The sequence below is a fragment of the Piliocolobus tephrosceles genome, chromosome 13 (assembly GCF_002776525.5).
Source record: "Piliocolobus tephrosceles isolate RC106 chromosome 13, ASM277652v3, whole genome shotgun sequence".
NCBI classification, from domain to species: domain Eukaryota; kingdom Metazoa; phylum Chordata; class Mammalia; order Primates; family Cercopithecidae; genus Piliocolobus; species Piliocolobus tephrosceles.
This window is the reverse complement of record NC_045446.1, coordinates 57,883,207-57,942,505: the sequence shown is the minus strand read 5'-3', so window position 1 is coordinate 57,942,505 and position 59,299 is coordinate 57,883,207. Positions and strand designations below refer to the sequence as shown.

General features: G+C 36.5%; 2 protein-coding genes across 7 annotated transcripts; both read left to right on the top strand.

The window, feature by feature from the left end:
* The first annotated feature begins 8,543 nt into the window (after positions 1 to 8,543).
* On the top strand, positions 8,544 to 10,304 carry LOC111524618 (olfactory receptor 2D3). Its single transcript, XM_023189821.1, is given in 1 exon segment — positions 8,544 to 10,304. A coding segment is annotated over 1 exon segment (1,056 nt). The 5' UTR covers positions 8,544 to 8,908; the 3' UTR covers positions 9,965 to 10,304.
* A 4,020-nt stretch (positions 10,305 to 14,324) lies between these two features.
* On the top strand, positions 14,325 to 43,806 carry ZNF215 (zinc finger protein 215). 6 transcript variants are annotated; one of them, XM_023189943.2, is made up of 8 exons: positions 14,325 to 14,624; positions 15,554 to 15,699; positions 20,472 to 21,050; positions 29,661 to 29,743; positions 31,486 to 31,618; positions 31,949 to 32,044; positions 37,922 to 38,014; positions 43,156 to 43,806. In XM_023189943.2, exons 3-8 carry the CDS (start codon positions 20,651 to 20,653, stop codon positions 43,194 to 43,196), a joined length of 846 nt encoding a protein of 281 aa, XP_023045711.1. In that variant the 5' UTR covers positions 14,325 to 14,624; positions 15,554 to 15,699; positions 20,472 to 20,650; the 3' UTR covers positions 43,197 to 43,806. The 6 variants fall into 6 exon arrangements, with proteins under 6 accessions (XP_023045711.1, XP_023045709.1, XP_023045708.1 ...); XM_023189941.2 differs by lacking the exon at positions 43,156 to 43,806 and having other exon boundaries at positions 20,747 to 21,050; positions 37,922 to 40,294; XM_023189940.2 differs by lacking the exon at positions 43,156 to 43,806 and having other exon boundaries at positions 37,922 to 40,294.
* The last annotated feature ends 15,493 nt before the right edge of the window (positions 43,807 to 59,299 follow it).

Below are 59,299 nucleotides of genomic sequence, written 5' to 3'. Positions count from 1 at the left end.
CAAGAACAGACAACCAAACACCGCATGTTCTCACTCATAGGTGGGAACTGAACAATGACATCACTTGGACTCGGGAACGGGAACATCACACATCGGGGCCTATCATGGGGGGGGAGGGGGGTAGGTTTGCATTGGGGAGTTATACCTGATATAAATGACGAATTGATGGGTGCTGACAACTTGATGGGTGAAGCACACCAACATGGCACAAGTATACATATGTAACAAACCTGCACGTTATGCACATGTACCCTAGAACTTAAAGTATAATAAAATAAATAAATAAATAAATAGTTGTATAATAAAATATACCAATCTCAAGTTAATGGTTATGGTTTTCATGATGTCCTTAGAAGGTCCTTTCCCATTCAAAGATTACAGAAAATAATTTAATCTTTACATCCATATTATGAAGTTGTGGTTTTATGTTCATTTTACAAATGGTTTTCATGATGTCCTTAGAAGGTCCTTTCACACTCAAAGATAACAGCAAATATTCACCTATTATTTCTCCTAGCAATATTAGGGCATATTTTTATTTTGTTTTGTTTTACATTGAGATATTTAATCCATCTAGATTTTGGAGAAGAACTAATGTCAGAATACTTTCTTTTTCAAAAGAGAACCAGATATTCTAACACTATTTTAAATAATACACCCTTCTATTGATTTCGATGATATATTTATACTTGAGTTTGAGTCATTTCTCTATTTTATTCCATTGAGGCATTGATATCTGCACTAGTACAATGCATATAAATTATCTTAATTTAAAGTAAATCATAATATCGGATAGGTTAAATCTCCACACCCTCCCCATGACTACAATTCTTTTTCATATTTTTCAGATTTTTTTCTCTGAATATTTTTACATGTATTCATCTGGGTAAACTTCAAAATTATTTTGTTAAGTTTCCCATCGGAGATTGTTTACTGGCTTTGATTATAACTGCAGTTATTTTTTAGGTAATTACTGGGGACTATTTCTCAAAATATGATTCATGGAATACTCATATCAAAATCACCAAATAGACTTGTTAAAAGATAAATTTAATTGTTCAACCACAAACCTACTAAGAATCTCTAGAGTTCAGAAATTTTTACTTTTAACAACCTCTCACAAAGAGAATTATTAGGGATGTTAATATATGAGAATCAATAATTAACAATAGATATCTTTATAATATTTAAATCTTATTTAAATTTTAAATCTTACATCTAGAAATTAGATTTATTTCTCCATTTATGCATGTTGACTTTTCCTGTATTCTTTCTGAACATATTCACATTTAATTCATACCTACATATTTTGGCAAAAAATATATATCTATATCTAGATGTTTTTGAGATGGAGTCTCACTCTATCACCCAGGCTGGAGTGCGGTGGTGTGCTGTCAGCTCTCTGTAACCTCTGCCTCCCGGGTTCAAGTGATTCTTCTGCCTCAGCCTCCTGAGTAACTGGGACTACAGGCGTGTGCCACCACGCCTGGCTAATTTTTGTATTTTTAGTAGAGACAGAGTTTCACCACATTGGCCAGGCTGGTCTCGAACTCCTGACCTCGTGATCCACCTGCCTCAGCCTCCCAAAGTGCTAGGATTACAGGGGTGAGCCACTGTGCCTGGCCATTAATTGTATATTTTTAAAATTAATTTTATAATTAGTTCTGATTAATATATAAGAAAACCATGCACATAGTTACATATATAACTTACCTGCTTACAGATTTTTTATTCTAATCATTTTTCAGATTATATTAAAATTTACAAACAGAAAATCAACCTACAAGTAGTGATCAATTTACCCTCTCCTTTCCAATAATTATACCTGTCATTTCTAGTTTATATTTCTAATTTTTATTTCATTAGCTAACTTTTGGCAAATAAACAGACATCTTTTTTGTAACTCAGAATTTAATGTGAATATTTCTAGTATTTCACCATTAAGCATGATGCTAGCATTTTGTTTCAAATATCTATTATTACACAAAAGAAGAAATACTCAGATTCCTTCTTTAAAAAGTATACTTAAGTTGCTGTTTGACTCAAAGAATGAAATATGAACTTTATTAAGTATCTTTTGAGGCACTTACTAAGATATTGTTCCCATTCTAATCTATTAATATGAAGAATTGTTTTAATAAATTTACTAATGTTGGCCTAAATTAGCACTTATGATAAAAGCTCACTTGATCACAGTGCTTTATTCTAATGGAATACTGTTGGTATCTATACACTTTCATTTTATTTTGACTTTACATCTATTTTATACATATTCATTTAATGTCAACTTTATTAAAAAACTGACTTTTCCTTTTTTCTCTACGAATGAAGTAAATGAAATAGTAATTACCATTCCTTAAAAGTTCAAAAGAATTCTGAATTTGTTAAAATGCTGATATTTTTATTATAATGCAGTTTAAAATATTTTACAATTTCACTTGATTTCCTCTGTGACTCATGTGTTATTTAGAATTGTGCTGATTAATTTCCAAATGCTTGAGGATTTCCTAGATATCTTTTTGTTATTGGTTTATCATGCAATCCTGTCATGGTCAGGGAAATATGCCCTATGTTATTTCAATCCTGTGTTACTAAGACTTGATTTACTGCCTAGCATATATAGTCTAACGTTGGTGAACATTCCTTTTGCATTTGAAAAGAATATATACGCTGTACCTATTGGGTAGAATAATCTATAAATGTCTTTTAGGCCAAGTTGGTTGTTCATGTTGTTCAAGTCTTCTGTATCCTCATGGATTTTCTATTTGTTCTGTCAGGAAGACTGTTGAAATCTTCAAATATTTCTCTATTTTTTTTCCTAATTATCCTTTCAGTTACATCAATTTGTGTTTGTACATTTTGAAGTTTCATTAAGTGCATTCATATTAAGTATGGTTTTGTCTTTGTGGTGAACAACACTTTATCATTATTAAATGTCCTTTTTTCTGATAATACTTCATATTCATATATTCTAGTTTTTCTATGGCTAGTGTTTTTGTGGTATATTATTTTTCATCCTTTTATTTTCACATAACTGTTTTTATGTTTAAAAATGAATCCCTTGTATACAAAACATTGTTATGTCTTCTTTTTTTGTCCAATCTGACAACAATCACTGCCTTTAATTAGATGTTTAGTCCACTTCTTTTTCTTTTTTTTTTTTTTGAACAGAGTCTTGCTCTGTCGCCCAGGCTGGAGTACAGTGGCGCGATCTCGGCTCACTGCAAGTTCCACCTCCCAGGTTCACACCATTCCCCTGCCTCAGCCTTCCAAGTAGCTGAGACTACAGGTTCCCACCACCACGCACGGCTCTTTGTTATTTATTTATGTATTCATTTATAGTAGTGACGGGTTTCACTGTGTTAGCCAGGATGATCTAGATCTCCTGACCTGCCTTGACCTCCCAAAGTGCTGGGATTACAGGCGTGAGCCACCGTACCCGGCCATCCATTTATTTTTCATATAATTATGGATAAAGTTTAAGTCTACCATCTTACTTGCTTTCTAATATTCCTATGTATTCTTTGTTCTTTTATCCGTCTTTCTTGCTTTCTTCTTGAGTACTTTAAAATTATTCCATTTTTGGTTTTATTTTTAACTATAACTCTTATTTTGTATTTTAATGGTTATTCTAGGGGTTACATTATGCATCCTTGACTCATCACGATCCTCTCTTACTGTCTACTCTCTCTGAGGTATCACCTCAGTGTCAGGGGTTTTTAATGAAGATTCTTCACTCTGACAGACTGAAATTCCAAAATCTTGTAGCCTTCCATGAGCCACCTGGCAGTTGCTATTTTGGGACCTGGCAGTCCTATCCTGTGTATGTGCAGCTTAATATTCAGCCAAGACTCAGAGAGATTCCTGAAGTCCCTTTCTGCAGCTTATTCCATTCTGCTATTCACTTGCATAATTCAAACTATCAATTATGGATCTCCATCTCATCAGTTCAGCAAGGGTCTCCATGCTCTCCTTAGGCTCCCACTCCATGGACTACAGTCCTAAAAGTGCCTCCAGGCATAAAGCTAGTGTGATCATAGGGCTTACCTTGTTTGTTTCCTTGCTATGTCACATTATTTTCTGAGTTGGCTGTTTGTTGTTTAAGGTCTGAAAATAGCTGTTTCACATATTTTCTTTTATATTTGCTTTCTGCAAGAGGGCTAGTCCTATAACAGTTACTTTACTGAGACTTCTTATCAAGTATAAGTAAAGAAATGACTTTAGAGCATCCTCAATTAGGTACTACTACATTTTCCCATTTTTATTTTTTTCTTATATTGGTAATATAGGGCTTTTAGAAAAGAGTAAAAGTGTTTGCTCTTGCTTCTCTGGTTCTTTTAATTGTCATGTTAGAGTGTCAAGTTTAGATCTTTCCAGCTTTCTCTTGTGGGCATTTAGTGCTATAAATTTCCCTCTACACACTGCTTTAAATGTGTCCCAGAGATTCTGGTATGTTGTATCTTTGTTCTCATTGGTTTCAAAGAACATCTTTATTTCTGCCTTCATTTCGTTATGTACCCAGTAGTCATTCAGGAGCAGGTTGTTCAGTTTCCATGTAGTTGAGCAGTTTTGATTGAGTTTCTTAGTCCTGAGTTCTTTTTTGATTGCACTGTGGTCTGAGAGACAGTGGGGAAAGGATTCCCTATTTAATAAATGGTGCTGGGAAAATTGGCTAGCCATAAGTAGAAAGCTGAAACTGGATCCTTTCCTTACTCCTTATACGAAAATTAATTCAAGATAGATTAGAGACTTAAATGTTAGACCTAAAACCATAAAAACCCTAGAAGAAAACCTAGGTAATACCATTCAGGACATAGGCATGGGCAAGGACTTCACATCTAAAACACCAAAAGCAATGGCAACAAAAGCCAAAATTGACAAATGGGATCGAATTAAACTAAAGAGCTTCTGTACAGTAAAAGAAACTACCATCAGAGTGAACAGGCAACCTACAGAATGGGAAAAAGTTTTGCAATCTACTCCTCTGACAAATGGCTAATATCCAGAACCTACAAAGAACTCAAACAAATTTACAAGAAAAAAACAAACAACCCCATCAAAAAGTGGGCAAAGGATATGAACAGACATTTCTCAAAAGAAGACATGCATACAGCCAACAGACACATGAAAAAATGCTCAACATCACTGGCCATCAGAGAAATGCAAATCAAAACCACAATGAGATACCATCTCACACCAGTTAGAATGGCAATCATTCAAAAGTCAGGAAACAACAGGTGCTGGAGAGGCTGTGGAGAAACAGGAACACTTTTACACTGTTGGTGGGATTGTAAACTAGTTCAACCATTATGGAAAACAGTATGGTAATTCCTCAAGGATCTAGAACTAGAAATACCATATGACCCAGCCATCCATTACTGGGTATATGCCCAAAGGATTATAAATCATGCTGCTATAAAGACACATGCACACGTATGTTCATTGTGGCACTATTCACAATAGCAAAGACTTGGAATCAACCCAAATGTCCATCTGTGACAGACTGGATGAAGAAAATGTGGCACATATACACCATGGAATACTATGCAGCCATTAAAAAGGATGAGTTTGTGTCCTTTGTAGGGACATGGATGCAGCTGGAAATCATCATTCTCAGCAAACTATCGCAAGAAGAGAAAACCAAACACCGCATGTTCTCACTCATAGGTGGGAACTGAACAATGAGATCACTTGGACTCCGGAAGGGGAACATCACACACAGGGGCCTATTATGGGGAGGAAGGAAGGGAGAGGGATTACATTGGGAGTTATACCTGATGTAAATGACGAATTGATGGGTGCTGACGAGTTGATGGGTGCAGCACACCAACATGGCACAAGTATACATATGTAACAAACCTGCATATTATGCACATGTACCCTAGAACTTAAAGTATAATAATAATAATAAAAAAATGAAAAAAAATTCAAAAAAAAAAAAAAAAAAGAATAAAAGTAACCTACTCATTATTCCAGTACCCAGGGTCAACCACTCTCAACATTTTGGAAACTTTTTTCTTCTAGTCTTTTCTGTGCATTTTGGAAACATATATTAGCATTGGTCTCTAAGACAACAGCAAAACCACTTTTGGTAAGTACCAATGGGAGGTGATTCTCATTATTATTGATAATGATATTAAGAATCACCATCTGTAGGATCCAAAGGAAATAGTAGTGATCATATAGACCTAGACAGCCAGAGAAGGGGAAAAAGAAAATGACAGGCCCCAACTATTCTGGGGCTGAGGTAGAAGGTTGGAGGTTGGCTTGACCACAGGAGTTCAAGGCTGTTGTGAGCTACAATAGTACTGCTGCACTCCAGCCTGGGTGACAGGGTGACAGAGCAGACAGAGCAAGACCCTGCCTCTAAAAAAAAAAAAAGAAAGAAAGAAAAGGAAAAGAGGATATGACAGACATTACTTTGGGGCTAACAGTGATATGTTCCTAAGAACATATAAGTTATTCTCTGTGGAATTTCAGAAATTATTTCAGGAGAAGAAGTGGTTCTTTGAATAGGCTGTTTCACTAATTTTGATAATTCCAATTATACCTAGATAGATACTGTGCCCTTATATTGTCGATATTTTGCCCATATTGTGCCCCTTTCACTGTTGCAGTTACATATATTTGAAAACATGCTGTAAGTAAATTTTTGAGACTAAATTTTGAGTATGGGGCAAATTTTTCCTTTCCATATTCTATTGAGAACTGGGTCAAAACACATGAATATTTAAGTCTTTTACTGTAATTGACAAAATTACTTTCCAGAAAGAGTAATACAAATTTTCCTAACCACTTGCTTTTGCAAATGTGTCCTGTTTGTGTACCTTCATTATACAGCTAATTAATTCTATACTTGCTAATTGTATGATTTGGGGACAGTAACTTAACCTTTCTGTGCCTCAGTTTCCTTACCTACAAGACAAAATTAATAGTATTTTAATTTATCTCATAATGCTATTGGGAAGATAAAATCCTATAAAACCCTAAAATTAATGCTGTTATGGGTTCAATGCTTAATGAACATACTAGCTATTTTTTGTTATGGTTTTGGTGTTAAAATCTTAGATAATTACCCAAGTGAAAATTTATCTTTCATTGTTTCAATTGTACTTATTCAGTTTTAATAATATTGAATATTTTTCTTATATTTAGTAGCTATTTACATTTCTTCTTTGTAAATAGTCTGTTCATATCCTTGGCCCATTATTTCTTGGACTTCACAATTTTCATAGAGCTTTATACAAACTCTTAATGTAATAAGGTCATTTAATTTGACTTCTTTTCCTATTTGGATGCCTTTTATCTTTTTCTCTCTGCTGGTACTATGTTGAATATGATTGGTGAGAGTAGGCATCCTTGTCTTGTTCCAGTTCTCAAACAGAATGGTTCCAGCTTTTGCCCATTCAGTCAGATGTTGGCTATAGGCTTGTTACAGATATACCATCTTTCACGAGTCAGAATGGCTTTCATCAAAAAGTCAAGAAATAACAGATGATGGCGAGGCTGCAGAAAAAAGGAAACACTAATATGCTGTTAGTAGGAACGTAAATTAGTCCAGCCACTGTGGAGAGCAGTTTGGGGACTTCTCAAGGAACTAAGAATTAAACTCATACCAACAATCCCACTGCTGTATATACACCCAAAGGAAAATAAATCATTCCACCAAAAAGACACACACAATTATATGTTCATCACAGCACTATTCACAGTAAAAAAAAGATATGGAATCAACCCAGGTGCCCATCAACGGTGGATTGGATAAAGAAAACGTGTAACATATACACAGTGGAATACTATGCAGCCATGAAAAAGAATGAAATCATGTTCTTCACAGCAACATGGATGCAGCTCAAAGCCATTATCCTAAGCAAACTAAGGAAGGAACAGAAAACCAAATACCGCATGTTCTTACTTGTAAGCGGGAGCTAAACATTGGGTACACATTGACATAAAGATGGGAACCACAGACACTGGGGATGACTAGAGTGGGGAGAGCGAGGTTGGGGGAAACGGCTGAAAAACTACTTCTTGGATACTATGCTCACTACTTGGGTGGCAGATTCATTTGTACACCAAACCTTAGCACTTGTACTCCAAATTTTGTAACAAACTTGCACATGTACCTTAATTCTAAAATAAAAGTTGAAGAAAAATAAAATTATTTAAATTTTTTTCTGACATCTCCCTCCAACATTTCTCTCGGTTTGTGGCTTATCTTATGATTCTATTATCTCACAGAAGTCTTTCAATTTGTGTGGCAAATTCTGCACATATTTTTCTTCATGGTTTCTTAGAAAGTATTTGTGTTTTTCAAGTCTGGTCCTATCCAAATATCACAAAAATTTTAATGTATTATTCTTTTTGTATTGCTTTAATTTTAATATTTTATTTCTTAATCCAAATAGTTTGGCCTTTAGTGTAGGATAGCTAAGGCTTTACTTTTAAACCCAGCAAAAGTCTGTTGCTTCTTAATAGGTCAAATTAAGTTTGATTCCTGAAAACCACTTCACACTTTTGAAGTATATGTTATAATTAAATATGTGGTATTTTAAATAGTTAGTGGTAGAGTTTTCCGCATAAGGATAGTCCTAACAGTATATACAGTCATTTCCTAATAGTATATTTATAGCCAGTTAGTAAAATCCACATGAACTCTAACATCCTTACATCAGAACTAGCCAAGAGGGCTTTAACAGTATTATACTTTATTAAAAAGCGGTACTGTGGAGAGAGGATTTGGAAAATAACTAACTTGGTTTACATTGCAACCAATTAATAATAATAAATATATGCATTTATTGTTAATCAGAACAAGCTGGATAGCAAAGAGCTAGAAATACTCAACTAGGTGTCAGTTTTAACATGACCCTCTTCTACAAGATTTGATGTCATAGACCCAACAAAAATGTGTTCTTTCTTCTTGTGCCAAACAGGTAAACAGGCAAAAGTATCAATGGGAGAAGAACACCAAACCTTTGTGTCCAAGTTTATCTTCCTGGGCCTTTCACAGGACTTGTAGACCCAGATCCTGCTATTTATCCTTTTCTTCATCATTCATCTGCTGACTGTGCTTAGAAACCTGCTCATCATCATTCTCATCTTCCTGGATTCTCGCCTTCACACTCCCATGTATTTTTTTCTTAGAAATCTCTCCTTTGCAGATCTCTGTTTCTCTACTAGCATTGTCCTTCAAGTGTTGGTTCACTTCCTGGTAAAGAGGAAAACCATTTCTTTTTATGGGTGTATGACACAGATAATTGTCTTTCTTCTGGTTGGGTGTACAGAGTGTGTGCTGCTGGCTGTGATGTCCTATGACCAGTATGTGGCTGTCTGCAAGCCCTTGCGCTACTCCACCATCATGGTGTGTCTCTGGCTGTCTTTCAGGTCCTGGGCCAGTGGGGCACTAGCGTCTTTAGTAGATACCAGCTTTACTTTCCATCTTCCCTACTGGAGACAGAATATAATCAATCACTACTTTTGCGAACCTCCTGTCCTCCTGAAGCTGGCTTCCGCAGACACTTACAACACAGCAATGGCCATCTTTTCAATGAGTGCAGTAATTCTCCTGGCCCCTGTCTCCCTGATTCTTGTTTCTCATTGGAATATTATCTCCACTGTTATCTAGATGCAGTCTGGGGAAGGAAGGCTGAAGGCTTTTTCCACCTGTGGCTCCCATCTTATTGTTGTTGTCCTCTTCTATAAGTCAGGAATATTCACCTACATGCGACCAAACTCCAAGACTACAAAAGAATGGGATAAAATGATATCTGTGTTCTATTCAGTGGTGACTCCAATGTTGAACCTCATAATTTATAGACTGAGGAACAAAGATGTCAAAGGGGTTCTCAGGAAACTAGCTGAGAGAAAGTCCTTCTCTCATAGGCACAGACCTCTGAGTCTGACTTTTAGAGCTATGGTAACATCCTTTAAAAAGGAGCAAGATTTTAGTAGGCAATTATGAATTAGGTTATTTCAGGAAGAAGTATGAAAATGAACATGTTCTAAAAACTGTGAATACGACAATATAAACAAGAACATAGGAAAAAAATAAAAGCATGAAAAGTTAGGTCATTTCCTGATTGTAAAAGGCGTTGGGCGCTACTGTGAGGAGTTTGTAGTTAATTCAGCGGCCATGGGCATGTTTTAAGCACAGTCACAATTGAATCTAGGAGGTTTCAACCAGATTATTTTGAAATAACAGCTAATACAAATTCCAAGCATAATTCTAACATCAAAGACATCTCAAGTTTGTATGTCTTCAGCATACAAACCTTAGAATAGGCTCTGATTAAAACAATTAAAGTATCTGTAAGACCCTTTAATACTGGGTTCATTAGATCCTAGAGCATTTCAGCTTGTGAAAAGGTACCAGAGAAAATAATACTTCCTAGTTCTTCATATTCTCTCCTGAAAATCCCCCAAAATTTTATATAATCACCTCAAATTTCATGTAAGCATAGACTATCAAAGTAAAAAGGGAATTCAATAGTAATATAAGCCAACCACATATCTGAGATTTAAGTTATTCCATAATATCTCTATCGAATAATTGTTCAGCATTTGCCTAACCAGGAATGATACAGCTCCTTACTCCATTGGGCCACTCTCTTTCATATAAAGGTAGTTTTTACTATTACAGAGATCTTCCTCATAAGTCCAAATTAATTTTCCTGTGTCTTCAACCTAGTTTCTCTAGTTTTAGTCTTAGAGCAATTGTCGTTATTCTTCTATACCAGAACACACTAGGTCAATTTCTGTATTTGCCCAAATTCAATTGTCTCTGCCAACTGCCATTAGTTTCTTTACAATTTCTTTATTTAACATGCTTTGGTACCCTGTATTCATCTTGATCATCCTCTTTTGAATGAGAGAAATTAGAATTTTAGAAATCAGAGTTTACCAATTCTAGGGTGACCCCTCCATAGGCTTCAATGCCTGCACACCATGTCACACTGTGGCCCAACTTCTCTAAAACCGTCAATTCCAGAGTCTACTTCAGTTCCTCATAAACCCGTAATACAAATACACTGGCTGGTAGCCACTTCGCTCTTTCACTTAAACTTCTAACATTCACATGTTTAGAGGTGGTTTTCTATGGTAACTATTCTACAGCCATCATGCACATGGGGTCCAGAAACCACAGACCTCAGATTGACTGTGTAGAAGTCCCCTCCAGTGAAGAGCTATCCAATAGCTGTACTTATTTCTTTCTTCTTTAATTCATACATACATACATCCATTTTAAAACCAGCTATTGATCTTTTATTTCATTTTATCTTATCCAAATCTGAGTGTATTTTATATACCCAGAGTAATGACTGAGACATACTGTATTTTAATACATAGTTTTTACTATCTTTTAAAAATTTACTGGAACTGTACCACAATAGGCAAACTTTAATCTGGGGTATGATAATCACTGAAAACCTTCATTCAAATGATATGTGTTAGTTGAGGTGATATAGAGAAGGATAGGAAATTTTTAGTTGAATTTGGTAACTTTGGCTGCTAGTTATGATCTAGATGAGATCTATTTCAGTGAATAGAGGAAAAATAAGAAAATGTAAACAGACATTTGGAGATGTTTTGCCATGAGGGAGAAGGAGGAAATGAGGTGTGGTTAGGAAAGTGGGATTATGGGGGTTTTATTCATTTTATTTTATTTTAGATGCTTAGGCTACTCCCCGACCCATTCCTTGCAGATTCTAGCCCCTGACTCACTGCCACTCTCCCAAAGATACTGCTCCTATGTTATAGTTCTTGGTTATTTTAATTTTCACATAGAATGAAATATTCAAATAGTTTGCATTCTGAGATTCCTTATTCCTCGCTTCTTTAATGATTTCAGCTACTCATTCCCATGGTCATATCTTAAATATTGACATTAATGATAACTGCCATTCCCCTCTGACCACATTTCAAACACACTCCTGAGTAAAATAAAATGATTGCTGTTGCTGTTTTAAAGCACTAAATTTTGAAATGGTCTGTATGCAGCAATGGATTACTGACACATTGAGAATTATGTTCCCACTCATTCCACCAAAATAGATGCCAGTGGGGCTTCTTCACAAAGCTGTCTGCATGAAACCACTACTTCCCATGCTAGGGAGGGAAGGGGAAAATAAAGACTCAAAAAATTTCTAATGAAAACATATTTAATACATACACCAAGAAATCATCACAATGATGACACATCAGTCAGGGTTTTTAGTTTCAAGTAACAGAAACTAAGCATGATTTAAGTTAAAAGTAAAAATATTGGAATAATATTTGAGCCATGTAGCCAGAACCACAGACCAAAATCGTACCACAGAATTGGTCCTATGAAGACAAGACTTCCATTTAGCACTAGAGGCATGATTTACCTGCCAACACCATCAGGACAGGACACTGCTGTCAGAGCTGCTGATTCTGGAAACTGAATATTGCTGCATCCATTGCCACTGTTGGAAAGAAAAAAATATGTCTTCTGACAAAAACAACCTGAGCCAGGTGATCAAACTGAACAACAACAATGATAAGTCATGTTGATAGTATGTACCTGTGATGTGATGTAATAAAAATGGTACTCTATCTCTGTGACCTTCATCTCCAGTCTAACCACAGGAAAAACATCAGAAAACTCCCAATAGAGGGAGATCATACAAAATGCTTGACCAGTACTCCTCAACACTGCCAAGGTTATCAAACACAAAGAAAGTATGAGAAACCGTCACAGTCAAGAAGAGCCTAAAGAGACATGACAACTGAATGTAATGTGATATTCCAGTTGGGATCCTGCATCAGAGAAAAGAAAAAAGATAAAAACAAAACAAATAAATCAACTAAAGAAATCTGGTCTTTACCAACCTGGACAACATGGCAAAAATCCATCTCTACAAAACACACACACACACACACAAAAATTAGCCAGGCATGGTGACAAGCACCTGTATGTAGTTCCAGCTACTTGGGAGGCTGAGATGGGAGGATCACATGAGCTCGGGGAGCTCCAGGCTACAGTGAGCTGTCACACCACTGCACTCCAGCCTAGCAGCCTGGGTGACAGAGTGAGAACCAGTCAAAAAAAAAAGAAGAAAGAAAAGAAGCAAGCAAGGAAGAGAAAGAAAGAAAAGAAAAGAAAAAAAATTAAAAAAAAAGAAAGAGAAAGAAAGAAAGGAAGAAAGAAGGAAGGAAAAAAGAAAAGAAAAAAGAAAACGAAAGAAAAAAGAAAAGAAGAAATCAGAATAAAGTATTGTGGACTTAATAATGTATCAATGTTATTTCATTTTTAATTTTTATATTTTATTTTTATTTTCTTAGTTGTAACAAATACACTATAATAATGTAAGAGGGTAATAATAGGGAAAACTAGTTGTGGAGTAAAAGGTAACTCTCTATATTACCTTCTCAATGTTTCCAAAACTGTAAATCCAAAACTGCTCTAAAAAATAAAGTCTATTTAAAAACAAATAAAAGAAACTATATGGTGTGTCCTTGTTTTTTTGTGTGTCACTAGCTGTTCAAAGTTGCCATCTAGTTTTACCTTAGTCAACTCCTGGCCTAAATATAAAGCTCTCTCTGGTTTAAGTTCTTTCACTCTGCTCCTACATCACTGTTTACATGCCTCTGTGCAAGCACTAATCATATTATCATGTACTTAATGTCACCAAGCATTCTGTACTTTGTGACACACACATCCTTCCCTCTGTGTCTCCGCACCCACCAGATTTCCTCCTACCTCTCAGGCTGATCCTCCTCTCTCTCTCTTTTTTTTTTTTTTTTTGCAGGTCCGCCTTCCTGTTGGTGTTCCCCGGGCCAGTCCCAGCCCATTTCCTTCTATTCTATTTTCTCTCTTCCTCTCTGTCTCTCCCTCTGCAATCCTATTCCAATGAATAGCATCAATCACCATCTACGCAGATTGACACAAATTTTACAGGTCTAGCTCCAGACATCTCTAAACTCCCAGATGCTTACATCCAAATACCTAACTGACAGTGCTTCTCGGATGCCACAAAGTAGCTCATTCTTAACAAGCCAAAACAGAACAACGAACTGCAAGACCTCTTACTTCCATACAAAACTGAATGAATGAATCTGTGAACTAATAAACCAATAAAGACGATGTAAGACACAGACAATGTCTTGTTGAAATTGTCATTGTTTTTGATTGCAGACAAATGAGGTGTGGGGAAAAGAAAGGCGATTTGGACTCGTTTTCCCAGAGGGGATGAGGAAGCGCCGGAAGTATGACGCTTATTTCTTTAAGCCACCAGAAGCGCCTCGTGAGTCTATTTACAGGGCCAGAGTTCCAAGAGTGAGGCGTGGGCGGGGCCTGCAGAAAGGGGCGGGGTTTGAAAAGACCCGAGCTACCTTACCCACCCAGGTGGCGGGGACTACTGGGGTTCCTTCCATAGCTGGTGCGCGTGCGCAAGAGTGCGCCGAGTTGTACCGTCGCAATATATAAAACTCAGAGCTGGCTGTGAGTTGAGGGTTCGCGAGGTCAGGGATTCCTAGTTGCAGCGTGATTACCAACACCAGCTCCCTTCACTGTCCAAGACAGAGATTCCGCGGCTCCTCTCAGAACTGGCGCTTGGGAGTGATTGAACGGGCCCCTGAAGAGGAGCGGTGGCTCACAGGTATCACCCTCGTTGGTGGGCAGTGGGCACGCGGGGGCTTGGGATTGGGAATCACGCTTGAGGGCGTCCCTGCGGAACGTGCAGCTCCCCTCAGCTTGCTTGCAGATACCCAATTTCCACGCTGCCCTCCAAGGTCTGTGCCTGAGAACCCGGAGGAGGGCGCGAGCTGACTGGAGGGATGGAAACGTGGGCTGCGGAAGTAAGACAAGCGTGAGAGCAGCGACAGAGGGCTAGGGATGGGCGGCGGGACGGCTAGGGTCAGGATCCAGCTCCGCTAAAGCAAGGATTTAACCACACTCCTGTCGCCTCTTCCATTCGGTAATAGGGGCAGTCTCCAGACGCTCAAAGTGGTTAGTATGTTATGATCAGCTGGCTTGGGAATGGCTGGTATTGATGCCTTATGGAAAAACCAAGTGTGACTGAATCAATCAACTGGGAAAGACAGTGGAGTTTTAATTCCATATTGCCTTGTTTTCCCAGTCATTCCTGGCCACCTCCCTAAAACATTAAAACCTCCAAGTATCGTACTTATTTTAATATAGTTATTTCTCCATTTACTATAAGTGACTTATATTCAGTCACTTATTTGCAAACTGTTTTCTGTTCCTTTTTATCTGAGCTAATCTCGCCAGGTGGTTCTTACCTCAAGCAGCTGTCCCACCTACAACCTGTTTGATTAGAAATAACCCTCTTCACAGACAGTATCCTTTTTCCATAATTAGCAGCTGTTCAAGTTCCTTGCGGCCGTAAAACCGTAGAACTGGTGTCACCTGATTATCTTCGTCTAACCCTCCACTACGACGTTCGGGTCCCTCCGTCACAGTGGCACCGGCTCTGTGTCTTAATCCTGAATCCCACCTTTATATCAGAGGCATCTATTCAGTACTTTAGAGTTTAACGGTTGTATTTCTTGGCTTTGTATATTCCAGTGTTCATGACTTACCATTTAAGCTACTTGAAGTCAAGTCACACCTTGGATCTCTATCATCCAAACTGTTCCACCTCCGAAATCTTAATTAAATGCGGCATGCCATCCTGAACGTCTCTCCCTGTCCTAGCTCTGTAACTGTTTACAGTGAGTAATTCATTAATTTGTGTTTTTCATCTACAAACCTCCCAGTATATTTGTTGCTTTTTTTATTTCCTGAGTTGGATAGTTAATGCATCTCATTCTTGTTTAATTATATGTAAGGCTTTTCCATTGCCTATCAGGAGCTTCAGCTATGCTCTTTAGATTTTGACGTACAATGTTTTTACTGTTTTTAGATACTTTGCAGTTGTACTTTTGATTCTCTTCTTTTTTTCTTTTTCTTTTTTTTTAGTAGCAAACATTTGAATTTTAAAGTAGGTGAAATTGTTTTTTCTATGTGGTTTTAATTTCTGGTTTTGCATTCTAGTAATAAATGTGGTTTCCACTACTCTTGTTTACCATTTATCAAGGATTTTCTATTTGGTAGCCTAATAAATCACTTTCATAAATATTCCCGTAGGTGCTTGAATAGAAATTACATTTTATCTAGTTCTATTTATTATGCTAAGCATATTATTTATATCCGCTATACTATTACTTTTTCGACTTTATCTGTCAAAGTCTAAGAAAGTTACCTAATATCCCATTTCTGTTATCATTGTTGACTTCATTTCTTGTTTTCTGAGAATTTTGCTAAAAATGTTTCAAGTATGTTGTACATTTAATGAGTTATATTTCATTGAGTTATAATCATTTAGTTTCCTCTAATGTATTTGTGCTTTTAATGCGTTATAATTTTAATTCACTACACTCTTGAATATTTTTTATTTGCCTAGTATATTTTAATAATTATTTTACTTTCAGTTTTGGAGTTCTCGTTTTGGATGTCTTTTGAGTTTTATATAGTTTGAGTTTAAATTTTTACCCAGTACATTTATTGTTGCAATTAACATCTTTGTTACTTTTACTTTTTAGCATAAAGCTTTTTCTATTTTGTCTTTGACATATGGCCTGTGAGCTTTTACTTTTTCCTTCTCCATTTTTGTTACTTTCAAAGTATCTGGGCCCATAGTTCATTTTTTTGTTGGACTCAATGATACTACTTCAGGACTATTCCACCAGTCATATTTAAGAGATCACTCTCGGCTGGTTGCTCACACCTGCAATTCCAGCACTTTGGGAGGCTGAGGTGGGTGGATCACCTGAAGTCAGGAGTTTGAGCCTGACCAACATGGTAAAACCCCATCTCTACTAAATACAAAAAATTAGCTGGGCATGGTGGCAGGTGCCTGTAATCCTAGCTACTTGGGAGGCTAAGGCAGGAGAATCACTTAAACTTGGGAGACAGAGGCTGCAGTGAGCTGAGATCGTGCCATTGCACTCCAGCCTGGGCAACAAGAGTGAAAACTCCGTCTAAAAAAAAAAAAGGAGAGATTTTGTTTACTGAGATTCTTTTCCCATAGCATTATGCTTATTTTCTTTAATTGAGCTTGTGTGTAGAGGTGGTTCCAATTTGTTTTCTATGTCAGGTGAGATCATGAGTCCTCTAAGTGGGCCTTTCATCTGCAGAAAACTTCACTGAGCCAGCTGCACCCTCATTGTTGCTTGTTTTGTGTCCTCACAGGTTAAGGCTGAGTGGTATATTTTTAGAGCAAGTAAAGAAAGATCTGCCTGGAAATTGTTAGTGTCCCGAACAAATGCAATTGCATAAATCAAAAGTGGAGCTAATGAGGCCAGATCAGGAGGACCGTGAATGTCAACAGTTGTGGGAGGTTTTCAGTCTATTGTATTATGGTGAGCCTTGGCAGATGTGAATGAGGAGAAAGATGGACTTGTGTTACGAGTTTGGGGAGATGTCAAGGAGCACCCCAGAGGGATTCATTGCAGGAAATCTTGTTTCAGGGCAACTGGAAGCAATTTTCTATCCAGTGAGACCCAGGAATAGCCCAAGAAAGGCACCATTGCCCTTTTCCTCCCCGGGCCATGACAACATAAAAGGGATCTTTCAAGCCAGAAGATACCTGCCTCTGTGGCTTTTCATTTGCTGTGGGAAATCCTTTGGGGAGCTTGCATTCACAGAGAAAAAAAATTCTAAATAAATTGAATAAAGTTACAGGAAAATAGAGAAGATAGTACAACAGTGTGTCCATACACCCCTCCACTAATTTTTCCTATTAGTAATATTTTACATTAGTATAGTACCTTTGTTACACTTAAAAGTCCATGCTTTATTCAAGTTTAATTTTTACCTAATGTCTTTCTTATATAGAATCCATCCAGTATACAACATTACATTCTGTTGTCATGCCTCCTTAGGCTTCTCTTGGCTGTGACAGTTCCTTGTTTCTGATCATGCTGACAGTTATGAGGGAGTATTGGTTAAGTATGGAGAACCATCTGTTGGAATTTTATGTTTTTCTCATTATTAGACTGGGGTTATGGGTTTAGAGCAGGAAGATCACAGAGGCAAAATGCCATTTTTATCACATTGTCTCAAGGCTACATCCTGCCAACATGACTTATTGCTATTGATGTTAATCTTGGTCATGTGGCTGAGGTGGTATTTGTCAGGTTTTTCCTCTGTAAATTTACCTTTCTCCTCCCCCAACATTTCCTCTTTGGCAGGAAATTCTTATGCAGAGTCCATACTCAAGGGGTGGGGTGGGGAGTTATGCTCTACCTTGTGGATGGCTGAGAATTTGCATAAATTATTCAGAATTTTTCTGCATAGATTTATTCTCCCCCATTTATTAATAAGTTGCCATTTATATCAGTGTGGCTCATGAGTATTAATTTGTTTTAATAATCTAATATTCTGTTGCTTATATTGTTCCAGATTTGGCCACAAGGAGCTCTTTCATTTGGCTCCTGTGTACCTTTGATGTGCCCCAATAAATGTTTCAGTTTCTTTTTTTTAAAAAAAATTTTTGAGCATTTCTTTACTTTCTGGCACTATAAGATGCTCCATGCTTATGTTATATGAGCCTCAGTCCTAGAGTCAGCCATTTCTCCAAGAAATCCTGGTTCCTATTAGAGAATGGTATTAGAAACCAAGATCTGGGAGCTAATTGTTCTTTTGCTGCTGGGCTGTTCTTGCTTCTAGACCTACTTAGCCAACAGAGCAAGGAAATATGTGTTTATACTAATCTATGTATATATACATATATGTAAATATTTATGTAACCATCTTCATCTAATTCAGCCAAATACAAGTTCACACATAGGTCTCCAGCTCTAACCCAGTATCACAAGGATCATTCTAGACTCCTTCCCTTGGTTTTCTGTAAATTTCTAGTCAAACATTGAGAAACCTAGCTCTTACCACTCATCTGCCACTAAACTATCTTTTAATAGTTCTGTGTGTCCTTCCCCTACTCTGTTCACTAATACTTATTTGAATGCTGAATGATCTATTCAGGCAGGCATTGCCATGGACAAAGTCACACAAACTTTTGGCCAATATGTAAGATCTAACATTGTAACATACATGTGTGCATATGATCTACTGAGTGCTTACTGTGTATCAAGAAATGAGATGAGAGCTCTTTTAATACCTATAATTTGATCAGATATTTTTATATCCATTTTACAGTTGAGAATGCAAATGCTCAGCTTTAAACATATAGTAACTAGTACAGCTGGAATATAAACTCATGTATCTATGACTCCAAAGTATGTACTCTCATTTATATATCACTGATAGCAGAGTTTCTAAACCTTGCAATTATCGACACTTTGGACTGGGTAATTCTTTGCTATAGGGGGCTATCTGTGTAGGATATTTAGCAGCATCCCTGGCTTTGACTTCCTAGAGGCCAGGTACAATCTCTAGCTGTAACAATCAAAACTGTCTCTAGACATTGCCAAATTTCCCCTGTTGGCAAACTCTCCTGATTGAGAACTACTAACCTTTGCTTTTCATAATCAAAATGACACCTGAATAGTAAATTGCATCTGGACTTGGAGAACTGTAAATCAAATAGAAAGTTGTATCTGGACAGCCCTGAATGTAGTGACACCTATAATTTGGCAGACTCTTTGAGACAACCCATAAAGTTGTGCTCAGTTGTTATGAGAGATATTGGCTCCTGGGGGAATTCTTTTGAGTCAGAGTGTTTCCTATACCACGTTTATGGGTCTCATCTCCCTGCACTTGAGCTACACTCTGCAAAGACTCACACTGAAGAAAAATGCGTATTATTCTGCTAGCAAGTTGTTTTTTGCCTTCTGAGTAAATTGGTGCCAAATAAGACTAATAGTAGTCTTGTGAGTCTAAATGTTCAGTTGCGCCTAAGACATCCCTGGTGGGCATTGCATAATTGTCCATAGTAAGCCCTAACAGATACAAACTTTTCACTGTAGTCTGGGAATCCACTTTTTGATTTATTCCTAATAATAGTTTATGGATATTATTCTAGTATATTTTAAACAATTGTCTCTTACCTTAATTTCTAGTGCTATTGTAGTTTCACTCATAGAATTTTATTAGCATTTTAGTAAGAACTTGGGGTAAGGTTTTTCAGTCATATCTATTCTGAAACCTTAATATCCTACCTAAAGTTTTGTGTTGCTTAATTTTAAGGTAAAAATGGTTTGCTACCTGATATAGAATAAATCTAATTGTAATTCAATTATGAAGTCTTTTTAAATCAAAGGACTCTTCATCATTTGTTTTGGTATATCTATTTATCTGTGTGTGTCCTTTGGGAAACTGGTTAGGAGAAAGGGAAAGCATATTTTCTAGTTTTAAGAAAGGAAAATAAAATAGAGAATCCAGATATGTATTTTTCTTAGGCAATTTTAATAGCAGTAGTTATGTTTCAAAACTATGCTAATATATGTTTGTTACCTGTGGGTTAATTTCTATTTTTTTTCAGTTGCTCAGGTATCTGAATATTGGCTTTGTGTATAAAGTTCCTGGAGCTTTCCTTCTTACCGTGAAATAACTTGGCTTAAATCACACTGCATATAGTACACAGGTGCTTAGCTCAAGCCTGAGAATTACTGCAATCTAGTAAGGTGGATTTGAACTACTGTGGGAGTTCTATTTAGGAAGATGCAGCCTCTGAGCAAGTTGATGGCTATCTCAAAACCTCAAAACCTGTCTCTACATGAACAAAGAGAGGTTCTGAGAGCAGATATCTCTTGGCAGCAGGAAACTATGCCCGTCGTGGAGACACATGACTCTGAGGCATCTCGTCAAAAGTTCAGGCATTTCCAGTATTTGAAAGTGTCTGGGCCCCATGAAGCCCTGAGCCAACTCTGGGAGCTCTGTCTTCAATGGCTGAGACCAGAGATTCATACAAAGAAGCAGATTATAGAACTGCTGGTGCTGGAACAATTCCTGGCAATCCTGCCTGAAGAAGTCAGAATGTGGGTGAATTTACAACATCCAAACAACAGTAAAGATATGGTGACCCTCATAGAAGATGTGATTGAAATGCTTGAAGGTGAAGGTAAGAATATAAAAAAATTGAAGGTAAAATACTTGACCTTTCCCATGTAAAGAGAAACTATCTTTTTTTGAGGTCAGAGGGTAGCAGGTGCCAGATCTTGAAGGACTTTATACTACTCTATTAGGCAGCCTTGACTTTATTCTGTAGGTAATAGAAATAGAGAATTAGATCTCACAGATTGGGTAGGGGAGTGAGACAGTTTGATTTGCCAGTTAAAAATATTATGTTGACATCAATTTAGAGCAGGAGTTGGTAAAATATGGCACACGGGCCACATATTTTTTAAAATAAAGTGTTATTGGAACACAGCTATGTCCATTTACACTTTGTCTATGATTGCTTTTGTGCTATGAGGAGAGTTGGGCACTTGTAGCAGAGACTGTATTGTCCGCAAAGTCTAAAATATTTGTTATCTGCCCCTTTACAGAAAAAGTTTACTGATGTCTCACTTAAAGGAGAGAGATCTGAGGGTTCTGAAAATAGAAAAACCAGTTAGGCTATTGTGATAGATTAGGTGTTAGAGAATGAGCATTGGGAAAGCAGGAGTTTGAACCTAGAGGAATTATAAATTTATAAATAGGATACCTTTTGACATAAATTCACATGTACTGGCCTGCATGAGTGGAATTTGGGAGTGGGGAGAGAAGTTGTAATACTTTAATTATGTGGCACGTTTTATTTGAGGTTCCTGTGGGAGTTCCACAATGAATAAACCAATATATAGTTAACAGTATGCCTTCAGTGTTCAGAAAGAGAAGATTTGGAAGCTTATATGTATGGACAGAGAAGTAGGAGAAATACAAATCCTTAGGGAGCATCAATATTTAAGAGCTGGTCTAGATGTAACTATCAGTTGCAGGAAATATAGAGGATAGTGGAACATGTTGAACTATACCATGATAATACCATTTGTAAAATCCAAACTGGGAAACTATAAGACAGTCTAGTTTTTAAGGGAATAGGGAGGAGTATGGCAAAGTGATATGGAGATTAGTTATACATCTTTTAAGTTTCTTAAATTATGTGAATGTATGGACCTTATAAGACATGAGGCCATGAACTGGATATTTAATGAGGAATTATTGATTGGGGAGAGTGATTGTGTTGGTATTGTGGTTATATTTAGTCTTTGTCTAAAAAATATTTTTTAATGAGCAAAAGAAGAGAAGCCTGATAAGCAGCCTAGAAAGTAATAATCTAGGAAATCAGAGAACCAGAAAAGATTGGTATCTGAGTTAAGAAAGGAGAAATTTTCAAGAAGTGAATGTTCAACAATGGTATAACAAAAAGGTCCTATCAAGATCAATATTAAAAATAGTTCATTGAAATTGTTGATTAGGAGTAATTTTAAGGTTTAGTTGGAGCAGTTTTAGAGGATTTGAGGGGTGCTTCTTTGTAGTGAGTTGTATTAGTTTTCTATTGCTACTATAATAAATTACCACAAACTTGGTGGCTTAAAACAACATGAATGTATTATTCTACAAGTCTGTAGATCAGACATCCAACACGGGTCTCCCTCAGCTAAAATCAAGGTAAAGGTGGTACCGTTTTCTTTCTGGGGCTTATGTTCCCCTTCCCATGTCTTCAAAGCTAGCAACAGTGGGCCAAGTCCTTTTCACACTGCCACATCTCTGACACTTTATTCTGTTGTCATAGCTCTTGCTCACTCATGGTGCTTCTCACTATCTCACCACACTGGGAAAGGTTCCTCACTTTTCAGGATTCATGTAATTAGATTGTGATCACCTGGATAATTCAGAATGATCTCCCTCATCTTAAGGTCCTTGACTTTAATCACATCTGCAGAGTCCTTCTTGCCATGTATCCAAGGACTAAGACGTGGATATCCTTGGGGGCTACTATTCTGCCCATCATATGGGTTAAAAAAACATAGGTTTGAGGTGGGAATGTGATCATGATTATAGACTATTCTTGAGAAATCTAGTAGAAAAGGCAAATGAGAGGTTGCAGGGTAATACAGAACTGAAGAAAGTCTTTTGGTTGTTTCTTTGGTTTGTCTGGTGGCTCTCTGAAAAACCTGCTCATAGGGCTTGCCCTTATTTTACCTAGCTCAAAAGTCACTCAGAACTGAGTTGGCTACCTGGGGTGTATTTGTCAAAAACATTTCATGGAAAATGTATTAGCTACGGCTGTCTGAGATGATAAATAACAGTTGAGATGCTGAAGAATGATATGCTTTGAGGGAATAAAGGATTTTGAAAGCTCCCACGTATTTCTGAAAATCTGGAAGACTGAAGACATGTTTAGAAAGACCCGAGAAAGCCCTAACTCTTATCTCTAGCTGACCTTCAGGTGCTATACAAGCAAGAAGTGAAGAATAATGTAGAGTTAAAAGTGTCTGACTGAGTGAGTGTGCCCTAATACACACAATGCATCTGCAGAGACCAAGTGATGGTTTTTGTTTTTGATATTATTTTTATGTTTCAAGGCATTTAAGAAAATCTCTGTGATATCACAAGCTGACCACTAAGCTGAGGGAACAGATTTGTGCACGTAAACACGACATGGAATATAGACTTTACAAAATTAGTTCAAAAGTTACTACATGAGCAATAACTACAACAGTTAGAGCCTCAAAATATATGAAGCAAATACAGAAGTGAAAGAGAAATAGATCAAGAATAATTATTAGAGATTTCACCCCAATTTTATTAACAGAAATACTAGAAAAAAGATTAAAAAGGAAATAGAAGACTTGAGAAACACTATAAACTGACTTGAACTAACAAATATACAGAGTGTACTACCCAAAAAACAACAGAAGATACATTTTCAAGTATACATGGAATAGTCTCCAGGATAGACCAAATATTAGACTAAAAAACAAGTTTCAGTACATTTAAGTAGATTGATATCTCATGAAGTATCTTTTCCAACTATAGCAGAATTAGAAATCAATAACAAGGAAATCTGGATAATTCACAGATAAGTGGAAATTAACAGTCACATAATCAATGGGTCAAAAAGGAAAGCACAAAGGAAATGAAAAAATATTTTGAGAAATGGAAACAAAAATACAACATACCAAAACTTATGACATACAGTGAAGGCATGGCTCAAATTATAGCTATAAATGCCTACATTAAAAAAAGAGATCTCAACCCTCTACCTGAAGGAACTAGAAAAAGAAAACCTAAAAGCAAGATGAAGAAAAAAAATAAATATTAGAGGAAAGATAAATGATGTGGAGAACACAAAAGTAATAGAACCAACAAAACTGAAAGTTGGTACTTTGAAAAGATCAACAAAATTGACAAAGGTATAGCTACACTGACTAAGAAAAAGAGGACTCAAATTACTAAAATCAGGAAAAGTGGGGATATTACTACTGACTTTGCATAAAATGAAAGGGCTCATAAGAGAATACTACAAGCAATTAAATGCCAACAAATTAGATGCACTTAGATGAAATTCACAAATTCCAAAAACACAAATGACCAAAATTGACTGAAGAAATAGAAAATCTGAACTCAACTCACCAATAACAAAAGACTGAATTAGTTATTTTTAAACTTTCAACAAAGAAAACTCAAAGATGATATGGCTTCACTGGTGAATTCTACTAAACTTTTGTAAAATTAACACCAGTATTCTCAAACTCTTCCAAAAAATAGGAGGAATACTTTTTAACTTATCCTGTGAGGCAAGTACTAATCTGATGCCAAAGCCTGACAAAGACATCATAGCAAAAGAAAAATGGCAAACCAAATCCAACAGCATTTTAAGAGGACTATACAAAATGACTTAGTGGGATTTATACCAGGAATGCAAATATGGTTCAACAAATGAAAATATATCAGTGTTGTACATCATATTAACACAGTGAAAAGGGAAAAATTGCATGATTATCTCAATTGATGCAGAAAAAGCATCTGACAAAATCCAATGCCCTTTTATGACAAAAAATAAAAAACAGACTAGAAGTGAACTCACTCAACCTGACAAAGGGCATTTATAAAAAACCCACAGTTAACATTATACTTGATGAACTTGATGAACAAGTGAAAGCTTTGTTCTTAGAATCAGGAACAAGACAAGAATTCCACTCTTGCCACTTCTATTCAATGTCATACTGAACGTTCTAGCTAGTGCAATTAGGCAAGAAAAAAAGAAAAGGTATCATGATTGAAAAGAAAGAAGTAAAACTATCCCTACTGGCAGATGTTATACTCTTATATAGCCAAAATTCTAAATAACCCAGTAAAAAACTATTAGACCTAATAAATTCAAAGTTGCAGGATGCAAGATCAACAAAAATAGGTTATGTGCCTATGGCAGTGAATGACCCTAAAAAGAAACCAAGAAAATAATTTCATTTATAATATGTGAAAAATAAAAGAGAGGTGTAGGACTTGTCTGCCGAAGACTACGAACCATTGTTGAAATTAAAGACCTAAGTAAATCCTGCATTCACATATTGGAAAACTTAATATCATAAAGATAATACTCCCCCAAAGCAATCTACAAATTCAAATGCAATCCCTATCAAAATCCCAGCTGCTTTTTTTTTTTTTTTTTTTTTTTCCTGGCAGAAATGGACAATTTGATCCTAAAATTCATATGGAAATGGAAAGGACCCAAGATAGTCAAACTGCCTTCATAAAGAAGACAGTTTTACAATGTATACTTCTCAATTTCAAAACTCACTAAAAAACTGCAATAATCAAAGCTATGTGGTATTGGAATAGAATTAAGAGTCCAGAAATAAACTCACACATCTATCTCCAATTAATTTTTGACAAGGGTGCCAAGGCATTAAATGAGAAAATAATAGTTTTTCAACAAATGTTGCTGGGACCACTTGATTTCCATATGCAAAAGATTGGAGTAGGGGCCTTACCTCATATCATGCATAAAAGTTAACTCAAAATGGGTCAATTGTCTAAATATAAGAGCTAAAGTCATAAAATTCTCAGAAGAAAATATAGAAATAACTCTTCATCACCTTAAGTTTGGTAATCAATGATTAGCTATGACACCAAAAATACAAGAAACAAAAGAAAAAATAGATAAATTAGACCATCAAAATTAAACACTTTTTTTTGCATCAAAAGACACCATCAAGGCAGTGAAAAACCTACAGAATGAGAAAAAACATTTTGAAAATATATCTGATAAGGGTCTAATATCAGGAAAATACAAAGAACTCTTACAATTCAATAACAAGATAAGCAACACAGTTTTTTAAATGGACAAAGGACTTGAAGGGATATTTTTCCAAAGAAGATATACAAATGGCCAAAAACTATAGGAATAAATGTTCAGGATCACTAGTCATTAGAGAATTGCAACTCAAAACCATAATGACACCCACTAGGATGGCTATAATGAAGGAAAAAGAATAGGGTTAGCTAGGAATATGGAGAAATTGTTTGGAATTGTATGTCGTTGTTGGGAATATAAAGTGGTTCAGCCACTGTGAAAAACAGTTTGGTGGTTCCTCAAAAAATTAAACATAGAATTACCATATACCCCAGAGAATTCAAGACACATATTCACATTAAAAAGTGGAAACAACCCAGATATCCATCAACTGTGCTATATACCTACAATGGAGTATTATTCTGCCATAAAAAAGAATGAAGTACTGATACATGTTTAAAAAAAAACGTTTGGAACTCCAAAACATTATGCTAAGTGAGAGAAGTCAGACACAAAAGGTCACATACTATATGATTCAATTTATGTGAAATGTCCAGAATAGGCAAATTTGTAGAGACAGTATGAGGAAAGGGAATGTATGGGAGTGACTCCTAAATGAATATGGGGCTCTTTCTTGGTAACGAAAATGTTCTGGAATTACATAGTGGTGATCATTGCACAACATTATGAATGTATTAAAAGCCACTGGATTATATTCTTTAAAATAGCTAATATGGTGAATTTTACATTATGTGAATTTTACCTTTTCTTAAACTTAGTTCTAAGCTTAATAGAGAATGAAGTGACTTCACTAGAGCCATGATAGAATGGGAGAAAATTAAAGAATCAATGTAGTGTAGTGGGACTCTGAAAAAAGTTGGAGAATATGCAAAAAGCAAGGATGTGAAAATTGAAAGGATAGGAGGATGCAGTTATCGACTGATTTATCTAATTTTATACGCATGGTAGGATAGTTCTAACTAATAAAGACCAGAGTATAAGCAAGGAAGTAGATTGGTTGCTGATGGTTATTAGAGATAAGAAAGTCAAAGTTCTATCAGTCTGGGTTGCTGGAAGGGGTGTCTGTGCCAGTGTTGAAGTAACCTATTAAAAGACTGTCAGGATTTGGGGTGAAAAGCAACAATGTGAACCAAGTAACCACAGTTTTTATTGGCCTAGTACAATTACTTTAGTGTTAGTCATTCACAATACACTAGGCTCTCTGAGGGCAGGTATTTGTGTATCTCGCACATAGGAGATAGTAAATATGTGTTGAAAAAATGAATGTGTGATAGCTTAATATATTATAACATCAAGAACAGTATAGTTAAATGGCATAAACCAGTAAGAAATATTTCTGCATGACAGAAAATACGAGGAAGTGGAAGGGAGGTACAAGTAGATCAGAAAAATTTCCAAGATCATAGTGCTTACAGGATGGAAAAAGGTGCCTTTGATGATGCCAAGATCCATTTATCAAGGGAGAAGAAAGAGTCTATAAAGAACTTGAGAATGAATATAGATGTTTCTTTGAATGGAATGAGGGTTTCAGAGAACACGATGGTAAAAGTTCAAGAAGGGGAGGTCAGCAGAGAAGAACTAAGGGAAGAAAAGGATATTCAGAGAGAGCAATAAATAAGAGGATAGCTGATTGGAGGGATTTGCACCTTTCCAAGATACCTCAAGAATTTCCAAGAATGTCAAGAACAAGGAACAACATTGTACTGACTGTCCTAAAGATTATGGAATTGAGCAGACTGACATTCTACAAAGTGTTATATAGACCTGAATGAAGTTAACAAATCTCAGAGCCAGGCTCACACTTGTAATCCCAACTCTTTGGGAGGCTGAGGCAGGAGGATCACTTTAGGCCAAGAGTTCAAGACCAGCCTGGGCAGCATTGAAAGATCCTATCTCTAAAGAAAAAAAGAAAAAATATAAAACAAAAAACAAACATTATCCGAGCATGGTGGCACATGCTTGTAGTCCTTGCTATTCAGGAGGCTGAGGCAGGAGGATTGGTTGAGCCCAGGAGTTTGAGATTGTGGTAAGGTGTGATTGCACCATACTGCACTGCAGCCTAGACTGAGCGAGACCCTCTTTTAAAACAAACAACAAAAAAAGTTAGACGGTAATATTTACAGCATTCACATGGTATGTTGCTGAGAAATTTGGATTTTTGTTTGCTTTTATTCAGACAGGGTCTCACTTGTCACCAGGCCTGGAGTGTGGTGGTGCGATCACCACTCACTGCAGTCTTCGACCTCCTAGGCTCAGGTGATCCTCCTCCCTCAGCCTCCCAAGTAGATGAGAACACATACACACACCACCATACCTGGCTAATTTATTATTATTATTATTATTTGCAAAGAAAGGGTCTCCCTATGTTGCTTAGGCTGGTCTTGGATGCTAGGCTCAAGCATTCCTCCCACCATGGCCTCCCAAAGTGTTGGGATTACAGGTGTGAGCCACCAGGTCTGCCCTGATAGTGTTTTAAGAAGTCCCCATGCAGTTGTTTAAATTATTGTTGAACCCAATTATACATTTATAATAGAGAATTCATGCTGATTATTATGTAACTGCATGGTTTTAAGATTTCTGGGGGGTTTCAAAGGTCATTAAAAGTTTTAAAATGGGGGTGGAGATGATACAGGTTTGCCAAATCTTTTTAAGTAAAACATTTTTTAAATCAATAACATACTAGAAGACATTTTAACATCAAAAGAAAGTCCCTTATATTGAATAAATGTAATGTTATAACAAACTTACTACATTGTTTCTACTCTTTTCATTTCACCCTGAATCAGTGAAAACTTCACAGACCAGTGTGACACTTAAGGATCACTGATGTAACTCATGAATCTTCCACAGTGGCCCCTGGATAAACTTCTCACTGAATGGCTGAATAAGAGAATTGGTTGTCTCTCAGAATTTTATGTTTTGAAAGAAGCAATAGCTCAAGGTGGACAGGTTGCTTAGGTCTGTGTATAGTAAGCACAGAACAACTTACAGGAAAACAATCCTTGAAAAGAATTCTCTCTGGAGTGTTTGAAGAAGGGATTGGTTGGATAAAATATTATAAGCTCCAAGTAGAATTACAGCCTGTGATGGCTACACTGTAATTAGGCTTTAGTTATGACAGAATTAGTTATTTTTTGGAATCTGCTATAAGCATAGATGAGGTCTGAAAATATTATTTTGTCCCTCTTTCTGATTCAATAGATCTCAACCCATGGAAGCATATCAGAATCATATTTAAAATACTTTTAAAATACAAGATCTAGGCCTCACCTTTGAAGATAGTGTTTGCTGGTAGGGCCTGACATTATTTTTTTCAAAATTCTATGGATAATTCCTGTGAATATCATATTAAAACAAGTATAAAATTATTAGAAGTTGCTCTAGGGCAAAACTTGTCTCCCTAATATTTTCCTTCCTCTTCCTCAGATACGCCCTGCAAGGACTCTGCCCCACAGATGGGGAACATTAAGGAGAAAATGAAAGCCGGCTCACGAACAGGCAAGCCACAGGTGAATTAGGATTCTAGTCGTTACTGAACATATATGCTCATTTTTAGTATTACCTGCTTTCAATTTTTTGATCTTTGAACTTTTGCCAAACATGGTTCCATCCAAGAACATAAGACTTTTATTTTCCCACAGGACACTGGACCTATTTTAGTTGGTGATATACTCTTAGCCATATAGTCGCTCTGTGTATCTGTTCCCTCAAGAATATAGTTTTATTTTATCTGTAGATGCTATAGATGTAGAGCCTACTCAAAAAATGTTGAGAATTAAGGCTCAAGAGTAGAATCCAGAGCAGTGTCACTTACTAGGCAAGAGTAGAAGAAACCTCAAAGCATACTAAAAAGACAGGACCAAAAGATGTAGGGGAAAACCAGGGAAATATGATGTCACTAATGCCAAGGGGTAAGAATATTTAAGGGAGAAATGCTTTAAAGCGTCAAAGTAATACAGCCCAAGTAGTGTCTATTCACTCACGGAGATACTAAAATGCACAGGAATCAAAGCCAGATGTGGTGTGTTGAGGAAAGAGGAAGTGAGGAAGCAGACAAAATTAATGCAGACAACTTATTCATAAAGACTGGCTTGAAGGAGAGGAAAGGAAGACATTTATATATTTCAGTGAGATTGAAGGTGCCACTAAAGACAGGGTTGAGGATGCTGGAGAGAGAAGTGGAATAATTGATGATGTGATAAATGAGGGAATTTATTCATTAGCCAATATTTATGTAGTGCATAATATGCCAGATACTGTTCTGAGGGCTGAAAATACAATTGATAAATAAAACAAAATCCCAGCCTTGTGGAGATCACATTCTGGTAGAGGTATACAGGCAAATACAAGCAAATAAGGTAATTGTAGAGAGTAATAATTATTACATAAAAACAAACAATGCAGTAGTAACTGATTAATAGGGAGGCTACTTAGGGCAGTCAGTCAATCTTGCCCATTTGATGAGTGATGTTAAACTGTGAGTCCCAGATGAAAACAGTTATCAGGCAGCATTTCTTAATTAAAGAAAATGCCCTGCCTCTCCTCCCAGCAGAGCCTACATTTTAATTACAAATTTCCATCAGAACTACCACAAACTCTTCCTGTTTTGAACTCCTTTTAAGTAAATTATTTGTATGGCATAGTAATTTTTTGTTCCACAGTTATTTCAGTTGTCTTTTTTCCCCCTCAACCATAATGTACACTACTCTAGAATAAGGACTGCACTTCACTTTTCTTTTGTATCCTTAACAGAGTATATATAGTACCAATTTGGCCCTTACTACAATTTGATTTTCTTTTTTTTTTTTTTGAGACGGAGTCTCGCTCTGTCGCCCAGGAGGCTGGAGTGCAGTGGCGTGATCTGGGCTCACTGCAAGCTCTGCCTCCCGGGTTCACGCCATTCTCCTGCCTCAGCCTCCGGAGTAGCTGGGATTACAGGCGCCCGCCACCTCGCCCAGCTAGTTTTTTGTATTTTTTTTTAGTAGAGACGGGGTTTCACCGTGTCAGCCAGGATGGTCTCGATCTCCTGACCTCGTGATCCGCCCGTCTCGGCCTCCCAAAGTGCTGGGATTACAGGCTTGAGCCACCGAGCCCGGCCTTACAATTTGATTTTCATCACTTAGAACCTCAAACATTATCCTATCAATTTCTGGTGTATTCTGACACCTACCCTATTCCTTCAAATCCATTTCTCCTCTGGTAGTGTATTGGGGAGTGACACCTTTGATTAAAAAGGAACTTAATGTTTTAGGAACCAGTGACATTCAAAGATGTGGTTGTGGAATTCAGCAAGGAAGAGTGGGGGCAACTGGACTCTGCTGTAAAGAACCTGTACAGGAATGTGATGCTGGAAAACTTTAGGAACCTGAATTCGTTGCGTAAAGGTGGTTTCTATGTTTACCTAAATCTGTCCATTTAGTAGTCTCTTCCTACTGTTATAAGCTATAGGATTGCTGAAGTGACTAAGTTCACTTTTGGGTCGGGGTTCAGGTTTGCTAATATCCTTTGGACACAGTAGCTGATTTTCTGACTCAATCTGGTTGAAAGTCCTTTCTGATATTGAGCCAGAGATACACAAGTCTATGGTGCTCTTCTGGCCTTACCCTTCAGCAGCTTAGATTACTGTGTCAGGATAGAGTTATCTTCTCTATAAAAATGCCTGAAGTGTCATATATGTTTGTTGTTGTTGTTCTTTTTATTTTCTCCATGAACAGCATATCTACTTTCCAAACCAGTTGAGAGCCTTAAGTTGGAGAGTAAGAAAAAAAGATGGATAATGGAGAAAGAAATACCAAGGAAGACTGTTTTTGGTAAGAATCAGGTAGATATGAGGCCATAGTAAGAAGCTTCTGTTTCTTAAACATACAGACAATGCACAACCCAATCTTTGAATTGTTAGTTGGGAAGGAGATAGCAAAACCTAAACTTTAGTGGGGAAAAACACATCATTGGCTTTTGTTCACAGGTTCTTTTTCTTATGTGGTAAAATAGTCACATAAGGTTAGGGATAGGACCACAGACACTTAAAGCTATGTGACCTGAGAGAGCCTTTCTGCCAGTTTCCTCATCTGTAACATAGAGTTAATAATAGTATCTACCTCCAGGTTACTGTGAGGACTAAATGAGTTGGTGTGCCTAGTACACTTAGAACAGTGCATGGTGCGGCCGGGCACGGTGGCTCACTCTTGTAATCCCAGCACTTTGGGAGGCCGAGGTGGGCAGATGCCGAGGTCAGAAGATCAAGACCATCCTTGCCAACATGGTGAAACCCTGTCTCTACTAAAAAATACAAAAAATTACCCAGGCGTGGTGGCGGGCGCCTGTAGTCCCAGCTACTTGGGAGGCTGAGGCAGGAGAATGGCGTGAACTCGGGAGGCGGAGCTTGCAGTGAGCAGAGATAGCGCCACTGCACTCCAGCCTGGGCGACAGAGAATGGTCATGGTAAGTGCTACATCAATGAAAATTAGCCCACCTAACTTTGAATGTTATTCTTTATTTTAAAGAAAATAAGTCAAGTTTATACTAGAGTGATTTCTAGTAATCTTCCATTTTTCCTTTTTTTTTTTTAAACTGTATCACTTATTTTATTTTCTGGAAACGGAGTTCTCACTGTGTTGCCCAGACTGGCCTCAAACTCCTGAGCTCAAGTGATCCTCCTGCCTCAGCTTCCACCTGAAGAACTTCTTAACTTTTGCCTTAACTCCCTATCTTCATCATTTTTGTTTATTCTTCATTCTTGTTAATACTTTGTAAGAGAAAATAAAATTGTGATATTAATATAAGTTCTAGTAAGTATAGAAAAGTAAAACAAGGAATATAACTCGCTCATTACTTCAGTATCCAGAGCTAGGCAGTATTAACATTTTTTTAAAGCCATTTTCTTTGTGATGTTGTATCTCTCAGGTTTCTGAATATTTCTTTTCTGAAATTGTAGAACAGTTTTCAAAATTTTTCCAGAATTCATCAGGAATACGTCATTTTATATCCTCTTTTCATCTAACATACCATCATGAGTGATTACCTATTTCACTAATCTTTGAAAATGTGGTTTGTAATTCCCATAAAATATTCAATTATATCATAATATATTTAACTATTCTCCCCGCCCCACCACTGTTGGACATTTAGGTTGTTGCCAATTTTTCAGGCATGTCTGATAACTTCCATAGGATACCCTATTAGAAGAAGAACTTGACATTAGAGTATAAATTTATTTAGTTGTCTTATATTATGCTAAATTGTCTACAGAAAGGTTATACCAATTCATGCTCTCACTAACAATAGAGTATTATTATCTCTTTATCATCATCCTAGCAAACACTGGGTATTATTTACCTGAATTCTTTATTAATTTGATAGGCAAATTATTTTTTCTTCCTTTCTAAGGTAAATACCCTCTGTCCCTGCTCCCATTGTGCTTTGGACCTCATTTGCCCCTACCTTTTCTCATTTATATTTTCACCATTTCTGTCTCATTTTTCCATCAGCTTTTTAACATTTTCTGGTCATTACTGATTTTTAAAAGTTTTCTTTCAACCCTACATCCTCCTCTAGCTATTACTCTCTTTCTTACCTCTTCTTTGTAGCCAAACTTCTCAAGTACTTTATGATTGTTTTTCTTATTTCCTCACCTCCTATTCCATACCCCATTTCAATTTAGCTCTTACCCCAGACATTCACCTGAAACAGTTGTTGCTAAAGTTTTTAATGACTTCATATAGCTAACTCCAGTAGATATTTTTGAGACATTTCTTATCTCACTTGAATTCTCAGCAGCAAGTTCAACTGTTAACTATGCCTCTTTCTTAAAACATTTTTAGGTTCTTGTAATACTTCTGATGTTCCTCTTTGGTTGGCTATTCTATCTCTGTCTTTTGCAGACTTAGCTTTCTGTAGCTATCTGATAAATTTCAGAGTTTGCCAACATTTTATCTTGTTTTGTCTTCTCTTCTTGCTCTTTTCTTCCCTAGTTTATTACATCCACAACTAAAACTTAAATTATTTCACATATATATAGGGGACTTACAGATGTATATCCTTAGATCAGACTTTTTCTCTGGAGATTTATATATGCTATAACATTTCTCTGGGATATCTTAAAGATGCCTTAAATTCCATGCAACCAAAGTCTGATTTTTTTTCCCTTTCTACTCTTCTATTATTCCCTGAGTAAATGACACTGCCCTCTACCTAGTTATACAAGATATAGTTTATTCTTGACACAGCTTCTTCTCCTTCACTTCTCTAATATTTGTTCCTTTTTACTTCCCCACTATCTCTTGAATGTCTCCACTTTTGTCCAACTGCAGTGCTGCTATGCTAGTCCAGGTACCATCATCTCTCACCTGAACCACCACCTTGGCATACTTCTTAGCTCTATTATTCTTGTCCCAACTCCAATCTTGGAACCATACTGCAACCAAGGAGATCAGATTTTGTGATCTGCATTTTTTAAATACTATATTGATTTCAGTATTCTTGATTTCACATTTTATTCTCTGCCTACTTCTCCAATCTCATCTTGCACCACATCCTCCCCTCCCTCTTTATACTCAAGCCACACCTATCTACTTTCAGCAAATCAACATCAAATATATATTAAGCATCTACATACTGTGTCCTAAGCACTCTCACAGGTGTTGGTGTGCAGCAGAGAAAAGATGATTCTAAAGGAATGCATTCTGGTTGTCCCTGGAATGTGGCTTGCTGTCTCCCATCCCAGATTTTGACATAGAACGCTCTTCCCCCTGTCCTTTACCTAATTGACCCTTATTCCTCAGATCCCAAATAAGTGCACATTTCCCTAAGGAAGTCTTTCTGACTTGGTTTTTTCTGTTGTACACTTGTACAGCACCTTACTCTTCCTTTTAGCAGTTATCACAATTATATTTTACATGTATCTCTGTGAATATTTGTCTCCCACATTAGGCTGTATGTTCCTTGAGGGTAGGCATAATGTTTCCTTTTACCCTACCTTTACATCTCCAGCCTGTGGTGCATATAGGAATCAGAGAAAAAAGGATGCATGGATAGATATTAGATAAGAAAGGTAAAAATTATTTTTTGGGTTGTCATTTAGTAAAGGGCTATTTATGTGGTTTATTGGTTAAAACCGTAGGGGTTTTTAATTAATGTATTAACATCTTATGTAAATTCTGTAGATCACAGTTGTGGCAAATGGAATATCTCAGTTTTATTTTTTGCTTTTATTCATGGTGTCTGCCACACGTTTTTTAAACTTATGTAACTGTATTTCCCCATTGTTTTATATCTGTTCATTTTATACATGTTTTTCCATCCTAAAACTAGGAAACATTTTCTGAGTATATTCTACTTTATCTATCTCCCCATCTAAACATAATAAATTAATCTGGAATTTACGTCAATAAATGTAAGTTATTTTCTCAAATAGTTAATGGATTGTGGTAGATTAAAGATGACTACAAAATCTATGTCATAGTCTCCATCATGATGTAGACTTTGCCAAGGCAGGAGGATTTCTTGAAGCCAGGAATTCAAGACCAGACTGGGCACCATGGCAAGACACCATCTCTACAAAAAATAAGCTGGGCGTGGTGGTGCATACCTGTAATCATAGCTGCTTAGAGGACTGCTTGAGTTCAGGAGTTGGAGGTTGCAGTGAGCTATGATTGTATCACTGCACCCCATCCTGGGCAACAGAGCAAGACCTTGTCACTAAAAAAATAATAATAAAAAAGAGTGAGGAAGTTATATGAGAAATGAGTTGTACAAACATGAGTAACAAAGATTTGATTAGCGAAATACAATTGGAAATTCTGCTATTACATAAATACTACTAGAACACTGTTTTTGGTTATCTGTTGCTTTTAACAGATTACTCAAAACATAGTGACTTAAAAGAGCAATCATTTTATTCTCAAATTTTGTGAGTTGACTGAGGAGTTCTTATGTTTCTTACGATGTTAGCTAGGATTGCAGTGTTCCAGGGCTCAAATGGGATGGAATGTCCAAGATGGCACATCATATGGGTGAAAGTTAATGCTGGCTGTTCCTCGGAACTTAACTGTTCTTATGGGCCAGAGCACCTACATGTGGCCTCTCTTTGAGGCTTGGGCTTCTCACAGCAAGGTGGCTGGGTTCTGAAAGGCAACATTCTGAGAGAAATCAGAAGCTGTCACCTTAAAGGCTAGGTCCAGAAGTGGCAGAGTATCACTTCTGCCACATTCTATTGGCTTAGCAATCATTGGATCCGCCCAGATTCAAGGAGAAGCAGAATAAACTCTACTTCAGTTTGGGGAGAGTGGCAAAGAATGTGCAGCCATTTTGATCTCCATTAATCTGTCCTCTGGTTACAAAATACCTGTGTTCTTCCCCCTTGAAAAATACATTTACTCTCTCCTAAGACCCCCAAAGTCTTGCCTATTATGGCATCAAGGTTGAAGTCTAGGATCTCATCTAAATTAGGTCCAGGTTTGGAATACATTTCTCTCTCTGAAGACTTGTGAATTAAAGGAACAAGCTATCTGCCCCCACACACTCAATGTACACTGGTGAGGCAGAGACAGGAAATTTTTTAAAAGAATAGAACCAAAGCACAGATTTGATATGGGAGATGAAGGACAATGGTTATTCAGTTTTTTTATGGACTCCAGTATAAATATTAGAAAAGCAATGACTCAAACAAAAATGAAGACATTGAAGTTTTTTTCAACATGGAAGATGACTTCAGCCTCTCATTTGTTAAGCTAGAAGACTATGATAGTCAAGTGGAGATGTCCTAGAGAGTGATGAAAACAAGGAACAGTAATGTGAGTACAAAGCTGACATGATTTGGTCACCAATAAATGTTGGAGAATAAAATTATTAGGCATACTTGAAGTTACAAGAAAAAAGTCAGTGAAATTTAATTTTTTAAAAATTGCTAGAATATAGAGTATACAGAGTATATAGAAGCTAAGTGAGAGGAATTTTGAGAAATGAAGTGGAACATAAAACAGAAATTAGGACAGGTGAAAGGAAAAGACCCAATCTTAATTAGAACAGGTAAAGTTTTGAGTTCTAGGAAATACAGTAGAAAACTACCAAAGCACTAATGTTGGAATCAGGAGTTATTTTGAGCCCAGAAAAAGGACTTCCTGCTATCTTACATTATAGTTCTTTTTGCCTTTGTTATATGTAGGGAGTAATTGTGGCTGTATGGAAAAGGAGGGGCACTAAGATTGCAAGTTTGCTTTTAGCTGGTTAAGGTATGGTGCCTGGGAATACAGACATATTCTTAAAATTAGGATTAAATTGGTATTTTATAGAAAGGAATATTTATTGTTGGTGAACAGCCTGGGATAAACAAGATGCTAGAAGAAGGAATATTAGAGCCTTCACACACTAGTTACGAACCAGTGATAACTTGAATTATGATATGATATGCCACCCCCATCCTTGTTCATATAACCATATTTTACTTGAGCCCTATATAGTTTTATATAGTTTTTTTAATATTCCCGAATAGCTCCATTTTATTTACTAACCACCTTTTAACATTTTTGTACCATTTATTTATTTTATAAGTATTTTTTTCTAACCTTGCCACACATTTCCATTCAGTGTTTAAGACCCGTGATATATGCATGTACCTTATACAGTTCAGCCTCCATTTCCTAATGAAGCAGTTTCCTTTCTAGTTCATGGCATTTTTTATTTCTCTTTAGACATGCAGAGTATTTCTGGAGAAGAATCATCCCATGGAGTGATGATGACAAGGTTTACCGGAAGTGGACACCCTTCTTCAGATGTCTCGAAAGGTGAGAATTGGTTACATAGGAACCAGAAAAAATGGGACATAAATTTGCCACAAGAGGCTTTCATTCCTGAGACAACCTACACTGAGGAGGAAGATTTTGAATGTAGTGAAAATAAGGAAAGCTTTGATATTAATTCTGTTAGCTCAATTTGTGCTATACAACAGGGAATTTCTTCAAGAAAGGGGTTTCCAAAATGTGACAAGTTTAAAACTCACTTCAAATTTAATTTAGACTCAGTAGGTAAGCAACATTCAGAATATGAATATGGGAATGACTTGAGTCTAAGTACAGATATTCAGCACCAAAAAAGTCATACTACAATGAATTCCTATGAATGTTATCAATGTGGGAAAGGCTTCTGCCGAAGTTCATCCCTTATTCGACATCAGATCATTCACACAGGAGAGAAACCCTATAAATGCGGTGAATGTGGGAGATTCTTCAACCGACGTACAAACCTTACTAAGCATCAAAAACTTCATGCTGAAGCAAAGGCCTGCACAAGCAATAAATGTGGAAAGGCCTTCAGTAAAAGTGAAGACAGTAATAATCCAACACTCCATTTTGGAAATAATTTCTATGAATGTGTTAACTGTGGAAAATCCTTCAACCGGAGCTCCTCTCTTATTCGACACCAAATGATTCATACAGGAGAGAAACCATTCAAATGTAAGGAATGTAATAAAGCCTTCAACAGGAGTTCAAACCTTGTTAAACATCAAAAACTGCATACTCGAGATAAGTCCTGAGAAAAGAAAAAAATGAAAGATTAATTACCTTCAGTCAGAATGCAGAACTCATTCAACATCATGAATTTATGCTGGATAAAATCTCATGAATATAATGTAAGAAAACATTTGTCAGATTATTCTTTAAATGATATCACAGAATTAAAATTGGATAGAAATATTATTGGATAGAAATCTGTTTGAAGGAATTTTCCTGGTTTTCAGATGAAGCCATAAGGCTTTGGAGTTAAACATGGTATCACCGTACAAGTGTTTGTGTATCATTATTTTGATATCCATTACCCTTATCTCTCCCTAGTTCATAAATAGGTCTATAGCATACTAATATCCACCTGATTTATTGATGTAGTAAACATTAGGCAAAACCAAACAATACTCTTGGAGTCGATATTTAACAAAACTCAGCCCTTATAAGAAGGTCACAAGAAATCAGGAGCTCATGAGAATATAAGAGAACACTTCTAAGGACAGAAATCTCTGAATTAATGGCTAAGACAACAGTAACAGCCATTTACTCCATTCCTGACAATATCCTTTGCTGTCTTGCTACTGAATGGAGACTAGAGTTGGGATAGGGTTATCAGTTGCAATGGGAGAAGTATGTATTGCTGTTAATCTATATGTATTGTTAAAATCTGCATTTGTTTAAAGTACAGCAGGTCCTTGAAAAATGTTTTTGTTTTGTTATAATGTTATAATTGTTATGATGTTGATGAGAAAAATATCGATTCCCAGCCAGGGACACTGTGTGGAGTTCGCACACTCGCCCCATGTCTCCAGGTGCTCCAGTTTCAAACCCCAAAGATGTATACATTAGGTTAATTGACATATCTAAGTTATCTCAGTCTGAGTTTGTAAGGGAGTGTGCCCTGCAGTGGAGTGGCTACTAATCAGGGTTGGTTCCCACCATTGCCCTGAGCTGCTAAGATGCTCTCTGTCCACCCATGGCCCTGTACTGGAATAACAGGGTAAATAATTATCTTTCCTGTTTTTATTAATCCTTCTTAAATGTGTATATAGCTCAGATTTATTTTAATGTCTAATATTGGAAGTGTTTGGGGTCTTTAGAAGTTTGATGATGTTGTGACGAGACATTTGCCATAGGAACTTAACTCTTGTTTTTATCCATTAGTCTACAGTAAAGTCGGTTTTGTTATACATCATTTCACTTAAAGTTGCAGTTTCTAAGAACCTATTGATGATGTTCAGTGCAGACTTACTGTACCTTTGCGAACCTAGGCTGCAGAGACATCCATAGCCTTAGGTATATCATTTATACCCGACATTATGAGGTTATTAAAGTCTCCTAATACTCTGTACACCAGAACTCTGCCTTCTGTAAACTACCTCAGGATCCCATCTGGTTCTTGAGCCAAGAAAGTATGACTTAATCTGCCCCAAAAAATTCACACTGGAGACATTCCCAATTAATGATGATGGTAGCTTTTTGTGAAAGTTCATACTTTATTCAAAGGCAGAAAAGGTATACTGGAGTGAACTCCTATGATTAGTTAAATAATGTCAAAATCTATGTTTGTTCATCCTTTATATTATAACACAAGTTTTATTAGGACAAAGCCCTACATAAGTAATTGATATAGAAATTCGTATAAACAAGAGGTAACTTGTAGAGAAGCCTAACAAGAGAAAAGCACTCTGAATGTAAAAAATTCTTGAGGTATAGTTCATTCATCAAAGTACTTACATTAATGGATTCTGACTTTTTAACTTTAGGTATTCCAAGTCCAATATTTCAGTTTTGAAAATAAGCTGTGATTTTCTTTTGGACGGTTGAAAGATAGAAGTACTATTTTCATTCTTTATATTCTTTGAACAGCTAGCTATTTGAGCCTAAATAAAATACTTATTTTTTTTCTCTTAAATCTCCAAGCTTTCTTTAAAAAGTGTTTACTATATTCATTAAGTTTAACATCACATAGTTTCAAATAATTTTTGGAGTACATTTAAAGCTCCTGCAGAGCATTTATAGCCAATTAACATCTTCTCACAGCCTTGTTCCACAAGCCTATTTATTTAGTACATTGTATTAGAGTTCTCTAGAAGGACAGAACCAATAGGATAGATGTATATATAAAGGGGAGTTTATTAAGGAGTATTGATTTACACAGTCACAAAGTGAGGTCCCACAATAGGCTGTCTGCAAGCTGAGGAGCAAGAAAGCCAAGTTCCAATTTTACATAGCGTCCAAGTCCCAAAACCTCAAAAGTAGAGAAGCCGACAGTGCAGCCTTCAGTCTGTGGTTGAAGGTCCAAGAGTCCCAAAGCTGAAGAACTTGGAGTCTGATGTTTGAGGGTGGGAAGCATCCAGAACACCAGGAAAAAGATGTAGGCCAGAAGACTAAGCCAGTCTAGTCATTCCAATTTCTCCTGCCTTTTATTCTTGCCACACTGGCAGCTGATTAGATTGTGTCCACCCAGATTGAGGGTCTATCTGCCTTTCCTAGTCCGCTGACTCAAATGTTAATCTCCTTTGGCAACACCCTCACAGACACACTCGGGAACAATAATCAAGTTGGCACTCAATATTAATCATCACATATTTGAGTTTTACTATATACCATCAAAGGTAGATATCAAGGCTGAAACATGAAGAGTGTAGATTAACCAGGTTGTGTCTAGCAAGTGTGGAAATGTTAGGAGAGATGATAAAGGAAAAACAAGGGGCACAAAGCTATAAAGGGATGAGGGCATGGCATGCTCAGGAAACAAAGTTCACTTACTAGAATACAGCATTGGGAAAGAATGGAGCTTTCATTTCACATAGAAGTAAAGCTACAGAGAGACCCAAAGGGCACATCATGAGAGGTCTTGTAAGCCACTTTAGAAGTTTGAGCTTCAGCCTAAAGGTAATAGATAAAATTGTTAACTACACATTTAGTACTCTGAAAATGCTAATTGAAGTAACAAGACAAAACTCAAAAGGAGGAGAAAATCATTTGCTGCTGATATGGTTGACCATCATGACAACCTAATAAAATTCATTGAAAAACTTAAGATTTAATAAATGAATTTAGATAAGGTAAATAAACCAACTTTTCTCAAAAATAATCTTGAATAAGTGGAAAGCTATGTCTGGGTGGGAAGACTGCTATTGAGATTTTGCGTCTCTACACATTAAACGACAAATGAAAAATTCTAATCAGATATTCAATGGGGAGGATTTATTTCACAAAATGATTATATAGTTTACTTTCTAGAAGTAAGAAAATAGTTGTGACCATTTTTTAAAAAGCAAGGTAATGAGAACATTCCTAGTAACATAGTGTGATACTAGTCTATTGACATGCGTGAGACAATTGTTTATAATTAGACCTAGATGTTTATAAGAATTTAGCATATAATAAACTGTCACTTCAATTAGAGTGGAAACATTCAATATTTACATATATATCATATACAGATGTATACATATATGAATATATATGATATACATTGATATATTTTTTGAAAATTTGACCATGCTGTGGAAAACTGGTCTAAAAAGTTAAATGCCAGTCTCAACCAATAAACAAGGGAAATTTTCCATTTTCACTGATACTAAAATACTTAAAGATCACATATTGGGCTGATAGACAACATATAAAAGGAACGATGACACTCAGTTTTATTGGGACTCTCAAGAAATGTAACTCACATGCCACTATGGGAATGCAAATAATTACTTTCTGGAGGGTCAACTTGACAATACATATTGAGAGTGTTTAAAAAGTCAAGTTACGGGAGGGAACAGCACAAGTTAGGATTCAAAAAATCACAAGACCGCATGAGCTCCAGAGAGTGACAAAGAATGCACAGTCTGCACAAAGGAAGAGCAATGGGAGTTGAAAAGACCAGCATCCGGCCTACAAAGAGAGGAAGGAAGGAGCTGCAGAAGTCAGCCCGAGCAAGCAAAAAACAAGTGTGAGTCAAGAACCACCAGATTCACACTGAGCAGCATCAACAATCACCTAGAGGTGAGGCCAAAGATGAGGATAATAGGGGTAAAGCAGGTGCTTCACCCAGACTCTCTTTCTTCTACTTAAATACATCATAAGCACCTTACTAGGCTGTCCAGCTATTTCATTTTTAGAGAGTTGTAATCCAGGTATCACTGCCATAGATTGCCATGGATCGATACTCTGATTATCCATGTGCTTTGCTGCAGCCTAATGCTGAATCCCGCTTAGAGGATCTATTTTGTAGAGCTGCTTTGGTCCCAGTCTTCATTTTCCTCTGGGTCAGCAGGAAACAGATGTCATTCTCAATTTTAGAATAAGAATAGTTTAATATTATGGGACTATTTTTAAAGGTGTGGGCAAAGTTTAGGGAAACCACAAGAAATAGGAAAATACCCAAGAGCTATTAATAAGGGTTTTTTTGTTTTTATCCTTAGGCCTAAAAAGGCAAGACAAAGGAGTCATCACCAGAAGCTAGGAGTCATGCAAAGAGGGCACTTTGGTAAGAGCTGCAACCTGAGGTCTAGGAAAGCAGCAGTCAAAATCAACCCTCCTGTCTCCTGCCAGGGACTCCCACTGGCTATAGCCATTGAGTTAAAGAGCCCGTTGATGTCACCCATTTAGGCCGGCCTCCCAGAGTGGAGAAAGTGGAGAGTGGATCTAGAAGGGAAAATAGAAGATATCTGGTATGGGATCCAGATTGATCTGATAAGGGACTTAGTGTGAACCTCAGTCCTTCTATATATATCTATGAGTCACATCCTTGGAAGTCCAGCTCCTTGGGCTGGTTTCTGTACCCTATTATGTTATCTACAGCAAGTGGAAGTGTATTTTTTAAGTTTGGCCATCTCACTTGGTAATGCTTGGTGTCTTCACCTTGTAGTGTAAGTGGTTCTTACAGGGTGGTCCCCAGACCAGCAGCATCAACATCTCTTAGCATTTGTTAGAAATACCAGTTCTTGGGCCCCATCACAGACCTAATCAGGCAGAAATTCTGGAAAATGGACAGTAATTTTTCTTGTAACAAGCCCTCTAATTCTGATGGAAGTTTGCACACCTCTGATCTAAGCTTGACATCTGGGCCTAATCTTACCAATGATGCTGATTGCAAGTTTACATAATGTTTCTAAAATTGGCCTTGCATCAGCTATCACTATATTTTTCCTGTGTCATATTGTATGTCATAAGCCCTTGTTTCTGAAGGGCCCTTGTATTCTAAGTTTCTCTTCAGAGAGAAATAATATATTCAGAAACTATCAATTGTTGATGCCCTTCTCAAGCAAATTAACAGTTCTACCCATTTTCTTAGTGCCTAGTATTTCTAGTCTACTCATCCACCGTTCCTGGGCATGGTCTAATTTAAAGACTTAGCATACATTTAATTGGTGAGTTCAATTGACTTAATCATATAGTCATGTAACTACCACCATAATCCATATATAGAACAGTTCTACCACTACAGAAAATTCTCTCCTGTTCTTTTATAGTCAAGCTGTTCCCTCAACCCCAGCCTTCATGACCACTGATCTGGCCTCTCTGTATATAATTTTGCCTTTTTCAGAATGTGATATAGGTGGATTCATATGGTATATAGGTTTCTTAGTCTGGCATCTTTCACTTAGCCTATCTAATTGAGATTCAAACATTTATTGCATCTTATTTATTGCTGAGTAGCAATAAAATATAATTACTATTAAAATGTGGTTACATATATTCTCAATATATGAACCATCTGAGTTATTCATATATGTGTTATTTTTAATTTTGTTATTTATTCATATATAGGAATAACTGTTATTCATTCACCAGTTGAGAGACATTTGGATTGTTGGAGTTAAGTATCAAAAAATCACAAATATTTATAAGAGTTTGTGTTAAGATATGTTTTCATTTCTCTTGGTATATACCTAGGTGTGAGATTGTTGGGTCCTATGGTAAGTGTATGTTTATCTTGATAAGAAACTGTCAAACTATTTTACAAAATCGCTGTATCACTTGGCATTCTGACCATAATGGATGAGAGTACCTGACGTTCCACATACTAACATTGGATATTCCCAGTTTTGCTTTGCTTTAGCTATGGTGTACTAGAGTAAGTTCACATTGGCTCACAAAAAGTAACTGTTAAATTATCAGGAATTTTGTGAGCTAAGTGAAATTATGTTATAGCTTGGAATCAACCAAGATTTACACAACAGAAACTGACAAATGCTATTAATCAGGGTTTTTTTTTTTTTTTTAATGTTTTTTGGAGACCTAGCTAAACATTTAGCATACCACTATGTTAGCAATTGTAATAAGTATGTAATAGTACCTCAGTATCGCTTCAATTTGCATTTTCTGAATGACTATATTATATTTTCATGGGCTTGTTATACATATATTTTTGATGAAATGTCTCCTTAAATCTTTTGGCTATTTTTAAATCTAGTTGTTAAGTTTTGACAGTTTTTTATATATTCTAGATGGAAGTCCTTTATTGGATATGTATTTTATGTAAACATTTTTTGCACAGTCTATGGCTTGTCCTTTCATTTTAAACAGTGTCTTTCAAAAAGAAGTTTATAATGTTAATGAAGTTAATTTTATCAATTGTTTCTCTCATTGATTGTGCTTTCACTGTCATACCTAAAATATTTCTCTAATTTTCTTCTAGAAGTTTTAGAGTTTTAGGTTTTACATTGAGGTTTATGATCCATTCTTAGTTAACATTTGTATATTGTGTGAGGTATGGGCCAACCTTTATTTGCTTAAGGATATCCAGCAGTTTCAGTACTATTTGTAGAAGACTATAGATTGAATTACCTTTGAACATGTGTCAAAAGTCAATGAACTGTTATGTCAGTCCATTCCTGGAGTCTGTTTTCTTTCACTGATCTTTGTGCCTATCCTTTCAGTAATACATTAGTCTCTCTTTTTTTTTTTTTTTTGGAGACGGAGTCTCACTCTGTCGCCCAGGCTGGAGTGCAGTGGCCAGATCTCAGCTCACTGCAAGCTCCGCCTCCCGGGTTTACGCCATTCTCCTGCCTCATTCTCCCGAGTAGCTGGGACTACAGGCGCCCACCACCTCGCCCGGCTAGTTTTTTGTATTTTTTAGTAGAGACGGGGTTTCACTGTGTTAGCCAGGATGGTCTCGATCTCCTGACCTCGTGATCCGCCCGTCTCGGCCTCCCGAAGTGCTGGGATTACAGGCTTGAGCCACCGTGCCCGGCTGTACATTAGTCTCTTGATTAATGAATATTTAGCCTTGAAATCAGATCATGTAAGTCTTCTTAGTTCTTTTTTTTTTTTTTTTTGTCTTTGGCTTTCTTGTTCCTTTGCAGTTCCATATAAATTTTTAAACTTAGGTTATTTTTACAGAATAATCAAGATGAGTTTTTATTAGGGTTGCATTAAATCTAAAGATCATCTTTTGTATATGTGTCTTTTAACACTGTTTTACATACATTCGTGTGTGTTGAATGTAATCACTCACTGAAATAACATTCTCAAATGAGTGCCCGAGTAACAGTCTAAGACTCTTTTATACATTTGTATTTAAACAAAGTTTTACATGCATTACATCCTAGTGAATACATCCATTTGTTGAAATACTACTACTCAAGCTGTACAAGTAGAACTCCTACATCATCTTTTATACATGGATCTTCAGATGCATCATTTGTGGTGAACTCAGATGTGGCCACCACATTAACGTGAGTAATCAGTGTTGAAAGACAAAGATACAGAAGAAATATCTGAGTGAAACTTCCACACCAAACTGAGAACAGTGTTATTTCAGTAAAGGTATATTGAACACTGTAATACATATTATACAGAGTTTAAAGTCGCACATGTAAAAGTGTTTCTGAGAGTGCCACTTGTGTACCAGGTTGAGAATGGTGTTATTTCAGTGATTGGATGTATTCACTACCATGCAATGATGTAAAACTTGTTTTTAAACACATGTATAAAAGATGTTTCCAAAGTGCTACATGGGCATCAATTTGAGAAACATGTTTTTAGTGTACAAATGTGCTCACTCTGTTCAAATAATGTTTAAAGGCACCTAAATAAAAGATGTTTCTAGGACTGCTATTTACAGACAAATCTAAAGATCAATTTTGGGAAATTTCACATTTTAAAAATACTGTGTCTTCCAATACATAAACATGGTGTATCTTAAAGTTTTTTATATCTTTTGTCAGTCTTCTGTAGGTTTCAGCATACAGAACTTACAAAGATTTTGTTAGATATACTTCCATGTAATTAACATTTTTAGTACATTATAAATAGTACTGTTTTTGTAACTTGAATTTCCATTTGTTCATTCCAGTATATACAAACAAAATTATTTCATATTGACTTAGCTTCCTATAAGGGTGCTAAATTCACTCTAGTAGGTTTTTGTTATCTCATTGAGTTTTTTTATATAGACAATCATGTCTTCTGTGACTCTTTTTTAGTATTTTAGTTCTGTCTTCAGGGAGGATACTGGTCTTTTAATTGTACGTCTTGGTCTAGTTTGGATTGAACTAATGCTGGTATAATTAGGTGAGTTGGAAAGTTGTTCCTTATTTTCTATTTTCTGGAAGAATTTCAGTAAAACTGGTATTATTTCTTCCTTAAATATCTGATAGAATTCTTCAGTGAAGTCTTTAGGCTTTGAGCTTCCTTCGTTGGAAAGTTTTAAATTATGAAATCTATTTTTAAGAGAAATAGAGCTATTGAGAGCTATTTGTTTCTTCTTGAGTGAGCCTTAGCACTTGGTGTTTCAAGAATATACCATTAAATATTACACAGCCATAGAAAAGAACAAAATCATGTCCTTTGCAGTGGCATGGATGGAGCTGGAGGCTGTTATCCTAAGCAAATTAATGCAAGAACAGAAAACCAAATACCGCATGTTCTCACTTATAAGTAGGAGCTAAACATTGAGTACACATGTGCATAAAGTAGAGAACAATAGACATAGGGCCTAGTTGAGGGTGGAGAGTGGGATGAGGATTGAAAAACTACCCATCAGGTACTATGCTTATTATCTGAGTGATGAAATAATTTGTACATCAAACCCCAGTGACACACAATTTACCCATGTAACAAACCTGTATGTATCCTCCCCAAAACTAAAATAAAAAATAAAAGTTGGAAAGAAAAAACAATGTTTATATCATCTAAGTTGTGGAATCTATAGGGATAATATTCTATGGAAAACATTGTACACAATATTATCTTGTTTTCCTTTTAACATCTATAGGATCTGTAGTCCCTTCTTTCCTGATAGCGTAACTTGTATTCTCCATTTATCTCTTAGTCTGGCTAATGGTTTATCATTTTCATTGATTATTTTTCTATTTTTAATTTCATTTTTATAATTTTGTTCCTTCTGCTTGATTTGGGTGTACTTTTTTGTTTCTTAAGGTGGATGCTTATTTTTTTAAGTATATGGGAAGTTGACATTTCTTTTATTACTTATTACACTTTAATTTCTGGGATCCATGTGCAGAACAGGCAAGTTTGTTACATAGGTATACACATGCCATGATGGTTTGCTGCATCCATCAACCCGTCATCTGCATTAGGTATTTGTTCTAATGTTATCCCTCCCCTACCCCCCTACCCACTGACAGGCCCTGGTGTGTGATGTTCCCCTCCCTGTGTCCATGTGTTCTCATTGTTCAACTCCTACTTATAAGTGAGAACATGCGGTGTTTGAGTTTCTGTTCTTGTGTTAGTTTGCTGAGAATGATGGTTTTCAGCTTTGTCCATGTCCCTGCAAAGGACATAAACTCATCCTTTCTTATGGCTGCATAGTATTCCATGGTGTATATGTGCCACAATTTCTTTATCCAGCCTATCATTGATGGGCATTTGGGTTGATTCCAAGTCTTTGCTATTGTGAATAGTGCTGCAATAAACATACATGTACATGCGTTTTTACAGTATAATGATTTATAATTCTTTGGGTACCCAGTAATGGGATTGCTGGTCAAATAGTATTTCTGGTTCTAGATCCTTGAGGAATCTCCACACTGTCTTCCACAATGGTTGAACTAATTTATACTCCCACCAACAGTGTAAAAGAGTTCCTATTTCTCCACATCCTCTCCAGCATCTGTTATTTCCTGACTTTTTAATGATTGCCATTTTAACTGGCATGAGATGATATCTCATTGTGGTTTTGATTTGCATTTCTCTAATGACCAATGATGGTGAGCTTTTTTTCATATGCTTTTTGACTGCATAAATGTCTGCTTTTGAGAGGTGTCTGTTCATATCCTTTTGTTTGTTTTTTTCTTGTGAATTTGTTTAAGTTCTTTGAAGATTCTGGATATTAGCCCTTTTTCAGATAAATAGATTGCAAAAATTATCTCCCATTCTGTAAGTTGCTTGTTCACTCTGATGATAGTTTCTTTTGCTGTGCAGAAGCTCTTTAGTTTAATTAGATCTCATTTGTCTATTTTGGCTTTTGTTGCCATTGCTTTTGGTGTTTTAGTCCTGAAGTCTTTGGCCATACCTATGTCCTGAATGGATTGCCTAGGTTTTCTTGTAGGGTTTTGATGGTTTAAGGTCTTACATTTAAGTCTTTAATCCATCTTGAGTTAATTTTTGTATAAGGTGTAAGGAAGAGGTCCAGTTTCAGTTTTCTGCAAATGGCTAACCACTTTTCCTAACACCATTTATTTAATAGGGAATCCTTTCCCCATTACTTTTGTCAGGTTTGTCAAAGATCAGATGGTTGTAGATGTGTGACAGTATTTCTGAGGCCTCTGTTCTGTTCCATTGGTCTATATATCTGTTTTGGTACCCGTACCATGCTGTTTTGGTTACTGTAGCCTTGTAGTATAGTTTGAAGTCAGGTAGCGTGATGCCTCCAGCTTTGTTCTTTTTGCTTGGGATTGTCCTGGCTATATGGGCTGTTTTGTGGTTCCATATGAAATTTAAAGTAGTTTTTTCTAATTCTGTGAAGAAAGTCAATGGTAGCTTCATGGGGATAGCATTGAATCTATAAATTACTTTGGGTAATATGGCCATTTTCACAATATTGGTTCTTCCTATCTAGGAGCTTGGAATGTTTTTCCATTTGTCTATGTCCTATCTTATTATACATTTCATCTCCTGATTACTCTGAATTACATTTTAACCTCTCTGTATGGCTCACATATATGGGGCTTTTTTATTTATTTATTTATTTTTTGAACAAGCACCTTGGTATGGGTATGTAACAAGGTTTGAAATCAAATTTAAACCTGGGCACAGGTGGCTCACACCTGTAATCCCAGCACTTTGGGAGGCCAAGGTTGGTGGATCACTTGAACCCAGGAGTTCAAGATCAGCCTGGGCAAAAGGGTAAAATCCCATCTTTACAAAAAAACAGAGAAGTTAGCCAAGCATGGTGTCACATGCTTGTAATCCCAGCTACCAGGGAGGCTGAGGTGAGAGGATCACCTGAGCCCGGGAGGTTGAGGCTACAGTGAGCCATGAGCATGCCATTGAACTCCAGCCTGGACAACAGAGTGAGACCCCATCTCAAAAAAAAAAATTACTTATATTCATGTCCCTATTTTCTGGGTAAATGTTTTAATAAAACAAGGCTTGAATAAAACAAGTTGCTTCTGGTCTTCCCAATGCCTCTCTAATTGTTCATTACATTCTATGATTTCTTTGCATGAGAATTAGTCACTGGCCTATCTTTCCATTATTATGCCATGTGCTGATTCTTCCTAATAAACTGGGTACTTTGGTGTTGAATCACTGGATTTTATTCAGGTTTCCATTTCTAAATGAAAACCAAAATGTTAATTTATTCCATGTCCTTATGCTTTTAAGAAAGAAAGAGCCCTCATATTGACAATTAGAATCTCAGTAACAGTGACTTTGCTTCCAAGGATAAACTTGTAAATTGTGAAAGAACATGTCAAGTACACTGTCACTTTAAGGCCATTACAATTTCTGTTTACTTTCCTATATCAAATTTTCTCCAATATACATTTGAGCTACTCGTTGTAGAATTAAGAAAACCCACATTTTTCCTGATTATCTTAATCTCTGATTACTGAGGTATGATTGCCACCACAGAGAAAAAGCTCTACTAAAAAGATATACTTTTTTTCCAAAAGCAAACAAGAACATTTTCAACCTATGTGCACAAATAACTTGAATGTACTCCATTTTAAATTTTGACTTTGGAATCACATAAATGTTTTATATAATTAAACATAATTGCATCAGTAAAGTGAAAATAGCTAAAAAAATAAAAATTAGTTAAAACTAATGAACCCAACTATATATTGGTAGTAAAAGCACAGAATTATCTCAAGATTTAAAATATAGTATACTTACTAAACATGATGGATTATATCCTAAGAAAAAAATTGCAAAGAGCTTTAAACTACATAATAATGCTCTCATCTTTTCATAACTGATATTAGCATTGGTAGTCTGTTATTTTTTATTGTTTGAGATGGAGTCTCGCTTTGTTGCCCAAGCTGGAGTTCAGTGGTGCAATCTTGGTTCACTGCAATCTCCACCTCCTGGGCTCAAGCAATTTTTGTGCCTCAGCCTCCTGGGTAGCTGGGATTACAAGCACCTGCCACCATACCTGGCTAATTTTTTGTATTTAGTAGAGATGGGGTTTCACCATGTTGGCCAGGCTGATCTCAAACTCATGACCTCAAGTGATCCGCCCGCCTTGGCCTCCCATACTGCTAGGATTACAAGCATGAGCTACCACACCTGGCCAGCATTGGTATTTTGAAATATATATCAACCCCTATGACATATTCTTATTAAAACTCAATGTATTCAAGCTTCTAGATCTATAAGTGCAGAAAAACATGGAAATATGAATAATACAGGATGATGATAACACTACAAAATGCAATCAGTGAAATAAAAATATAAAAATCTGTAGAGAAAAAAATGATCCAATTTCTTTAACAAAATGCATGAGAACAAGTTACAGATGACAAGCGACTTAAGAGACTTAAGATTCCAATGTCTTGCCCTTGTTTAGATCCTGATCCGAACAAATCTACTGTAAAAAGATATTCTTGGAACAATTGGGAAAAATTGAACATGGACTAAATGTCAGAAAATATTCGGTATTTACTACTATTAACTTTGTTAGGTGATAAAATGTATTTTGGTTATTTTTTAATCCTTGTATATTAACAGTACACACTAAAGTGTTTATGGATGAAGTAATGCTTAAGATTTGCTTGAAAATACAGATAAAAACGAGATAATTTAAACAAGAATGACAAATTACTGATAATATTTAAGCTTGGTGATGAATAAGTAGGCATTCAGTATACTGTTCTCCCTGTTTTTGAAATTTTCCATCCTGAAAAGTTTTTAAAATAATTTACCCTATCTCACTTGTGTCAGTGTGCAGGTACCTACTACAACATATGCTCTGCTTCTTACTGAACACACAACTAGATATTCCCAAACTTCCTTCCTTGCAGGTACATGTATACATGTGATAGTTCTAAACAATGGAATGTGCACCAAACATGATAAATGAAGCTTTCAGAGCTGCCCCATACAGCCCTGTGGGGGAATTCTATCGTGCTCTTCTCCCTTGCAAGTGATTGGTAGAACAATGACTAGAGCAATCTTGAAAGCCAAGTGTTGAAGATGACAGAGTGCAGACATCCAGAGTAATCTGAAGGGTCATGTGGAGCAAATACCCCTTCAGCCAGCTTTAAATATTAGCTCTGGACTGTCACATGAAAAAAAATGGATTAAGTTTGGATCACTACATTTGAGTGTATTTCTTAGAGAAGTCTGCCTCCTTAACTAATAAGAATCATCTCTTGCCTGAATCCTGACTGCCTACCACAGTGTCTGAACATAGCAGATGTTAAAAAATGTGTAAGTATAATAATCCTAAATCTTTTCCATCACATCTGTCAACAGTGAGTTAATCATATCTCCTTCTATGAGAGATTATTCTTCCTCCGTAGCAGAGTTGTTGCTCCTCTGCATTTACATAGCTCTTTGGGCTAGCTTGTATTGCAGTCTTTTCATTGCAGTTTGGTAATACCTTCTCCTCTATCTCCCTGAAGATAATAAATTTTTCTGTACTATTTTGTATCCCATCACCAATCAGAATGCCAGGAAGATAGTAGATGCTCAATAAATGCTAACTAATAAACGCCTATCATAGAGAAAGCATGAAATGGATAGATTAAAACATGAAAATCTTTGAGTTCTTTGAGTGCATATCTTTAGAAAGGAGCAGAGAAGAAAAGTGAGAATTATTAGATTTTTCTTTAAGAGGAGAAGCCAAGAAATAGGAATTAGAGATACAGAAAATTGTTAGGAAGAAACCTATGAAATGATATTATAAGTTCACACATTCTGATTCAGTCTTAGTTAAAATTGTTATCAAAACCATAGACATAAAGTCAAAATAATATTTAGCAAGAACTCAAGCTGGGAAGAGAACGTTGATACAGGTATTTTGAGTACATAAAGCAGGGTTAGCCATTGTCTTAGGAATAAACTGGAAAATATTAAAGAGTACTTACAGAATAGCTAACAAATTTTAAATTAAAGTCATTTTTAAACTACATATTGTCACTGTAAGGTTGTTTTTGCCAAGTCTGTTTACTAAAGGAAAATTTTTTCCCTGTACTACTCAGAGATTTGTTTTAATAGTTGTCTTCCCAAGACTACTCATCTGGAACCTTGAGACTGCCTACTATAATCTGGGAAACCACATTAAATGTTTGAGATAATTATATTTGTTAATTTAAAGTTATAGACCAGGCATCAGTAACCCCTCCCCCCTTTTTTTCTGTAAAGGATGAGATAGTAAATATTTTAGGCTTTATAGGTTATATAGTCACTCTTTGTCAAAACTACTAAATTTTTTACAAAAGCAGCCATAAGCAATACATAATGAATGGGTATGACTGTGTTAAAATAAGATTTTATTTACAAAAACAGGTGACAGGCCAAATTTGGCCCATATAATTCATCAGCCCCCTTTAGACTAAGTTTATCCTATGAGACTTTTTTTTTTGACCAATACTGTAGCAGTTTATTTCCTATAAATTTACAGATTTTTTTATATTTAACTCAATATTGAATAACTATAAACACTGTAAACTCTACCACTAAATTGGGAATGTATCTAAGCTTTTCTCCTTGCAAGAGATTTTTGCAAGTAAAATTCATGAGTGATTTTAATAAATGGATTTTAAATTAGAGTAGAAGATCGTTTACTTTCATAAATTCCAAAACTCTTACATAAATCAATGGAAGGTAGAATTTCAAGGAAAGTAGAAATCTTCCCTGGCAAATGCCAAAGAAATTTTGACAGAGATGAAACTAAAATAATTCCATTGTATTTTCCCATAAAATGATTACCAGGACAGTATTAGTAGAGTAGTGTGAACTATAAAATTGTAGAGCTCAAGAGGCTAGAAAGAGCTGATCTGTAGAGAAATTCAGACTCTGCATTTCCAATGTCATAAAATAGCCCTCAGCATTGAAAGGATTTTTAAAAATCTTTTAATTTGGAATTTTTGTGGGTACATAGTAGGTGTATATATTTATGGGGTACATGAGATATTTTGATACAAGCATGCAATGTAAAATAATCACATCATGGAGAATAGGGTATCCATCCCCTCAAGCATTTATCCTTTGTGTTACAATCCGGTTACACACTTATTTTTAAATGTACAGTTATTATTGACTACAGTCCCATTGTTGTGCTATCCAATAGTAGGTCTTAATTTTTTTTTTGTTCCCATTAGCCGTCCCCATCTGCCTTCCAGCACCCAACTACCCTTTCCAGCCTCTGATTACCATCCTTCTATTCTCTATGTCCATGAGTTCAATTGTTTTAACTTTTAGATCCCACAAGTAAGTGAGAACATGTGATGTTCATCTTTCTGTGCCTTATTTCATTAACATAGTGATCTCCAGTTCTATCCACATTGATGCAAATGACTGGATCTCATTCTTTTTTATGATTGAATAGTACTCCATTGTGTATATGTTCCACATTTTCTTTATCCATTCTTCCGTTGATAGACACTTACGTTGATTCCAAATCTTAGCTGTTGTGAACAATGCTGCAACAAGCATGAAAGTGCAGATATTTCTTTGATATACTGATTTCCTTCTTTTGGATACATACCCGACAGTAGGATTGCTGGATCAGATGGTAGCTCTATTATTAGTTTTTTTAAGAAACCTCCAAACTGTTCTCCATAGTGGCTGTACTAATTTACATTCCCATCAACAGTATACAAGGGTTCTCTTTTCTCTAAATCCTCACCAAATGTTATTGCCTGTCCTTTGTGTATAAGCTATTTTAACTGGGGTGAAATGATATCTCATTGTAGTTTTGATTTGCATTTCTCTGATCAATTATGTTGAGTACCTTTTCATATGCCTGTTTGCCATTTGTATGTCATCTTCTGAAAAATGTTGATTCAAATCATTTGCCGAGTTTTTGACTGGATTATTAGATTTTTTTTTCCTATAGAGTTTGAGCTCCTTAAAAGGAATTATTTCTTAAAAGTAAAAACAAAATAAATCTCATGTAAAACTGGCCTGAGTATCATAAAATTGATTTATTTTCCAAAAAGTCCGATTAATGTCTTAAAATATGAAATGTTGAAACAGAGACCAAAGATGCTAACATCTTATCATGAAAATTAGGGCCCAGTTGAGGCACATGAGAATGAATCCAGAGAACTGGCAGCGTTTAATTGATGAAAAAGCACCTACATTGAATTCAGAAGAGCATATGAGCTAATCAGTATACAGAAGATATGTGAAAATGATGTTGCAGTATTGAGGGAACTTAGCTGACTTTTGTCTTATCCTCAGACAAAGGAAACTTAGAGGAGTTTTTGTTGTTGTTGTTTTATTTAATAATTCCATTTAAGAAGAAATTGCTTCCCCTCTGGCTAGCAAATACTTTTGGTTCTCACCTGGAGAGGTAACTTACAGATTATTTTATTCTCCACTAATCATCACTCTTCCCCAAGGTCCAGCTGAGTGATTACAATTGGCTTGAAAAATCAGTATCTTGTTTGTGGAGAGAAATGCACATGTATATGTTTTCTGTTTCTTCTATCAGTTTCCTGTGACTGTATAGCAAATTACCACAAACTTAATGACTTAAAACAACACATCTTTATATTCTTAAAGTTCTAGATATCAGACATCTGAGATCAGTTTTAATGAGAAAAAAGTCAAGATGTTGGCAGTATCATGCTCTTTCTAGAAGGTCTGGGGAGAATCTGTTCCTCACCTTCTCTAGATGGCATTCTTGGGCTTGTGGCTATATCACTTCAATCTCTGTTTTTGTGGTCGTATTGCCTTCTCTTCTGTGTGAAGTTGGTAAGGACTGAATTGTGTCCTCCAAAATGTATGTGTTGAAGCCCTAATTCCGAATACCTCAAATGTGACTGCACAGTAGTCTCCCCTTTTCCATGGTTTCACTTTCTGTGTGGTCAACCACAGTCTAAAAATATTAAATGGAAATTTCCAGAAATAAATAATTCATAAGTTTTAAATTCGGAGCCATTCTGAGTAGTCTGATGAAATTTTGCTCTCCTGCTCTGTTCCACCATGTCCAGCACAGGATGTGAATGATGCCATTGTCCAGCATATCTGTACTATAAACTCTACCTGACAGTCACTTAGCAGATACCTTATTATTAGATTTTTAAAATTTTGATGTATATAAGGCTCTGTACTCTCCGAGGTTTCAGGCATCCACCGGGGGTGTTGGAATGCATCCCCTGTGGATAAGGAGAAACTATTATATTTGGAGATCGGGCCTCTAAAGAGATGATTAAGTTAAAATGATACCATTAGAGTGGGCCATAATCCAATCTGTCTGGTATCCTGATAAGAAGAGGAGATTTGGACCCACAGAGAGACCCAGGTATGCATGCAAATAGAGAAGGAACATGTGAAGACAGATGGAGGCCTCAGAAAAAAAATAACAAACCTGCTGACACCTTGATCTTGGAATTTCAGCTTCCAAAATTGTGAGAAAATAAATTTCTGTTGTTTATGCCACCTAGTCTGTGAATATTTTGTGTCTCTTGTGACAACAAACCCACTTCCAAGATAACATTAATTCATTCATGAGGGCAGAGCCCTAACAACCTAATCACTCAGAATTGAAATATATAAACACTGTTGCACTGAGTTTTAAGTTTCCAAAACATGAACTTTGAGGAACACATCTAAGCCACAGCAAAAGAAAATCATAAAGATCAGAGACTCAAATCTGGGAAAAGGCAATAACTCACTGTTGGTGAATTTCACCTCCATCAGTGTAATGTCTCTTTTTTTCTAACTAACATTACTAAACATTTACTACCCAGCAACGGATTCAAAAATAATGTTTTCTCCCATTTATATGAAATGTCTAATATAGGTAAAACAGTGTTCAATGAGTGAACCCAAGTGTTCAGTAGGAGAGTGGATAAATTTACTATGATATATTCATAAAAATAATACTCAGCAATAAAAAGGAATGTGCCCCTACACATGCAACATGGATGAATGTCAAAAATATGCTGAGTGAATGAAACCTTAGAAGAGAAAATAATCTATGGTTTCAGTTACATGAAGTTCTTGAACAGGCAAAATTCATCTATGGTGGAAAACATTCAGAACAGAGATTACCTCTGGTGGATGATGTTGGGGACTGATTAGAAAAGGGTATTTGACAAAGCTCAGAGCATAGACATTTAGTAGCCAAGTTGAAAACAAATACTGGACTCTGATTAATATGTATGCTGCAATATGTAGGAGACAGCATACTGAGGTCTCTAGTTTCACTTGAAATGATTGAAAAATAATATGGATTGATGGATAACAGAAAAATAGACAGAGGGACAGATATGATAAATCCAATATGGTAGAAGGTGAATAGAAGGTCAGGTGTAGTGGCTAACACCTGTTATTCCAGTGCTTTGCGAAGCTGATGCAGGAGGATCACTTGAGGTCAGGAGTTCAAGACTAGCCTGGGCAACATAGCAAGGCTCCATCTCTGCCAAAAAAAAAAAAAAAAAAAAATGTATTCACTGTAAAATTCTTTCAACTTTATGCTTGAAAATGTTCATAATAAAATGTTGGAAACATGGTTAATATAATCCACCTATACACTTAATTGTAAAACATTAATTGGAATTAGTTGAATTATAAGATGAATAAAAATGAGAAATGTAAACTCATAAAATTGAAATACGTTTTCCAGCTCTATCACCGCTAAGATAGTGTTGTTGCCTAACAACAGCAGCACTTCTGCTCACTATTGTAATAAAATTACCATGTCCCCCATTGCCTAAATTTTATACTGTTTTAAAGCTCTTATCCACCAAAAGGAACAAGCACACCTTGCCATGTAATGGAATACAAATCTTGGATCAGTGCAGCATAAGGAGGGATATATGTGACAATTATCAATTTATTGTCTCTCAGTCCCCAGTCCCCCTTTCTTTGTCCAGTTCTATGATACTGTACTCTGAGTGACATAGTAGCAATACTGTTTCCAAGAATATCAGGGACAATGTTGAAAGGATAAAGGAATAAATCTAAAGGGACTCCTGCTAGCAAATTTTACAATTTGCTTATTGAATAAACAGTAATAATAACAATTGTGGAATATTAGAACAAGCTGAGTCTGTGAATAACCACAGATTTATAATAACTTGATTTTTAAGCTTTTAAAAGAAGAGTGTGAGGGCGGAGCAAGATGGCCGAATAGGAACAGCTCCAGTCTCCAACTCCTAGTGCGAGCGACACAGAAGACCAGAGATTTCTGCATTTTCAACTGAGGTACTGGGGTCATCTCACTAGGGAGTGCCGGACAATCGGTGCTGGTCAGCTGCTGCAGCCCGACCAGCGAGAGCTGAAGCAGGGCGAGGCATCGCCTCACCTGGGAAGCACAAGGGGGAAGGGAATCCCTTTTCCTAGCCAGGGGAACTGAGACACACAACACCTGGAAAATCGGGTAACTCCCACCCCAATACAGCGATTTAAGCAAACGGGAACACCAGGAGATTATATCCCATACCTGGCTGGGAAGGTCCCATGGCCACGGAGGAGCCTCCCTCATTGCTAGCACAGCAGTCTGCAATCTAACTGCAAGGCAGCAGCGAGGCTGGGGGAGGGGCGCCCGCCATTGCTGAGGCTTGAGTAGGTAAACAAAGCTGCTGGGAAGCTCGAACTGGGTGGAGCTCACAGCAGCTCAAGGAAATCTGCCTGTCTCTGTAGACTCCACCTCTGGGGACAGGGCACAGCTAAACAACAACAACAACAACAAAAGCAGCAGAAACCTCTGCAGAAGCAAACGACTCAGTCTGACAGCTTTGAAGAGAGCAGTGGATCTCCCAACACGGAGGTTGAGATCTGAGAAGGGACAGACTGCCTGCTCAAGTGGGTCCCTGACCCCTGAGTAGCCTAACTGGGAGACATCCCCCACTAGGGGCAGTCTGACACCCCACACCTCACAGGGTGGAGTACACCCCTGAGAGGAGGCTTCCAAAGTAAGAATCAGGTACACTCGCTGTTCAGCAATATTCTATCTTCTGCAACCTCTGCTGCTGA

Excerpts from the sequence above, each read along its gene's own strand:
- ZNF215 (XM_023189940.2), top strand. The coding sequence starts at position 20,651 with ATGCAGCCTCTGAGCAAGTTGATGGCTATCTCAAAACCTCAAAACCTG. Across the intron at positions 21,051-29,660 it reads TGAAATGCTTGAAGGTGAAG|ATACGCCCTGCAAGGACTCT; the intron begins GTAAGAATATAA and ends CCTCTTCCTCAG. Across the intron at positions 31,619-31,948 it reads CCTGAATTCGTTGCGTAAAG|CATATCTACTTTCCAAACCA; the intron begins GTGGTTTCTATG and ends CTCCATGAACAG.